Raw genomic sequence first — 70938 nt, forward strand, 5'->3', positions numbered from 1 at the left:
TTTGAACGAACCCCGCACTGACAACGCACTCTGGTTTGACACAGTGATCCGCCGAAATAGGGATTGAACCCCACCTTTACCGCCAAAAACAATGCATTTCCAGCCATCGCGACCCGCATATTACAAGCGGAACACTGGTATGACATGCTCTGATGCACCACACACAACTGCGGATGTTGTCACAGTTTCGAGCCAGATGGGGACGTGCAGTGCCGTCACAATTGCTTGGTTATGTGATGAACAGGCAAAAGCTGCCAATTGCAGCGAGACGTTGGCACTCCTGCAAGCTTAGACACCGATGACTCACACCTTGCATCAAGGCAACCGGGACCGGTGGCGTGGCTGTGGCACCCACGGTGGCAAGTCGGCTAACAGCACGTGCAGTTGCGCTGCGGGCTACAGCAGCTTGCAGCGCCCTCGCAGGCACCGACAGACCATCGTCAGCCGTGTCGTGCACAGCGTGCGCATCGCCAAACCCTGTGCGTTTCACCAGACTCACATCGGCGCTTGCAGGCATCGACAGACCGTCATCAGAGGCTTTGTGCGCAGCGTGCGTGCTGCCAAACCCTGTCGAATCGGCGCCGGTTTTGAAGCGTGTGTCATCTGAAGGGGCTGTGACGTGCTCGCCACGCTGCGGCGTCGAGCGGCGGCCGAGCGACACGCTTGCATCTGCCAGCACAGCCCGATGGTGCTCCTCCTGTCGGCTGCGGAGGACAGCAAGCTCGCGTTTTGTGGCAGACCCTGGTGTACGAGGCGTTGCTGCATCGTGCCGGCTACCATGCCGTGCATCGCGTCCTGGCGACGACTCTGGTGTGCATGCTGCCGTGCCTGCGTGCCCACCGTGCAGCCCCGACATGCGGCGCACAGCTCTGCACGGCGAGTCCGCGGCAGGGTTGGACTCGTCATAGTGGTGCTTGAAGAAGCCGCACGTTGAGCGCAGCCTGTGCGGCAGAGTGGACAGCGCTTGCCACGGAAAGTTGGAAACGCGCGTCGAAGCTGCTCCGCTGCCGAGCGCGCCTCTGCCTCCCCCACGGGCATCGGCCTGGCTGGCTGCGCATGGATCACAGTCCCATGTTCCAGGTGTCCCCCCCCCGGGCCATCGTGTTTCTGGACGCCCGTGTGATTCGACGTGGTCCCTTGCAGGCGACGCAGCGTCCATTTGTGCATTGCCTGAGGGCCGGGAATGCCGTGAGCTGCCAAAGGGAGCATGATGGTCCCCTTCGTGCCCATTGTTGTCGAGGCTGACGCGGCGGATTGCCCGCCCCTCACGTGCCGGACCTGCAGGGTGCTCGTTTTCGATCGCCTCAAGTTGCTGCGACTGCTCGCGCTTTGGAGAAGCAAATGGCAATTGGCTGCGTGCCTGTGAGTTGAGGAGGTCGCCCACCAGCGTCCCCCCCCCTCCATCCCTCATGGCCGCCTGAATGATCAGACCGCGCTCAGTGCTGACTCCACCGTTCTGCGTTACATGGACACCATCCAAAGCACACCGTTCGCTGTCCCCGCAGTGGTTGAGCTGAGCTTGAGCCTCAGGCCATCGCTCTGCAATAGCTGCTGCGTATTTGCGCTGCAGGCCCTTCCACGCGTGCTGATCTCCTGTGTTCTGAGCGTCTCTATTCTCATCCTGCTGAAGCTCGTGTGAGCCAGTACCAGTGGAGCTAGGGGTGCGAGTTGCACAAGGGCGTACGTCCACCAAAGCTGAGTCATTGTCAGCGGAGTACAGCCCTCTGCCGCGCTGGCGCCCGCCAAGCCATAACTCAGCACCGCCGTCAGCATTGGCCAGCTCATCACGCAGGAACGCCCCGCTGCGCTCATCGCTAGGGTGTGAAGGGAGGGTGTGAGTGTGTCGTTTGATAGCCCGGTTATCGCAGCTGTCAGGGCACTCCAGGAGCCTACCGTCACGGTCGCTGCCGTGGGCAGCCTCCCCTCCGACCACAGCGGTGCCACCCAGTGGAGATTGCACGGGCACAGCGCGCTCAGCATCGCCGGCCACGCTGTGCCCTGGGCTCAGCAGCTGCACTTCGTGTGGCGAAAGCCGACCATGGAACCGTTGATAGAAGGTATTCACGCCCTGACTGCAGCCTGCCCTGGACTCCAACCTCGCGTGTGCTTGTTGCGCATGGTAAGATAACGTACTGCTATGTGCTTGGGATATTGTTGTTACGGCGGGGGGAATCGCGGCTCTGAAATCGCCCACCCCGTCGTCCTCGTCACTGCCGCGGCACCACTGGTCATCGGCCAACGGCCCAGATGGCCAAACGACGTCCGGGGAACACATCCATGTGGGAGGGCAGCCCTGCATCTCTTCTGAGTCAGCCGGCGATGGCGGCCAGTCACTTCTGGTGCCCGGCGTGGCAAAGTCCACGGGCGAGACAGCCTCCCCTCCACAAGGTTGGCCACGGACTGCACGGTGTGGTGTGCGCTGGTGGTCGCCAAGAGCGTCGGCATGTGCTGAGTCATGAGAAGCCACTGCAACTTCCGCGACGGCATCACACCTTGAGCCATGCCGTTCTTTCGACCTGCTCTGAGATTCGTGCCCATCGCAGAAACGCTGCTGCACCCAGACGTTGCGGGATGCCCCTGGTCGCTGAATTGCAGGTGACGAGCTGCGTCCACTCGGCCCCGACTCCTCACTCCGCCCAGTGGCTTCGACATTGTCGATTGCAGCGCCACGCACAGCACCCGAGCCCTGTCGTGAGTGATCATGGAGCGCAGCTTGCTCGCTGGCACGTGACTCCTGTGTCGCCCTTCGTCGTTGGCAAACACGAGACATGTTGGTCCGCGTGTCAACAGCGTCTGTGCACATCGCTTCGTGCCGATCGCGCCGCTGGGGGTGCAAGAATGAGGCGAGGGAAGCTGCGCCTTCAAGCGAGGATGATGCAAGCGGGGGCGAACTCACAAGCTCCCGCCGGTCCTCCAATGGCTGGGGCTGCGTCTGTGTTGCCCGGGGTATGCAGCCTGCCACGCGCTTGGGGGCAGGGTGACCGGGCGAGCGCGTGCTGACGCACTCCGCAGGCTTGCGGGGCGACCTCTTCAGGACCGGTCGGAGCAGGAGACCCCCCGAGCGGCTCCGGGGCCGCTTGCCGTGCGCATCGGCCACCTGGGTATAGCTCCGCTTTGAAGCGCTGGTCGCCCGCCGGGACTTTGGTGACCGTGCGGGGTGAGGGTCGACGCGCATGTTTCGTGCCGTGTCTTTCGGCGGTTGCAGCAGTGCAAGGCCTGCCCTCGAGTGCAGGATGACGGGGCGTGCCGGAGGCGCGCTGCTGTCGAGCCCACGCGCTTGCCACGCCTCAAGCTGAGTCTGGAGGTCGTCGAGGTTGGTCAGCAGGCTGGAGAGATTGCCAGTGGGAGGGGGACTCTGCAGGCGTGCAGTTCCAGCCGTACTGGGTGAGCCGGGGAAAGGGGGGGGGGGTGAGTGCGCAAGGATTTGTGCGGCAGTGGCTGTCTGGCAGAATGCTTTCGCAGCTTGCAGGTCCAGCTGGCCGGCACGTTGCATTGCGATGACTTCAGGCATGCACTCGAGTTGAGGTGCTGGAGAACGACAGGTAGCGTGTGCAACTGCCGTCGGAGTAATGCCCCCACCTGTGGCTGAATTTGCGGAGCTGCTGGAGGGGGGCAGGTGGTTCCTGTTTGGCCGCTTGACGAATGCGGTTGTTGAGAGGGGAGGGGGGGGGGGGGAGTCGCTCAGACGCGAGTTGCCTGTGCCGGTGACGCTGGGTGTGTTGTTTATCTGCGAAGAGGCGTGGGAGGCAGCGCTTCCAAGGCCGAGGATGGTTGCATGCTCCGCCCACTCAGGCACGATCTGACGCAGGACTGCAGCAAGGACGGACGAAAGGCGGTCGGCATGGGCGGCGTCCGCGACCATCTCGTCATGCTGTGCCTGTTCTGCTGCTGCCGCCTGCAGCGCTGCCACCTGCACAGCGTCACTGACTCTCGGAACGTGCACAAAGGCCTGAAACGCAAAGACTTCTCTAGGTGCAGACCGTGCAGCCCAACGTAGGCAAACGCGCCACTCACTGCAATCCCTGAACTCTTTGCTGTGCCATTGACTTGAGGCCGTGTGACTTGCACCACACAGCAGGTCACAACAGCGCCTAGAAGGACAATAGCGACAACCTGATGTCCTGGTCTGTCATCATGCATGAGCATCAGCGAAGGCTGAGTATCAGGGAGCTGGTGCTGGACATGCCCTTCCCGCTTGGGTTATATAATTTCACACGTTGAATCTCACACTTAGGGTAGCAAGTTTGTCAAGCCATCACGGACGCTCATTCCAAAAAAGGTGAGACCCTCCATACCAAGCAATCGCCTTGCTACCATGCCCGCGAAGCGTGTGACTGGTGTGCATGTCGTTACAAAACAAGTTTTCCGATGCCTCGAAGGGCGCTTGCAGCCATCACACCTGCTCGCGCAGCTCAGCGGCGATCGCCTCGGAGGCATGCAGGGCACTCTGAGTAGCAAGGAGCTGCTGTGTGCGCTCCTCCAGCAGCTTCTCGTTCTGTAGGGCCCGCTCCGAGGCGGCTGAGAGCTGCTCGCGGAGCCGTTCGGTCTCCTGCAACATGTGAAAGCCCCACGCAGACTCCGCCGATGTGTGCGTCGGCGTCGCCGAAGCGGGCCTCCCCCTCCCCCCCCCCGCCGAAGCTGCCGCTGCAGCTCCGACGGAACAGTCCTGCAAACCCTGCGGTGATGCGCTTGAGCGGCCGGTGTCGTTCCCAGACTGTGGGGAGCAGCCGCCAACGCCAGAGAATGTGGATTGCACAGTGCCGCCGAGCTGTGTGTGGGGGGTGTTGTTCGGACACGAGTGCACGGACGCGTCGCTGTCGGCACGGTGACGGGATTCCTTACATGAGGCTGGCAGAGAGCGTCGTCGCTCAACCCTATCTCTGTCCCACGTGGCTGTCTTGGCGTCTGCAATGACGCTGGACAACCCTGCGTCGCTAAAACGGCGAACATCAGGATCGCTCACAAACCCTAACTGCGCGCCAGAGCATCGCTGGATGCTCTTGCTGGAGCGACGGTGATGGCTCGGGTGTTGTTTGTTAGAGCGGGATGTGTGTTGAGATCCACTCATCGTTGCTCGGGGTGGCAGCACGTTGAGAGTCAGATGCGGTGACAGCAGGTCCATGTTATGCGGCGAGGACCAGCGGCGATTGACAGGTCCAGCTGTTGCTGAGTTACCCCCACTCCTCCGGGAGCTGTTCACGCCGCTTGCACCATCTGCAGATAGCCGGCGGTCTGAGTCACGCCGACTCCCACCCGGATGGGTTCCCTCCCAGGGGATGAAACTGAGCTTCAGAGAGAGCTCGGCGCCTGATGTTGCACGCGCGCTTGAGCGGGGGCTATCTGCCATGTCGGCATGGCCTCGCACATGGGCTGAGTCACACCTGGCAGAGCTATCAGCTGTGCCTGCGCCACCTCGTGACGCAGTGTGATGAACGCGCTCTGTCATGATGCTGTCAGCGTAAGCCTCGTAGCTGGGGGCGGCTGTGTTGCTGCTGGAGATGCGCCGCGGGGATGGCCCAATCGCGTCGCTGGCATTGCGGCCTTTGGGCGGTGTGTTGGGCTGACTGGCGAGAGGTGTGTCGTGCACGGGTGTGCAAGAGTGATGAGGTAGCGGTTGCGGGGGAGGGGCACTGTGCACGTGGGTTGCTGGGGAGCAGACTTGAGATGCAGGCGATGGGCGATGGTGCGCCGAGGGCGCAGTGGAGGTGGACACGAATGCTGGGGGGGGAGTGCGGTGCTGAAGTGCGTGCTGCCACCCACGCATTGCATCCGCAAGACACCGCCCCCTCAAGTGTTGCTCCAGAGTTTCGGAGGTGTCCTGGGGCTGCCTTCGGCCCGTGACCTGGCCCTGCCACCTGCAGCTAGGAATCCAGCATCTCATCCATGCGGCTCGCCGCATGACGATGTATCTTCTTTGAACACTACCGCACCACATGAATCTATGAGGGTATGGATCTATGAGGGATGATGTATATTTTACAATCGCTATTGCATCCACACGGATCTCTAAGAACTACTTGAGCATCGTCGCACAAATATGCAGAGCCCGTGTTGTGGGGTATCAGCATCCACGCATGCACAACGTTCTGGGCGCAACAGTACAGGGTTTGTCACTTGAAGCGAGTGCGTCTCTCCATCGGAATTGCCAGCCCAACAGGTGCACCTTTACCTCCCCACATCAGATGCTATGGAAGAACTTGCATTGCAATAGCATGTTTGCAAACCCTGTTGTTTTCAGATGCATAAGCACCCGCACCCGAATGCACCGCAGGCCAGACTCACTTGCACCTCTGATAAGTTATGCATGCAGATCTGCCTTCCAGAAAATCGTAATTTATTGCCTTGGAAACTGCTGTGAATATCACGAAACAACACCAGGATCGCGTATTTGGTGCACCCTGTGCTTCAGGACATGTGCAAGGCAACCTGATGGGTGTGAGGTCAGTGGTGGTTGCTTCGAATGACCAGTCGCAGCACCAAGGCTGCCATCGTAAGTTCACATCCTGACTCACTCCAATGCTGCTCGACAACCAACGGTGCGACACGCCCGATGATGATGCATCTTTTACAACACTGCCGCATCCACATGGACATGGACGCCTGCATAGGCGAGCTGGGCAAGCATACAGCGCAGGAGCAGAAGGTGCAGACGCACCGCAAAAAGGCACGCAACATGGTCGCGCGTTGGCGGACATGCGTGAATTTCCTCAACAGCACTTCTAGCAGTTGCCGTTTGTGCTGCTTGCCCACCGACAACAGAGTCTGCTGATCAGAGGCACAAAACGGACTGCCTGCGCTCCCCTGCATTGCATAGGAAGGCTGCAGCACAAGGTGTCCCCACACCATGAGACGCAGAGCTGTCAGCGAGTTCCGCGGCTAACTGCCAAGGCTGTTGCTTTCGGCGAATATCGCATGAATACTGCCGTCAAACACGCCAGATATTCAGTGGTTGTTTAGGTCTGCATGGTACCTCGAGCGGTGGAAAAAAACAGCCATGCTATCTGCCCCCCCCCCACCTCCAAGGATGCTCCACGCACTGCCGCGCCTGTGATGTTAGCCTTTTCACAGTCGCTGCTTGCACAGACTGCTATTCGCTGATGGCTGGAGAAGCTGTGGGGCAGGCCCTTGCTTGCTCTGCTCGCGCCCCTCGCTGGTCACTGGATGGTTGGATCTGCGATGCGGCTGCAAACAGGAGCTGATACTCTGGTTATCAAGGGGTTCATTGATGCGTGGCGTGAGTGTGTGCGTCGTTTTTTTCGAGGGAATGTGTTCAGCTGGACATCATAGGGTGTCCCGCGTATGCTGGCTGGGACGAGGATACTCCGGGATCACTTTTTGAGATCTATCTTGAGATCTTCCAGGAGTTGTAAGGAAGCTTTCCAAAAGTAGATGCATGGTTTGATGCGAGAGCTCTTACAGATGGTCAATTTATGAGATTGCGGGCCAAGGTAACAGATGAAGATCAGGTACATCCACGTCGATGGTCTTGTGTGGCGATTTGCCAGAATGGTTCAAGGTCGTCGAAGCACATGAATCTGTGCTGGCACCCCTTCTGTCAACCACTGTCATGTTCATGCTGTGTCTTCAGGGTATCTCTGTCTCTAAAAGTCAGCAAGCAGGAAGCTCAGATTATGCATTTGGACAATGTGTGCCAGCAACAAGGCCTGTCCAGAGCCAAGCAGCACTGAAGCAAGCCCAGTTGATGGAGGCCGTGACTGCTTTGGCCCACCGTCGAAAGTGTTTGGGATCACGTGATACAAGGGAGGCGCCAGTTTTGGGTGTCAGCCCTGTGGGTTGCACAACTGTGACGATGTGGGAGGAGCTGCAGTATTTGAGATGGGATCATGTGAACAGCCAAGAAGATTATGTGAACAGCCCTCATCCACGCGATTGGGAAGTCATCGATTCTCTCCGCATGATTCACACCAGTCATCCATGCAGCAAAGTCGTGTCAGCCAACTACTAGTGCAGGCTTTGCGTCGTTAGGGTCCTAAATCAGTACACTAGGAAACACCACAGTGTTGCAGTATGTGTGAATCGACAGCAACCAGAAGCATTACGGCGTAAGGTATCCTATATTCGAGTCTCTCTTTTAGTATGTCGTCATGGACAGGATTCTCAGATGATTGAGGCAATGCTAACAATCCTGAGAACACCACCCAGATGGCAGCGTCCACATTTACACGCACATCGTCGAAAACAAATCGATGTGTGCCAGAACTCAACTTCTGTGTGAGTAACTCTATGCATGAGTGTAAACTGAACTCGCTGGTTCATTTGGGTGCGGCCGTATGTTAAGATGTGCAGCAGGTCATGCACACTTGCACTCATTCAGCATGGCGAGCCCAGACTCATAGCATGAATGATTCGTCAATAAGATTGTTGTATTACACACGGTGAACCAAATATCTCGGCGTTTGAGTTGTTACAATGCCATCTCCTTGTCACGGGTGAGCACTGGGGTGTGTCAAGCATACGCACCGCGATCATTTCGAGTCTTCACAGGCTCAAACCTGTGGGCCTTCTGCACTGCTAAAAGTCTGCAATCATTCGCTTGCACGTATGAACGAATGACATGTCTTGCTACTCTGAAAGTGTCATCTGTTTCATGGCAAGCACAACTCGGCGACACCACCTGTATGTTCCCGGGTGCTTGTGGGTCGTTGCATTGTAACAAGTGAAATGTGATGTCTATCTTCGCTGGCAAAGTTCGTGTTTGAGTTCATGCCATGAATCATGACGCTCAACCAATCCTATTGAATAGGAACCTATCCCAGCTATTCCAACTGCTTGGTGACTCGGCTTGCTGATCTTGCAATGTACTTTCGCCATCGAGTACGAGAGCCCGTACGCATTGTTCCCCGCGCACTGTTTTGCCCATTTCGTCTACCGCTTTACAAGATTGACAGTAAGGTCAGCTGCGATTCAAGTCATGCACTGTCGGAGGTCCTAAGCCAGTTGCAAACACTCGTACCTGCCTGTCTTACACAATCAACCTTTATTACCTCTGCCCTTCCTGTTTCCTCTAAGAAACCGCAGTGATAAGGTCCGTTCAGTGCGGTTCAATCTTGGAAAATGAGCCGCCTGAACGTACCAAGCGTCTTGCTGATGTTGTCGCTGTCCATGTGGACGACAGGGGCGGGAGCGGCTCAAACCAGGTCATTGCTGGCTTCCACAAGGACAGGTGGCGCCATGCCATGCTCTCTGCTCGTCAACGCAGCTGTAGCTGCATCATCTGACGGTGTTCTTATGGAAACCAGTGATTCTGTTGAGGATACTTCGAAGGTTTTGGCGGTGAGTTCTTCCTGTCCTGTCTGTACGTACATTACGGAACGTCGGCACTCCGAACATGTGCTGTGCACACGAATGAATTGTATTCAAATACATTTTCTTGCTTTGTCTGTCTGTTATGTGTTTACTAGCGAGCTCGGGTCGTCGTTTTGGTCAGGCAAAAGCATCCGTGCATCATCCCCATGCGTCTTAATGTATAGGGCAGCTACCCTTCTCATGTCGGACGACCCTGCCATTAGTTCACGCTGCAGAGGCATAAAAATATGTTACAATTCTCCTTAACATATCAAGCGTAGCCAGTCCTGCCTAGACTTGTGCGCTTTACGTTTGGTGACCACATGGGAGCAGCTGTTCCAAAACATGCGTAGTGCAAACAAAACCCGCGCGAACTAGTGTTCGTGCACATTCATGTAAGTCACTAGGTGTATTGATTTGTGGAAAATCTGTAGTGGAGGGCTTGGGCTCTCGGCCGCACGATATCAACAGACCCTTGCTTTTTCCGTCGGTTACTCATCATCAAATATTATGTTCTCCAGCCCCCCCCTCCTAGTCAAGACGACTGCTACAAGACGATCACAAAGCAGGCCCAGATCTTAACGGTCGTCTTCGAAAGACAGTTGCTAAGGTGATGTCGGAGTGGACGAGGTGCAACGTGCAGGGCGGTCGACCTGCGGTATATACACATAGGGTTTCACTTTGCACGAGCTCCAATGCTGTGATCAAAGAAGACCAGTTGCAGCATTTGTAGTCTTTTCTTTTGAGTGATTTCTGCGCGTTGGACCGCTCGATATTTACATGTGTATGGCCACCGCCGAGAGCGCGCCCGGGTTTCACCATCTTCATTCTTGCTGCCAACCTCGCAGCATTAGACCATACTAGATGCTTACCTGAAATCATTCTCACGTATATCCTAGGTAACTTATGTCATCCGCCTCCGCCTGGAACATGCGCAAGTTTACAATTGGCTAGACATGTGAACCTTGTTGCAGCTCCGGGCACCGACCCTTTCACTCGTACTTCACCATCACGTCCTCAGCATCACAGCTGTCATCAAGTAAAAGTGCTTTATCGCTTCCTGTGGAATGTTTACTGGCACTTCCGGTGCAACCAAAATTGTCTTAAATTCAAATTCGACGTACATGCTTTGTTTGTGATAGTTCTATAGAGATGTGCAAAGGCACAGAAGGTGTATCACTGGAATGTCGTCTTGTGTTGCATAAACAGAATCATGGAATATCCCATTTGAGCAAAAACTTGACACCGGTCGTGAAGACTTAAAGCAACAATGACCCCCCTGGAACAACAGCAATTGACAGTCCAGCCCGCCCAAAAGCAATCCACCCATGAGAATGCGAGGATATATCACATGCATCAAGATATTAGGACGTCTACAGAAGTTCACGAGCATTGGCTTGCCCACTGGCTTGATGCCAAACACTTGGGCACTGCCAGCTGTTCGATTTCGTGAGTTACATTTGGCCATGTCAGCTGGATTGGACTGGCCATAAACTACGTGGTGCACGACTCATTCGAGAAGGGCCCCAGACGCTTGGCCACAGGACATTCCAGGCAGAATTCTAGGTTTGGTACAAGTGGCTGGGCACATCAAACGGGGCCTGGATATAACCAACTCAAATGATGTAGACCACGGGAAATTGTGGACACATCCTTTCGTCCTTTGAGTTTATCATCCTTTAAGTTTTTTGTACTCACTGACAAGTAGATCGTCGTTAGTCTCAACTCCAGATGAGTTTATCTAACTCCAGATGAGGTTGAGTATTTATTCACAGTTGCTGTTCGCCAGCCAAGCAGATCACAACAGCATTGCCATAAAGGATGATGCCATATAGGACAGGCTGCCATCTTGCAGCCACTGATGGACAGAGGAGTGTGCAAAATGATGAGCGGGGCAGCGAGAAACTCTCTGAAACTGCTGGCTTGGTTATGAGTGCTGCTGTCTCGCATTGTTAACACTTTCTTGCATCTGCAGAGTTTCGCGCTTGGCGGCGCTCTCCAAGGGGACATCACACATTATCCCCTAGCAGCCGTCATCGGTGGCAGCTCTCTTGTCACGGGCGTTGAAGACAATAGCGTGCTGATTTCGGCTGCGGTGGTGGTGGGGTCCGAAGTTTGCTTTGTCTTCGCCGCGAGCGGCCAAGTGGCAAACGCGCTAGAGTCAGAGTGCCAGCCTGTCTGCACAAAGTACGAGGAGAACTCAGTGAGCATTTCGTACCACAACACAACGGTTGGGAACCTTCCGTTCATCTTCATCGGTAAAGAGCAGCAGGCGTGGGCTCAATGCGATGAGATCATCTACCCCGAGCGGAGAACAGCGCTCGGATGGATGTGCAAGAACATCAGAGACGACAAGAGCTTCAGCGCGGCGCTCACGACTCCTCTCGTAGCACTCCTGGTTTCCTCAGTGCTCATGCTGCTCCAACTCTAGGGACCGAGCACCTAATTTTCACGCAAATAAGGCAGCACATAGCATGTTCGGGCTGAGAGGGTCGCCATATTCGATGCGATTGCGAGATAAGATCTACGCTGACAAGCGTTGGTCGCGCCTCCAAGCGATGAATCGCCAGAACGGGGGTCTGCCCCCAACTCTGTCCCGCAAATTCATGCATTTCAGGCATCTGGACCCACAGATCACACGGTCTGGCGAAGTGCTACCACCGGGACGTTCGATCACGCCCTTTGCTGCATGCCGGAATGTTTGGACGCACTCTCCTGGAATGTGTGACTTGGCAGTGTCGAAGGGGGGTTTTTACAGTGGGAATCAGCTTGCCATGTGCCATCACACAAAGCACGGCAGTCTGACATCGCCGCCGCCAAAACTTATGGGAAGAATGTGCATTCCCACTACCGCACGTACTTATGTGCAACACAAATATGCAATGGACATGTTGCATGTTGTTTGACTCGAGCTGGTTGCTGCCCACTCTACCACGATGAGGGAGGCCGAGCGCCTCGCACAACTGACTTACCGATACCTGCATGCAACATCCTAGCATGTCAACTCGAATAACATGGTGATTATCATTAATACTCTATGTATCGGCATCGCGATTGAGCCTGTAATGTTGCCTGTGATAGAACGTCATTGGATGACTCTCAAGGCTCAGTAGTCTGTGAATACGCCTTGCCGTTGCTCTGTGTTATCATCATATCTCGAGATAGGTGCAACCTGTCCAGGTCGCCAACCAGGGCTGAACAATGTGCAGAGTCCATACATCATCATGTGTGGCACACTGTCGAAGCCAATAGCGTTGCGCGTAGTTCTTTGTAAGCATGTGTGCACACTAAATGCATCACTGGCAATCCACTCAATTAGTTGGGTTGCTTTTCACAAGATGCGTGTAAGCAAAAGTATGGAAGCGTTACATACCAGCAAACGCGGTGACTGGTTGTGATGCCACACTCAGAAGTCATACAGTACATTCCAGTGTTTGCCCAAAAAACTGTTCCAAGCTCTGCCTAGGTAAGTGGCATTTGTCTAATGGGGGTTCCGACAATGTCTGGTCAGCATTGTGATCAAAACATGGCACTGCGACCAAGGAATGTTTGACAGCAGACCCGCAGGCAGGCTGCAACAATCACTGAATGTAATGGACACCACATGTCTCATTCAGGACCACAAGGCTTTCACCGCGCTGCAGGCGAACTGAGAACGCCACCCAGCTGTGGATCAGGAGTGTAATGTCATGTGCAAACAGTCAGGGGCACATTGCCATGCTTTGCAATGCCTGCAACAACTTCTGCAATCTGCGCTCGAAACGTAACATGCTGAAGTGTCAAGCATCTCCTCAAACATATCGCCAAACATACTCTTGGAATCGTCCGCAAACATATCCGCAATGGCCTTTGGAATTGCCCATGTCAGTGTGGATGCGGTAGTGTCACAAAAAAGTATGTAGCATGATGCTCTTGACCAGGTGACTGGGTGGCAAGTGCGCACTGCCTGGTCAGGCAGTTGCGATGCCGTCCTGCACCTGCAAATGAGACATCAACACTTCGCGGGCGTTGCTATGGTAAAATTGGCAAGCAGACAGGGAGAGCTCCATGGCACTCTTCATCTCTGATGCCGAGAACACTCCGTTCATGTCCATGTACACCACTTTGTCTTGCGGCCCTTGCATTGCAAGCAGCAAAGAGCGATCGCCGTACAGCTCCTCAACCGTGGAGGGGTCTAGTACCATGTGCTGCTTGATCGTCACCTGCAACCGCAATCGTGCTAGTCATTCCCAAGAAGCACTTATTGATCAAAATGATAATTTGTCACTTTACACCTTCCTCCAGGTACATGTATCCAGGTACATGTATCATAAACCAGGTACATGTATCATGGACCACATTGCTCACTGTGATCGTCAATGATGAATGTTGCCACGGGAGCTGTCTGAGTCTATCTGCCCAGTTTTCTTTGGCCAGCAATTGATCGTCCTGCACGACAAAGACCCAACGAGAATGACCATCGATACGACTCCTCTTGGGCAGCGCTTCGCTATCTACCCATTTGTTCAATACAAGTAAATGGAGTGGCCTTACACATGAGGCGCTAAAATGCGATAAAAGTTTGTTCCTCAAAGGCTGAAAAGCCAGAACTGCCTACTCTTGGGGTTTACCCCTTTGTCTTGTTAAGAATTTGAGGCACTAGACCGAAGCCGCTCGGCATTTGGATCTTTGCCTCAGCGGTCTTGGCTCCATTCCTGTTGGATTCCAGATACATTCTTTGCTGTGACTCGTCATTCGCTTGACCCCAAGGTGGTTGTTACCACAACCACATTAGGAATGTCCATCCCCTGCTCCGTGTGACTCCGTGCCTCTCCCTGACACGACTGTCGAGATAGGCTGCTGCTGATGTATCAAGATGATGCATTTATGCATTATAAACAAATGCATCATTGTTAGGGACAGACAGTCCCACGTAGTTCTTGGAGTTGCCTACGGCCATGTGGAAGCGGTAGTGTTGCAAGATTACATTATGATCATCAGACATGAGGGTCGAACCCATGTTCAACGACAGTGCTTCGCGACCCCGATCTTCATCGGTTTATCATGGAGCTACACAGATCAGATGTATCACATTTGCCGGAAAATACCAAGTACCAGCAATCAGTGACTGATGGCACTCTACCATCAACGTTTGCCACATGGCAACCAACGCCAAAAGAGGGAAGCTTACCACAGATGCAGCAGTTACGAGGCCTCTAAGCTCTATACCAGCGTCACAGAGCGCCATGGAAGTAGCAGTGATCATTGCCGCCAGGTCGGCACCACCCGCCTCCAGGACCATGATATGCACATCGATGGCTGCCTTTGGGTACTTGGCCAGCATAACCACACTACTGAAGGTTTCGTTGATGACATGGGCATGCAGCTTCTCCACGTGGCTCTGCAGTGAGCACGAAAGTGCAATCAAGTTCCCATTGAGGCTGCCTCCTCTCAGGAAGGCTCAATATGAGTGAGCGCCAGGGCAACTCACTATCTCCAGCTGTTGCTGGGCATGTGGGAGGGTGCTAGGCCAGCCCAGTCCTCAGTGGTTTGCTAGACCCTCTCATTTTTTGGGTTCAGATACCCGGAGATACATGCTTTTGGGACCGAATCGGGGTTTACAATCTGGCGAAGCACGGTCTGTCATGCGTCCCTGTCCTGTCTCGCTCATCAAACAGCACTTCAGATCCATTGCTGTAGACATATTGTCCCCCATGGGATGATGATCCACTCTCGAGAACGTGTAGGAGCCTCGATGTGCTTACCTGCCTTGGCATAAACAATTTGATAGCAGCCTTGACTACCTGCTTTCGACCATACAATCCCATGAGGATTATATCAGAATGCCACGAAGCATTTCTATAAGGGAATGATGATGATGTGTACTTTGTGCTGGGGGCGACGTTATCAGGGAGGGATTTGTCACCAGCGCGCTTCGGGAACTCAGCATCGGCCTATGTAGGGGCAATGCTGCCATGTACCAGCGCTTTCTTCGAGTCCTAGCTCATTCGAGCGGCCGCGCGATTGACAGGCTTGCCTGCTTGTTCCAAGCGCTAACGGTCAATGAGCTGTATCACTTTGAATAAGCTGTCTTTATTGCTTGTTGACTTTATCCTGCCATTCTCTATGTGATGTAATGATGTGTGTTTTGGCAGCATCTATGTATCTATGTATCCATTCCTGTATTGTTGAGGCATGATGGTTTCTGCTTGGTGTCTGCTTGGTGTCGCCTTCCTACCAGTAGCTATGAGATGTGATGCGGTACCTTTTCACAGTACCACTGTATCTACATAGACACTGGCAACTCCAGTACTACTTGGGAATGGCACAGAATACCGTGAGAACGGCACAAATTTCACAAGGCTGCAAAGGAGTCCCATGAAATTGCCAGAGTGGAAGAAGCATGCACAGCCTCGCCATATGCAGAGCTTGGTGGGAATTTCTGTCTTGTTGCTAGAATACAGTTGACGCACAGTTGTGACTGACCTGTGTGGGTTGCCCTCGTCTTGATGTTGCAAATGGAGCCAGCTTGACATCCACTTTCAGTGTCCCCAGCTCTGAAAACTCACGCCGTACTTCACTTGGCTTTGGGCCATACACTGCCACCACCACCTTGGTTTTGCCAAATTCCGCAAATGCAGATCCTGTAGCTTGTGAGAGAATCCCAGGCTTCATAACTGCATCAAACGTGTCGCCACAGGTAATTAAGAAAGCTTCTTGAACATCAAGGACAGGGAGAGTCAGTGAAAGAGTCAGTGAAAGAGTCGTGAAAGAGTCAGTGCAGCTCAAAATGCACTGCCTCTTTCACGAGCCAAGTCACCTAGAGATTTGTATACCGTACTGCCGCTAAATATTCAACCGAAATCGCAAAAATGGCCGTTTGAAAATTTTTCATCCTAGATCTCCAGAATGTTTTGGTCAAAAAATAGCGATTTGTACTATCTAATTTTCGGGGCTAGCATAATAAATACTCCCGATTTATTGTACCTACGGTTGAATGGTTTGCGGGTTTCGGACAAAGTTTGAATATTAGCGTGATTGAATAGTTAGCGGCGATACGGTACACAACATACACAAGCCAACAGAAGGCGGCTTCGACAACGGCTGAGGAAAATGCGATCTCACCAGGAGAGCTGAGAGGTCTGCATTTGGCATGCACTTTGTAAGCTTCTGAACAAGAAGGCAAGGGCTGGCCACTTTGTCCATTTCAGCTGGCCGTTTCACCTCTTGCCATTGGCGATAGCAGACTGCCAATGTCACGACGAGTGCCTCTGAATCTACACCTATCTTGCAACATGATGGACGGTTCAATGAACGATGTTCCAGTGAACCACCCACAAGCAGTCGCAGCGTCAATTCTCCATGCATGGATCGACCAACACTGGTCATGGTACTTGTTGTCAGGTCATATGTTTGACATGCTTGGCTGGCCAACGGGGCTATTTGCATCACCAATATTTGTAAATAAAGGACCCGTCTGCAGTGTCAGCCAAAGGATCACGTTTGGAAGAGACGTACAGAAATTGCTGCGGAGCTGTTCGGCCCCTCTTCCATCCAACCGAATGCCATTATGTATGACCTGGTCTGCATTCCCATGTGCTGGTGCAGAGGTTGAAGCTTCCATCCTGTGAACTTGTCACGCCACCGTATGCTGTATGAAGCACCCAAATTTCCCTTCCCCGCGCTACTTTGCACCAGCTTCAGCGCGAACGGCTGCAGGGTAACGTAGGCAACTCTGCAACCCTATCAACCATGGAGGCTTCTGCAAATGCCCTTGGCTGCACTTCAAGCTCTTGCAATCGATAAAGTCAAGAGAAGGCATATGCCTGCTTGCCAGACCTGTGTGTTCTTTCACGGAATAAACCTGGCCGACGTAACACGGCTACGAAAGGCTGATACCTAACCAAAACACATCGACCGCGAACTATGACATGCAGCCGCAATGGTGCAACACTTGCTGCAGAAGCTGCTTCATAAATGGGGGCGTGGCCCACGACAACTTGCCAAGTTACTTGGAACCGTAAGGAAGGATTGATGAGTCATCAGGTAGGCCATCATGGGCAGGCTGAAAGCACGAAAGCAATTTGCACGGGAGCTGCGAGCAAGTGTGGAACGAGGCCCAGCTAAAGCAATCGTCAAGTGATAATTTGTGACGTTCGTGGTCATGGCAACACTTTACAGACACCTAGAGACACTTGACAGTGAACCAGTAGGGTTCCTCTTGCCGCCCAACCCCTTGCTCCCATCCATACTGCGACGTCAGGCAAGCACGCAATAGTGCTACACGTCTTGACGTTCACAAGTGACCAAGCACACGCATCACCATGGCAAGAAATCAAGAGAAGGCGCAGTCTATGCTGAATCGTTACCTTGCGGGTAAAGAGGAGAAAGAGAAGGGTCCAAAGCAGCTCCGACCATTCATCGCTAGCGAGGTTTCTGACCTACAGGAAGCAGACAAATGGTATTGGCAAATTATACGAGAGATTGGTAAAAAGGTTTCTGAGATTCAAAACCCAGGCTTGGGTGAACACAGGTGTGCTTCGCCTCTAGCTGGTCGCCTCACTCAGCGAAACAATAAGTGCTATTGAATGAACTGGCTCCCATGTCACATCAGAACGCGGATCTTGGCCGTGTCCAAGCGTGTTGGCGTTGAGGACATGGCTGTCCTTTCTTACATGCCCCTCCCCTCGCCAGCCCAACACAGAGACAGTCGAAAGCATATTCGTGCACATCACCACTTGATGCATGCGAGCTGTGATACCTAATGAACCACGGATGCAAAGGGCGGAGGCCAGTGCAGGTTACGAGACCTCAATGATGAAATAAATAAACGCATCCGAGAAAAGGGGCACTGGGAGGCAAGAATACTGGAGCTTGGCGGTCCTGACTACTCCAAGTCTCGAGCGAGAGTAACTGATAGCGAGGGAAAGGAGTTGGAAGGTGCCACGGGGAAGGGGTCGGGGTACCGGTACTTTGGGGCTGCCAAGAATCTTCCTGGCGTCAAGGAGCTCTTCGAGAAAGAGGCTCCAAAAGATGTACGAAGATCTCGATACGCAATGCACAAGGCCATCAACGCCGATTACTACGGCTTTCGGGACGAGGACGACGGAGTATTGCTCAAGGTTGAAGCGCGAGCAGAGGCCAAACTGCAACAGCGGGTGAGCTTCACCATATTCTGCCTCAATCAACGCCTCAATCCATGTGAAGGTCATCCATGTCAAGGTCATCCACGTGAGGATCAATTCAAGGCCAGTTCTCTGATTTAAATACCGTGACGCCTTACTTGGACAACACGGGATTCTGGATGTTGCCATTCTCCAACGAATGCGGACTGAATCTGTACATCCAACAGGATGGTGTGTGCTCCGTTGTGGTCACATCACAGATTCCACCTGCTTGGACATGTCCAGCCCAGAAGCACTCTCCTGCCAGTTGCACAGGTGTTGCTGCTCGGCATCATTCAATGCTGTCAATGCTGATACTTCCTTTCAGGTGCACAGGGGCTATTGCAGCGCTTCACCAGAACGGTTTCCGAACCCAGTTCTGTCCCAAAAAATCACGCATTTTGGCATCTGCGCCTGCACTACACCGGGGCTGGTGAAACACTGGGCTATTGCCTGACCCCGTCCTTTGGGCGATGCCTTTCCGTCGATTGCGGCTGACGTCAGAAAAGTGTGTCACTGTCTGCAGATACAAAGTGAATGGGAGGCCAAAGAGCTTGAGAGGGAGGAGGCGAGGCGATCAGTGAAACGGAAGCAAGGTGACGAAGATGTGTCGGACAATGGACCGACCTTTGTGTCTTATGTGCCGTTGCCAGAGCAGAAGGAGATTGAACTTCGCGTCATGCAACGCAAGAAACAGGAGCTCATGGTGCGCCTTGTCTCCGACCTACTCTTTCGGCATGTGCTTAGCAATCAATGCTTCACTTTGAAATGCAGCCCATTCTGGGACAGTCCTGGAGGGACTCTGAGCTTGCCCGCCAAGACTGGTGTATGTGACACGGGCAAAGACACATCAACGATGATGCAGATAAACATCATGCTACCTGATCTTTATTGTTGTTTTTGGTCTGCTATACCTTCAACCGAACTCCAAGAGAATTTTGGCAACTCCAAGTGCAACCATATGCTTGTATGAGTGCAGTATTTGACTAGATTGCTCGAGCAAGAAGATGTTGGTGAGATTGGATTCCACACCTGATGTCAACGTGCAGGCGAAGTATGCAAGCGACTCGCTCATACAGCAACAAGAAGAAGCCAAGCAGCTACTGAACGTGCAGAAGTGACAGAAGCAGACAATGGCACAGTGGCCATGCTGGCGATGCAGACTTGGCTTTACGTCATATATTCTGTACATATACTGTACCCATTCTTGAGGATGCATGACTTGGGCAGACCCCACATGACTTGCAGTATTGTCATCTCTCATGCTGCAGAATGCTAGCAATCAGGCGGTGGCACAGGCTGTGTCGCAGGCTGTGAAGTTCTAAGGTATGGCAGATATTCACATCCTGCTGAAAGGCAGGATGTGAAGGCAGCACTTGCCTTCGAACATGGAACCAAGGTTGACTGACACTTGCACGACTTCCAGGGTGCCAGTCTGCTAAAGCTACAGGGCTACAGCTGACTCTGAAGAATGCCGTCACAGAACAAAGCTTTTCAGTACCAGCTTTGTTCTCAGGAGTTCTGCATGGTAAGTAAAACCAACGTATTGAACGGCAATCATGGGTTTCAGTCCCAGCTTTCCCTAGGTTCACTACAAGCGAGGCGTCTTTTCAACGTTCTCTCCTACCTCTCCTGCGGAAACGATTGGCCCGCTTTTGCCAGGAATGGTTGTTATTACCCAACTTCTCTTGGAGCCCCTTAGATGAGCAAACCCAATCCGAGTAAGTGTATATTCTGAGATGGGTGAATGTGGACCCTTGAAACTGATCTCTGGAGACAGCCTGCAACAAATGGCAAGAGACGATCTGAATGGAAATCGAGTTTGAAAAAAGAATAACTGGGGGCCACATGCTGCCGGATGACGAGACAGGAAAGAAGGGAGCGAAAAGGCGACTTGCGCCAACCTCTCTGGGCATATGCAGCCCTGACCCAGCATCACTAACAGCCCCACTCGCCTTGATTGCTTGCACAAACATGCATTATTTGATCCACCGCACGTGGACAAGCTACCAAGGTATTACTACAAGATGCACGCTCGGCCCCCCCACCCTCCTAGGCAACCTCGTCCTTGTTTGAACTTGACTCCTCCCACATCACCAGAGGAAGGAGGAGCTACACGTCCCACGCATGGCACCAGAGACAGGGAATTGTGCGCCCTATCCCTGGAAGCCAAACGAGCGCCAACAGGCGCATTCCCCAGGCCCAAAACGCAGGCCCGCTATGCTTCCAGCTGCAGGGCGGCGGCAGCACTCCTCAGAGATCATGAACGCAGTCTACCTCCCTGCATCCCCAACTATATTGCTGCTATTGCTCAAGTTGCGGACGGCATGCAAGCATGCGGGCTCCAATCGGTCATCGGCAGTAAAAGACCGCACGCCCCGCGATGTGGAAATCAAGTTAGCATGATAAGCCTACCACCCTCCGACCAGCCGTTGACAAACCCCCTGGTGATTGAACGCATTGTCGACATAAAGTCTGGCATCCGGGCACCCCGCTCGTGGTCATTCACAACCGCTGTTGCACGGTTGCTGGTGCGGTCGACCTGTGTGATCATGGATCGGGCTTCTGCAGTGAAGGGGGCATCATCAATGGCATCATCAATTCTTCAATCGCGCTGTCACGCAAAACGACGTGATCATCAACCTGCATTCACACTGTTTGCTTGACCTATCTACGAGGCCATAGCCTGGAGAGCAAATACTGAAACAGGAAAAATTCCCCAGACTCCTTACACAGCTCCTGTGTTGACGACAGGTGGTAACTTTGTTTGGCGAGCAAACACGAGCTACGCTTGTTGCCACATGGCTTCCTACACTCAACACGCAATATCCCTTGCAACCTAAAGGAACGCATCCATTGGGTGAGGGTGGACATGCATTCCATAAAAAATGTTTGTCACTGGACATGGTAGTGTTTGTCACCGGGCATTGTAGTGGCAAAACGTTTTGCGAGGTTGTTCAATGGCATGTTCTCTTGTCATGTTGCCTTGCTCCTGGTCCGTTTGGCAGGCTGTCCTAGCCTGCACATGCTCGATGGAACACGTCTGCTAGGTGTGAAGTCTCGCTAGCCGGAGCCATCAGGCAGGATGTGTGTTGCCCGCGGCCCGCAAGTTGTCTGAATTATCTGTCATTTTATTGCGAAGCTGCCCAGATCTGCGTTGCGCCAGACCCAGCAATTTGCGGGTCAAGGTGCCTGAAAATGCATGACTTTTGGGGGCTAAAATGGGGTCGGACCCCATTCTGGCGAATCACTGGCCCAGATGAAGTCCCCGGTGGCGTGCCCTCATCGCCGAGGGTCACTGGCCTGCCCTATAGGCCTTCCTTCCCCCCCAACGCATTGCTGCGTTGGTTGACTTGCGACCCAGGCAGTGGTACCTTGCGGACGCTCAAGTAGTCATGAGAGCGCCTCTCAGTTCCTGGGCGGCAGTCGCAAAATACACTTTTACCGCAGCCCGTGTAAATCACGTTTCCGTAAGCCCAAGTCGTAAATAACCGGCATGCAAATAATTGAGCAGGGCTGGTAGTCACAGGGTTATCCCGATGGTCTTCCTGGTCGTTGATGTCGAATATTCGGGCTGGACTGGTAGTCATAGGGTAATCCTGCTGGCCTTCTTGGTCCAAACATGTGAGACTCATGCGGAGGGTCGTGCCTACATTGGACCTTGGTTGTCATGCGGGTAGTGGAGCTCATAGCTCGGGTGCATGCGTTTAGTTCATACGCACTGTGATCCCCATGCCGGGGGTATTTGAGTGCTGCAGAGCTTATGCTTGGCGGATGACTTTGCTGCAGGGAAGTGTCTTTTCATGGCCGCAGTAGGTCGTGCCAATGGCAGAACCGTCATTTCACATGGTCAGATTTGAAGCCGGTGAAAGACCTGTTTGACGGTTTGAGACCGCCGGGGCGACGATGAGATGGGCAGCCTGTTCTTCGGGCTTCTAGGGTTCTGCTGGAGGGCCTGTAGTTGGAGTTGCGAGAACCAGATGATGCCACCCATGGCCACTGCCACCCCTTCAGAAGCAGACCTTGAGCGTCAGGCAGAGGTTGATGAGCATACTGGCCTCAGGTGATGGTAACAATAGCACTGATTCCCAAGTGGTCCTTAGTGTTGCCAATGTCCATGTGGATGCGGCATCGATAGTGTTGTGGAACGATGCATCATCTACTTCATCATCTGTTTCATGAGATCCAAATGGTCTCCGGGATGCAGCTGCAAGCGTGCAGACACAACTTGCGAGAGTAGGCGCGACTGTGCACATTGACGTGTGCACAGGTATACGCTTGCGTCATACATCACTGCATGCTGCCACTGGGGTTTATAACAGATCGTGATCTCCTAGACCCTAAACCCAGGCGGTTGATGTTGTGCGAAACGTTGCGCAGCTGAGAGCTCCGACAATAGAGGATGTAAATTTTGATCAAACCAGTGTATATCGTTGTTGGTTTGGGTCTTGTCGTTTCCCCATGTAGGACAACACGCTGTAGAGGAGACCAAACATGAGAGCAAGACGATTGATACCGTGCGGTGCCAGCCGATCATGCTGCGGGTGATCGGTTGAAATCAAGAAGTACGTGGCAACACCTTATGGGATGAGGCAACGTTCATCAGCTTCAAAAAAGGGGTACATGGGGCAACAGTAGTACCTGTGTACTAGGTACTTTGAAACCTACATAAGAGTTGCTGCAAGTGACATTTCAAGGATGTGGAAAGTGATGCAGGTAAGCACGAGCAGACAAGTGAACAGCTGCATGCTGCAAAGCCTATTCCTCCCAGAAATGTGGCGAGAGACAGCTATCGTCAGATAGTTTAAGTATTGTCCACAACTGAACGATGCTAGTATGAAACGAATATATAGGAGTGTACGTGAACAAAGGCTCCACCTTTGCTGTAACGGCAAACCCTGTACTGGCCACATTGCATGCGCGAGTTGCTACTCACAGTAATTTCTAAACGTGCAATTATGATGGCATAATTGCCGTTCTGCATGGCCGAGGGCAGACGAAGGAGAAGGAGGACCAGTTCGCCTCAGGTTTTGCCTAGCCTCGACATGCCCAGTCAGAGTTCGGTGCTTCAGTCAATATTCTTCAGCTTGGTGACTCACGAATTAGTCACTGCCAGGTGCGCCCCCTTCTCCACTGTTATTTGCACATACTGGACAAATCTTCAGTCCCAATCAAGTCTAACGGGAAACTGTGTGATGTCTGGGTCGACTTTTGGGAACGGAGAACAATGCTTTTCTTCTGGAGAAAGAGTGTCAAATAACGAGTGATTTCTTGGATCAGCTGGGTACCTATTGCAGTGAAAACAAACGTCATGGCGGAGTATCAACGCTAGGAAGCACACCGATCAGCTTCTGAGCAGGCATGTCATCACCAAAGAAAAGGCAGCCCCCAGCTAGGATGATGATGGTTTTGAGGTGGCCGACGATGTTGTATGTCAGTGAAGATGTCGCGCCAATCACGAGGAACGTTGAGAGGCTTACCACCAGGCCGAGCACGGAGCTGAGCACGATGGCAAACTGCACGCAGACAGACAAGCACTAAGCAGTGCTTCGCCTGTTAGTTTGCTTTGTGGGTCTACATCCCTGAAAATGCATGATTATCTGGGGCAGAAATGGGGGTCGAACCCCATTCTGGTGAAGCACTGACACTAAGCACGCACGCACGTAGTGAAAATGAGAGAAACATGAATGCACAACGCACGAGCTCTTGTGCACAACATTCAGGAACAAACAGCCATCCCGACCCCAAATGTCGCCTAGGCTGTGGGTTGTAGATCCTCCTTGATAAGCTGTTCTGGGCTGCTTGCTGTTTGCAACTCTGTGTTGATCCACAAGATCAGCACGGTCATAAAGGACATGCACAACGCTTCATTTGACCCGAATGTTGGCCCTCGGAAATTTGGGGGTCAGGGTGTCTAGGGATCCTGGTATTCGCTGGGACAGTTATTCCTGTCAGGTGGGTGGGGTCAAGGTATGCTATGCATGATTTGACCCGGGACAGCCACGGTGCATATACAGGGGGGACGCCGTCGCAACTGCAGATGCCGATTGCGGCATGCGACTATCTCGGTAACTCACGAAAGGATGACGGGGATGTTTGCAGGTGCAGGTTGCTTGATGATCCACTCTGGCTATCGGAATCTTCCACAAGCACATGTGTGCAGGCGCACAAAATGCTACTTCCGCAAGCGTACCACAGCTCCTAAGGTGTAATTGAATCCTAAAACGGTGTCGGGTGTAGCGTGCTGAAAGCCGACAGGCTCCACGCATGGGACGATGGCTACAAGAGCCGCCGCGGACAACGGGGTCGAGTAATACAGCAGCTGGAAGCTTCCAATGCCGAGCTCCTTCTGCTTGGAGCCTGCCCAGACCTGGTACAGGGCTGTGGAGAGCACAGCCCCTAACCCCACCAGCAGGCCCCTCATGTTGGAAGCCATCTGAGCATCTTGCACCGTCGCGAAAGCGATCCCGAAGCACACCACGAGCACCGACAGCACAACTCGCACGGATGGGTACTTCTTGAACAAGACGGCCTCCAGCACCAGCACAACGGGCGCCACGAGGATTTTGCTGATCTGCAAGCAGCCGCACAGAGGATGTGAACAAGCAGGCCGCGCTTTCCACCAACCCTCGGGAACGACATCATGCCCTTGGAGTACGTCGCCAGGATTGGGCGGTAGGGACGTGTCCTTGAGAGACACAGTGTTCGCTTGAATTTGGTTGATTGTGCAGCGGCCGCAAGGTTGACCAAGATTCTTTGGATGAGATGTGGGTGCACATGCCAATGTGATATGTACTATTCACGTGCACTCCTGACAAGACGAGTGGGCATTGCAAACTGGCTGCCGTTGGTGTTTGAACCATCTTGAATTTACGTAGAAAGGATCAATAACAGCGCAGGTCGAATGGCATCAGTTGTCCTAATAAATGGGAATTAGTTGCAAGCGCCTGAAACGACTTCGACCAACCCAGACCCAGTGGCCATAAATACTCACTTCTCTGGGTGTCATGAAAAACACCAGAGTGATTTGCCTGAGTGATTTGCTACATATTCATTTGTTGAGGACGGCAGGCCTATCAATGGACTGAAAAATGGCCTGCGTCACCAGTCACGGGAACGTTGTTCGCGGTGGCGCTTCCAACCAAATGAGATGCAGAGTTAGCTCAACCATACGTGAACAACGTGGTGCAGGCGAACATGGACCCTTACAAGCGCACAAATTTCCTTGAAATTGCCGACGGTAGAACGAAAACCTGAACTTGCGCATGCGACATGAGACGGACGGAACTGAGGTTTCCTATGCAGCCATGATGAGCAGTGAACAGCCTCCAAATGCAGTCGCGTGTTGCAGCAGATTTTCACAGTCTGTAGGCCCAATTAGATCAGTCCTATCTGGAAACCTTCAGCCTGAGACAACAGTTTGCGAAGCGCGAGTTAAAGCTCGTGGGGCAGACATGCAGTGAAATGAAGGCACAGAAACCTAGCTTGTGTGCTGCTGTGTCACCTTGAAACCTACAGATGACATGGTGCAGTGGCATGCAGACCTCCATGAACGATTGCTGTTGGATAGTACTGGTGATTGGTTTGTGCCAAATTGACAGAAAGAAAGCATCCCTGCCTGAGGAGAGAAGTTCGTGTTACTAAGATCTGATAAAACTAATGCAGGCGCTTGAATCGATGCAATGGACATTCTGTCAATATGCAGCTTGCGTTGCAGGGTTGCTTCTACCAACTCGACACATTCGCATCAAAGTTGTCGACAGCTACACTTCAAGAGCTAGATGGACAGCGGTTGTGTCGGAGGCAATCACTGGGACCTCAACAATAACATGAAGCTTACCTGGTAGAAGCCAACTGTGTTCATGTTGAGGTTCCAGTTGCATAGAACGATGTAGGCCACAAAAGCGATAGCAAGTGGCGCCACCTTGATTAGGGGCACATCAGGTTTCCGAAGTTTGAAAAGATGGAGCGACGCAAACAACCTCAGGCCCACGATGGTGAAGAGCGTGTGTATCAAGGTAAGGGTGCAAGTGAAGTTGAAATAGAACACGCTGAACACCACCTTGTTCGCAAACACAATGCCAGACGCCGACGCGATGTTCAACAGAGCATAAGCCAAAGGCCCTACCCATTGTGCAATCGACATCACTGCTCCCAAGAAGGCGACGAAGCTCAACCTGCGTCACGTGTCCGTGATCACGCGCTTCATCTCTCCCGAGTGCACTGGGCGTCAACAGATGCGTGCGAAACTACAGCAACGTGCTAAACCACTAATTCATGAGCGGCACAATAGCGAAGGGTGAGCGTACTTCCAGCACGTCATACGACGGGCATAGTACCCACACAATAACTAGAGCATGTCCAATCTCCATGCTGTCAGGCTGAATACTTTACGAGCTCCTGCGTCTCTTGGAGTATGAAGCAGGCCAGAGCTTTTGCGCTGCATGTTGCGGACCTAAAACGTCAATGTTGGGTTGACGTTTGGTCGACGTATCGATAGATAGGAAGGCCGTTTACTCTCTTGTTGCAAAAACGCCGTCAGGCATGTGCCACGACTTCTCAACTCGGACCCGATAACATCATCATGATTTGGTTTACGCAGTGCTTTCAATTTGTTTGAACGTCTGTGCGGCTCTTTTCATGCAAGGTCGTCTTGTTGACGGCGGTTTCTGTAGGTTAATTGTGTAGGTTATGGTCTCAATTTGTCAGATAGATACTTGTGAGATAGATACCAAGGCAAGTCTGGATTATGAAGGTTCTGACCGTATTCACGTCGACGACTCCCTTGCAAGAAAATTATGACCCGAATCTGCTTCCAAAGCTTGGCTGCAAGTTTCCTGTCAACTTGAACTTGCTCGATATGCATTGGCCTCTGCACGTGACATACACTGCGCTGCGTGGTTACCTGCGGTTTGTCGCCCAGATAGTTTGAGCGTTGAGCATATAGGTGCCACTGAGGACTGGCATATTAATGTTCGGCGCTTTTTTCGCGTTCTTTGTGCTTTGCAGCCATGCCCGCAGACCCAGACAGACAGCCATTTTATTGCCCATATCCAGGTACTGCCCCCATGTGAATGCAGCAAATGCATGTAGTGTCTTTGCTCTTCTACACTTTCCATGTGCATTAACTGTTGATATGTTGCAGGTTGTAAACGCAAGTTTGCATCGCTATGGAGGTTGAAAGTGCACTACAGAGCTCCTCCGAATGAGCGAGGCTCGGGCAAGGAGCGAGGACACGGGGTAGAGCTTCCCATTTGTCCTGCATGTGGGGAAGAATTGGAGCCAGGAAAGCATCACAATAAATGCAAAGCTGGTCGTACTACCAACCCTCCCAGTAAGCGAATTCCGAAATCTACCACCCCCGCAACACGCCACATCAAGCACAGAAAGACATCACACGAGCCAGCGCGCAAGAAGTCAGCAGCGTTGGAAGACCAGGACAATGGACCAGATGAGCCCAGCTCGTCTTCTTTTCCCATGGCGGAGATGCCTCTGTTTGCACCGCACGCCAGCAGTGGTGCCAGCGTACTGGCACCAGTTCTTCACGTTGACGTCTCAGGAGCGATGGAAGCACAGCCCTACCAGGGTCAATACGTTGTACGCTCCTTTCCGAGTGAAGCAAGTGTGCATGTACACGTCTGTCGTGGTTCCGCCACCGTGTTGTGCTCCAGCAGTTCACAACCGCAGCCCGTTCCGTATTATTGGTGATATTTGGGATTTGGGGATTGACGCCACTCGAGAGATGCCAAGCCTCACATTTTCAACAATTGTTTGCTGAACTGCTCGAACACTTCTTTTTCTGAGCAGGATGTAGTGTCCTCGATATGTGTCGTTGTTCTCCGACTGCTTTCATGAGGTCACAACGAGCCAGTGCAGTCTTTCAAATGTGTTGCAAATGAGTGTTAGCCCAAAAATAAACTTGGCAGTCACCTGTGTGGTCAGGATATTGTGACGACGAAATGAAGCTGAGGGCCTTATCAGTGCAGTACCACCTGGTTGTGCACTTAGGGTGCACTTCGATGCCATGCAAGCAGACGCTGGCTTAAATATTCTGTGTGCGATTTAGCAAGCTATCTCTCATTACACAAGTCAGGTGCAACCTGTCTATGCCCATCCACGCTCTTTGGATGAGGTGCAAACGCAGTGCATCAAGTGACCCGAACACCCATTTGCAAACGCTTTGCAAGCGCACGTCTCCTTTCATTTCCATGCATGTTGTGAGTATGTCATATCTACACTACAATCTTCAAAACATTTCTCAATCCTGGTATGTGAACGCAATTTCACGCGTACATGGGAGGGACTGGAACTATGGACAAGCATGGGATCAATATCTCTTCTGCACCGTCCATGATGCCGAGCCATTAGAAACAACGTGAAAATCTGCACTAGGAATTCAGTTTACCCATTCAGCCAGTGATGATCGTTTTGGAAGAGTGGTCGCTTGCAGGTACCTCCCCTATTTGCATGTGCTCCAAACAATGCCGGCAGCAACACGCAGGTGTGGCTCTGAGCCCGGAAATGCTGTGTTGTTTGACAAATGATGGCTTTGTTGCTATCGGCCAAGCCCATCAGTTCTGTAGCCTATGGGGTTTGACAATGGCACATGACAATATCATCTTCATACCTGCACCACGTGGGCGGATGAAGCCAGTCTTTTCATGAAAAGACTCGGTCTGCATGAGAGGCAAATTGGCCAGATACGTGTCGAGATGCACGTTCGCCTGCAAAGCTGTGGAGGGTAGTGCCTCTATGTTTTGCAGATTCCGCGTTATCATCGTATGGCCTTCAAATTGATGCAAGCAGTTGCGTCTTCGTTTATCACCTGTTGTGTCGCAGTGCTCGCCTCTCACTTATGGCTATCTCCTGCGCAGACGACCGCCTTGGGAGACGAAGAGTTGTCTGTTCAGTGTGAAGGTCGGGAACATGTCTATCTAGTGAAGTGTGCATTGTTGTGCACAGAGCAATGGTTGCCTTGGATATCAAGGTTGGTGGGATCTCAACAGAAATGTCTGCTGAAGGGTAGAGGTTGGATAGATGCATTTTTTGCATGCATCCGCATGGATCGACATGGAGTTTAGCAACTCCTAGTACTACTTGGGAATCAGTTCTACCAACGCCATCAGGATCAGCCTGACTTGCCATCGCCTGACCTGTATATGCTGGCTGTTGTATCCCATCAGTTTTACACCCGTATTCTGGGGTATTTGCTGACAATTCCTGTCAATGCAGCCAACGGCCGGCTTCCCAGCGTTTGATTTCGGCTTCTTTTCGGGACATCAAGGAAACGGCGCACACTCCGTCTTCCAGGGAGGCGGCAGCATGATGGAGATGCCGCATCACTCAGAAATGCCATCATCGGGGCAGTTGCGGTCTGACGAGGATGGCCGCAACCCCGACACGCACGATGGCCACCCTCTCAACGCAGTCAAGTCGGAACGCGTGGACGGTGCAGCTCCGTCCCGCTCGCTCCCGCACAAAGACCCCTCCCTCTCAGCGCAAGCCGCGGCGGAGGTGCTCTACGAAATCGGCCGAGCCGACGGCGATGGCGGCGATGACTCACAGCCACAGCTGGCGTTCCCGCACCCCGCGTTCATGATGCCGATGCCAATGACGGTGGGCCCGAACGGCATGCACATGCTGGCCATGCATGACGGCAAACTCCAGGCGCCTGACTGCAGGGGGGGGGGGTGCGATTTACGCGAGTCCACCGCTGTCGGCACGCCGGTCCCAAGCTCACAGTCGCTCGATATGGATATGGAGATGACGGGAAAGCTGGGGCCGGTGCACGGCACGCCGGTCGTCTCGTCCACTGCGGAAGGCGTTCCAGTGCAGGGCTTCAACGGGGGAATGCCACTCATGGTGCCGTGGGGGCCGATGGCGGGGATGAGCACCGACCAGATGATCATGATGACGCCTCAGGGGATGATGGGCGTCGTTGGCAGCTCAGTGTCTGGCTGTCCTATCCTCGTGCCGCTCAATGTCCTCAGCGGCAAAGACGGCGAAGGCGCGATCGAAGGCGGTGTGCCGATGCACATGCTCAGCAACATGACGATGCCGCAGTTCACACAGGAGGGGCTTAAAATCGAGATCCAGGGCGGCATGATGCCACAGATGATTGCAGTGCAGCCAGACGGCACTCCGCATTTCATGCCGGCGCACATGGGCTCCGTGGGTGACATGATGTCCATGCAACAGATGCAGATGGTGCCGTTCCCAATGCGAGCTGCGGAGGGGCAACCAAATGAGCAGGGCGCTCATTGTAGCGTCACTGGTGTGCCGGACACATCACCGTCTCCCGACGCCGGCGGGTACGTTGCTTGGATCTCGACTGACTTGGTGCAGCCTGCAGAACACGAACGAGATTGAACATCCGGGAGCACAGCCACTTCGCTCGTTTCTTAGCTCGTATCGTCGCTTGTGTAGCCACCTTCATCAATGGGCTCTCGCTTCAACACGACTGCGCTTTTGTGACAAGTCACCGAGGCCGTTCGCTGTGCAATGCTTTAATTGCACCGGCGGTGCTGCATCACTGTCTCCTTACTGCCGTGAGAATATTCAACCAAGCATTGCCATGATTGAGTGCAACCGGAGGCAGTGTGCATGTAAGACAGGTACACAGGGTCGGACTATGACCGATCAACCAGTTCGCCATATCCCAAAGTGTCCCACAGCGTGTCCGTGGTGTGTGCAGGGTGACAGACGAGGAATGGAGGAATGCTGTGAAAAGCGTCCAGATGAGGTTTCAGGAAGCCACCGAGCTGTCAGCGACATCGTAGGCAAACCGAAAGACTTCGATGTCGACTGCAATGTCGACTGCGGCAACACATCGCATGTCCTTGATCTCCGCAAGTGCGCCTGTGCCGGAGCAGCGCGATGTTGCCCTACCGCTTTATCGCTCAACAGCTTTCAGTCCCTCGAAGGCTCTTGCGCGGGACTCATCCTTCGAGGTGGGGCGCTGAGTCATGTGTGCTTGAGGCAGTGGGAGCCCCCCCCCCCCGCTTTTGAGCCAAGTCGCATGATGGGTCGTTGAGCTGGAAATAATTAGTCCGCATGCAACGTTCATGCTGCCTGCAGTCACGATCATAGAGGATGCGGGTGGTGTTTCTGGACAAGTTGAGGTGATGCACCTCTTTCTACCTTCACTTAGCATTGGGCTTGATGTGGAGCTGTAACCCCTGCTTGAGGATGCCCCCGTTGGAGATGGCCCTCATCACAGGAGTGCTCGACCTGGAGTGTTGCCCCCTTTAGCTAATGCCTGGATACTTGGAAGCATGGCCCGCGTTTCGAGTCTGGTCAACGAGCTCTTGACCACAGTTTTAAGTTTGCGCAAGCTTCAAGCGTGCGCCGCAAGAAGGCTTGTTTCTAATCTCCGTGAGCGGCTGTAGCTAGTTGAAGAGATGAGTGATGCAATCTACAGATAAGTTTTGGCTGGTGTCTTCTGTAGAGCATACCTTGGGTCCTGTTTCCTTTTCCATGCGTCCTTGACCTTGTCAGCACTGCACTTGCAATGTTGTGTGCCACATCGAACTGATGGTGTCGCCATTTTTGGAACCGATGGTTTCACCCTGATCGGTATGACTGCTCGGTGTACCGATGGGATGCATTGTGATCCTGGGTGAGGAGCCTTGCGCGATGCATGTCGAAGCAGTGCCGCCTGTTTGAGTCTGCCGTTCATTGCCTGTTTTCATTTTCGCGCTTCTGATGGGAATGCCACAGTTCCCTGGCGCCCGATTTCGTCATGTGTTCCAGTACTTGTGTGGGTAGAATGATCTTCCTGCTCAGATCAGATGTGGCCTCAGCAGCAAGGTTGTTGCAGGCTTGTTGACTTGTCAGCGTGCGATTAGTTGCATCGCTCAATCATCATACGGCCACCTATACCCCCCGTGCGTGGTCGCAGATTTACGTCTTAATCTGCAGTTTGCGTTTTCCCGATAGTTGGTGCATGTATGCTCTCGTCGACGGCTGCGTGGAAATTTAAGTTGTCCTGATGGTGCATGTTGTCATGCTCCCACTGTTTCCATGGAAACAATGGAGTGATATAATGTCAAGCTATGCGCCTTCCTTGGAACTCGTGGCAGTACTCAACGTCAGTGCCTCGCCAGGCAGTTTGCTTTGTGGGTCTACATCCCTAAAACTACATGATTATTCGCGACAGACATGGGGTTCGAATCTCACTCTGGCGAAGCACTGCTCAACATCATTCCTTCAAGGAAAGTAATACCGCTCAGCATGGGGCGGCTGCTGCGCAACCAGTTGGATGTGATGTTTGCAACCCCTGCTTTTCTCTCTGAGCTAGGACTGCCGAACATAACGACCCCTGAATGATGTGTGCTTATTCCAAATTCGGAGTCATCCTGAAGACTTTTTGGACGCCAGATGAGTGGAGGTTTACTATGCGTTCACCAGCTTGAGCGCCACAATGCAACACATTTCGGCTGCAATGAAAATAAGAAATCAGATCCCATAAAACGACAGCCTCAAGAAGGCTTGGCAACTTTCAAAGTGGTGCACAATCCTCCTGGCTGGGTAAGGCGGCGAGCCACACAAGGAATTGTTGTGGTTACTGTCATGGTTCCTCTCCTCCACACACAACTTTGCTTTAGCGCTCAAAATTGATGCAACAAGTGTCCAAGGAACCACCGTGAACAATTCCAAAACTTATATTATTTCTTGATGCGTTGGAAGTTGCCACCTTGAACACCCTCAGCTCCATAAACGTTTGCGGGAACTCTGCCAGGGTATCGCCGATGGTTGGCAGGTCTCCATTTCCATTGACAGGGTGACCTGCTTTCAGAAACATGTGCCCCTCCCAAATATCATTTGTATGTGTAATCTTTATGTGTGCGTTTGCTTGTATCGACGTTGAGCGTGTGCATGGCCATGCACGTGGGTGGTTATGACGGGCCAGCCGGGTTCCGATAGGCACACGGCATGAGGCCTGCTCCGGCGTAGTTGCCCTGCACCAGCCTGGTCACCATGGCAGCGAGGAAGCGCCGTGATTCCACAAGATTGCTGCGATAGGCACTGCACCGACATTGTGGATACTTTCAGTGGACATCACTTCGTTACCATCCACTCTAAATGTCCTCAGAGTGCCCTATCCTTACACCGCTGAACAAGCTGTGACATCGTATCAAATTCACCTCTGTCATTCTCATCCTGTCGTGGCTCTCGTGTCTGTTCGTGAACGTCGCGGCAGGACAGCAGTGCACCATCCCACTGTGACGGCTGGCAGCAACCCACAGAGGGACAGACGCCCTTAGCGGAGTAAGGGCTTTGGGAACATGCCTAAAGCACCTCGAAACGATGAGAAGTCTGTGCTTGCAGCGGTGGCAACTCAGCCGATGGATGCGGATGATGTTTTGCCAGCTAAGCCAAAATTTACACCCCTGACGGCCAAGACAGTTTGCGGAGGGAAAGTTGAATTTCGAAGGGTGCGCTCAATATCGTCGGGCCCTTTGCGCAAGTTCTTAGTCGCATGACGCCGTCGGCTTCCGCAGTTATGGATGACAATTATGCCCTGCAGGCACGCCAACATACACACAGCATTATTCAAAGAACATGCAAAACCTGCTGCAGCCGTTCTGATGATTCATGAACTGTTGAAGAATGCGTGCTTGGGCTTCCGTGCCTCAGCCATCCCGTGAAGTCTGTGCTGATGAGTCACAATCCTTTGCAGATAAGCGTCCCACAAAATCGCATGACTCCACTGAAGGGGGTGTGGATGGAAATATACAAGATTGTCACCGGGCAACTGAAGCTGGATATGCGCATGAACTTGAAGACAAAAAAGGTGGAGATAAAGACCACAAAGGAGCAACGGGACGCTGGTCTCCTGCAGAAAGCAGCGGACTTCACACATGCATTCATATTAGGTACGCACGTTCATAAGGTGGAGTAGACCAGGTAAAGGCGCTTGTGAGGATATGCATTCAAGCAACGCTGACAGGCGTAACATGGGCCTTTCCCCTCACCATGCCTTGCGCATGTACGTGCTAGGCCATACATGACAAGGCCTATGAACGGGACTATGAAGGTCAGCCATAGGGGTAACTTGTTGGAATAGAATCAATCAGCTATATCTTTATGCCTATTGCATTGCCAATGCCATTGGCATGCCCGCGATATCGATTTTCACACACACTGGTTCCCAGGCAGTCCTTGGAGTTGCCAATGTTCATATCGATATGGTGGTGTTGTAAACCGATACATCATTACATCACACAGACAATGGCAGGAAATAGACACCAATTTTTAATAAAGACAGCACATTCGAAGTGATACAGCTCATTGAACGTCAGCGGTCGGAACAAGGAAGCCTGTCATAAACGCGCGGCCGCTGGCACGAGCTAAAGCTTGAAGAGAACGACGGTACTTGATAGCATTGCCCCTACATAGGCCGATGCTGAGTTCCCGTAGCGCATTGGTGACAAATCCATCCTTGATCTCGTCACCCCCAGCACTCGCTGTTGTCGCCAGGGTATTGAGCAGCTCCATCGCCAGCTTGCCCAGGCGGCCGAACGTCTCATGCGACAGCGGGCTGAAGGCGTAGCCAAACGATCCATCATTATCATCACTAGGTGATCGTACAGTCTGCTAGGATGGCATGTTATTTCATAAGCAATGCATAATCGGAGTAATTGTGTGAGTAGCGACCCGCGCATGCACCGTGGCTAGTACAAGGCTTGGCTTTACAACAAAAGTGGAGAGTCTTTGTTCTCATACAGTCCTATGTATATGTTGGGTACTAGCATCATTCAGAGGTCGGCAATACGAGAAATATATGACGATCGCTTTTCTCAATGTACATCGTGTATGTTCATGCAGCTGATTGATCACGCAAGCACTAAAGACACGGTTACATTCATCTGACAGAATGCTGGGAGGACTCCCCTGCCAACAGTGGCGGCAATTATATGGTAAAGCAAGCAAGTAACAGTGTCCACATTTCTGTGTGGCATCATGGTGGTGTGACTCTGCAAGATGGATATGCTGTGTGATGTGCAGGATTTGATTTGAAAGACGCCATCGCACTGGTGCGTATGGATGACCTGTACATTGAAACATTTGAAATCAAGGACGTGAAGGTGTGATCCATCGTCAGCTGCCTGTCCACTTCAGAGCGCAACATCATGTGTTATGTATGTGCTTGTACTGGGGTTCTCCAGTTCATAACAAGTCTTCGATTAGTGGTCCCATGAGTCATCTGTGATGCGCCAGCTTGCAGTTCTAGCATGCATGCTCGGATCGCCCTTATAGCGGAACTCGCGAGGCTTGCCTCGGGAATTTTATTTCCGAGCCACTGCTTAGGGGGCATGAAGGCCATTTGTCACAGCTCACGTTATACCACACGCATTCATGTCTGGATGCCACATGATCGTGTGAATGTATCGAAATGATGTCTGTTCGCTGCAAGTCAACGTTAGTGACTGCTTGACCAACATTACCTTGGTTGCCTTTTGAATTCTGCCTACATGACCTTTCGGCATGTCGCATGCAAAAGCCTGATGTATTTTCATTTCTTAAATCTAATGGTACTGGTAAGTTGCTGGTAAGAAGTAAGTTACGCACTCATTGTGGCTAGTACAAAAATTGTTGTTACACCAATAGCTCCACTTCTGGTTATGTACCTGGCTGGTATGTGCTCGTGCCGGTGTACTCTAGTTTATAGATAGTCTGCGATTTGTGATCCCGTGACTCACCTGTGATGCGCCTGCTTGCCCTTCTAGCATGCGTGCTCGGATTGCATGCTCGCCCTTAATAGCGGAACTCGCGAGGCTTGCCTCAGGTTTTTTGTTTCGAGCTACTGCTCAAACCTGGTATACCTGGTATGCATACGGAACTCGCATCATTCAGTTGTGGACAACACAGAGAGGTATCTGCCGATTGTCTGTTCTCATATTCGGAGATGAACATGAAAAGGATGGCTGTAAAAATGATGAAGGCATTGTGTTGGGTTGGGTACGGCTTCATTCACTGCTGTGAAGGTGGCGAGGCGGCTGGTAACGGGGAAGCCTGCCTTTATTTTCACAAGTGCTTCCCTCAAAGTCTTTCCTTGAAGACAATGAGTTACGCTGAGTGTTGCACACATCCAGACACTCTACTTTCCAAGCAGCATATTGACGACGAGCATTGATGGCTGGCTCCGTGATTATCCGCTTGCGATTTTGGTTCGGCAGTTGAGTTGTGTTTTCTGTGCAGACGTTGCGGGGAGAGCATTTATCGCGAGCGATTGGCCGGATATCAGGGAAGGATGGCAAGACCCGGTTCACAATTGAGAACGCTTCCAGGACGCGCATTGTCCTGGCTGATACCAAGATCCATATACTGGGCTCCTACCAGAACATACGCGTTGCACGAGACGCGATTTGTGCACTTATTTTGGGATCACCGGCTAGCAAGGTGTACACTAAGTTGCGCAACATTGCTGGTCGTTTGAACGACAGTTGATGCGTTGTGGTGCATCAAAGAAATGCCATTTGGATTGCACAGAATTGAACCGGTGTGGATTTGCATCGCTGCCTTTCCACACAATGTCTCCCTCCATTACCCAGAACTCATGTACATCACTGGGGGGTGCTGAGTTAATCAAGTTATACTGGTATACTCTCCATTGAAAGCTCAGCCATTCGTCCAGTTGATAGTTGTAATGTTTTTGGTTAGACCTTACTGCAACATCCCAAATGGATGTGACAAGGGCGATACCACAATATTAAACATCTTGCACACTACATAATTACTAGTGGTGAGCTTCCACGTCACAGCTCCCTCTTGGACGCCTCTCTCGCGGGCCTGCAAAAGCCAGACGGTGGAGTGCGGCCCATCGCTATTGGCGAGGTTTGGTACAGGTTTGCCGCTTTATGTGCGCTGACTGCTTGTGAAGAAGTTGGTCCCGCGCTTGCCCCGCTTCAACTGGGTGTGGGCGTTCCGGGGGGCGCGGAGGCGGTGGGCCATGCTGTTCGCGCTGCCCTGGCTGAAGATCCGGAGGCGGCCCTTCTCACTGTGGACCAAGCCAACGCTTTCAACAGCGTTGCGCGTTCGGCCGTGTTTGCTGCGGTGAAAGACCGCGTACCTGCGCTGCTGCCTTTTGTACAGTGGGCTTATGGCGGTCCCTCGGACCTGCACATTCTGGGAGCCCCTCCCGGCACACCTCCGGTACAGTCGCAAGCAGGCGTGCGGCAAGGTGACCCACTGGGACCTCTATTGTTTGCCCTAGCATTACAGCAACCGCTGGAGCGTGCGCGTGCGGCGGCGCCGGGTGTCGCAATTGTTGCTTTCGCGGACGACGTTAGTATGGTGGGTCGCGCTGAGCAATTGCGGGCTGCTTTCTCCACGTTGCATGGACCCCGTGGCGCTGCAGGGGTGGATCTGTCGGTGCAACCTCGCAAGTGCGCCCTCACGGGAGGCCCTCCAAGTGCGATCGCCCGATTGGCTGCGGATCTGCGTGTCCGGCACAACCCGGATGGTGTCACAGTCTGCGGCACTCTTGTTGGCTCAGACGCATATGTTGCAGGCATTGCGTCCGCGCGCGCGGACAGTGTCACGTCGCAGGTTGAGAAGTTGATGCGGCTTCCACTGCCCAAGCAATCACAGTTTGCTTTGCTGCGGGCATCCCTCTCCCTGCGCATGTTTCATTTCCAGTGCTATGTGCCGTGTTTGCATTTGGCGGCGGCCACGCGTCGTGTTGAGCAAGCGATCCTTCATGCCGCCGTCTGCCTCTTTCGCGTGCCTTCGGCCATTGGGCCCGCGGGCGCGCGTGTCCTTGGAGGTCGCGAGTTGCAGCAAATGACCTTGCCTTTACGGCATGGTGGTTTAGGGCTGCGTTTCTCCTCCGAAGTGGAAGCTGATGCTGCTCTTGTTTCTGGGGCGGCATTGGCGCAAGCTGCCATGGCAGGTGGTGTGGCGGCTTGCATGCCCTTTACTGGGGTAGCGCGGGCTCCTCCGATCTCTGCTTGGCAACGCGTTTATGACAGCGTTGCTTCAGACTGTGGTTGGGAGCAGTCTTCTCGCGACATCACAGACGCTTTGGTGGCCGAATTGTTGCCAGGTGTGCAGCACGTTGTGTCGCGAGTTATTGGCAATCGCGCTGCTCGCGACTTCGGATCCTCGTTTGATGTGGCCACCGACGCGGGTAGACGGGATGCGGCTCGTCTCTTTAGTGCTGCGACTGGTCCTTCCGCGGCGTGGATCACTGCGCTGCCTGGTGCTGCCACTACGCGTCTTAGCAATGAGGATTTTGTCTCAGCTGGACGCCACCTTCTAGGTCTCGGGGTGCCTGTTCGGGTAGCAGCTCCGCCTTGTCTATGTGGAGCTGGAGATGCGGGGAAGCCAGATCATGCGATGGTCTGCAATCAAACTGCTGGGATGGCAACGATACGCCACGTTACGCCACGATATCTGGGCTTCTGCCTGGCATCGGGCCATGCGTCGTGCTGGTTGCGCTTCCAGTGCGGAACCAGCATACAGCAGTCTGGTCGCTCATGGCCACTGCAATGGCGCTGCTGGTCTGCGGCGTGGCGACATTCTGGCTGTCATGCCGGAGGGCCGCATCGTCGTCTTGGATTGCGTGGTTATGCATCCTACCGCAGCTTCCTACGTTCGTGGCGCGGCTCGTGATGCGGGTTTTGCCGTGTTGCGGGCGGAGCAGGCAAAGAGACGTCAGTTTACGTCACTTGGTCAAGACGTCGGCTACGACTTCATACCGCTTGCAGTTGAGTCGTTCGGGCGCCTTGGGCGAGAGGCTTCGCGTTTCTTGTCGGACCTAGGCGATGTGGCGGCTGCAAGTGGAGGTGTTTCGAAGGCAGCATTTGTGCGCTCGGTCCGGCAAGAACTCAGCTGTGCTTTGTGCCATGGCAACGGAAGATGTATTACCGTCCATGTTTTGTTTTGTACAGAAAGTGGGCCGGCAGTTCATGCCGGGTTGTGAGCTGCCGGTTGATGAGGCAGGTGAGGTGTACGATAGTAAATTAAACATATGGTTGAGAAAATGAGGGGCGTTACGGCATTACATTATTAAACAACCGTCAATTAGGTTGAAGTCCAAAACATTACGCGTTTTCAATTTATTAAACACCGTTCATACGGTTGAGGAAATGACTGGCGCCGCAGGCGATTGTTTTTCAAGGTACAGCAATTTGTACCGCTTGCGGGCGAAGCCTCGCGCATTCTGGTCCCGTGCCACAGGTGTAGGAGAGTACTGTCGCTTTCGCTTGTTCTTGGAACCCTCGGGCCTGCCAACCCTTCGCTTGGCGGGCTGTGTCTGAGCTGTGTCAGGCAACTCACCCCTATCCACCCCATCGGAACCCTCGGGCAACTCACCCCTATCCACACCATCGTCGAGCAAGCGGGCTGGGGCGTCCTGGGAAGCCAGCGCAGCCTTCCTTTCTCGGAAGCGTTTCACACGTGCATGGGATAGAACTCTCTTTCTGATTACTTCCTTCTGCCTTCGCTCCAGCTCAGCCGGGCAATCACCATCATCTGCACTAACATCTAACACCAGGGGCGCTCTCTCATCTTTCTCAAACAAGTAATCATCAATGCGATTCCATTCTCGCTCATCATGTTCGGCTTTTTCAGCAGTTGTCATGTCTTCACCTTCTTGAAACACAGCAATGACTGCCTTTGCTTGCGTGAACCGGCCCCAGCTGGGGTGGACGGTGCGTGACAGTGCATGTTGACAAATTGGTGGTTTCTGCAAGGTAAGATGGGCCCTTATATGCTTACATTCATAACAGGGTTCGTTCTGGTGTCGGGCTTCGAATAGGCCAGGGTACACAGGGTGCCGCAGGCACCTTAAGAAAATTCTGGACAGAGTTACCCGTTACATCCAACATTTATTAAACAACCGTTCACAAGGTTTTTTTTTCCCCCAATCATTACGCGCTACCAATATAATAAACGCCAAGGAAGTTGTCCGGCCCAGCGTTACGCGTTACGAACCTATGTTTAATTTACTACGGTAGAGGGGTTGGTGTGTCGTGTTGTAGCGCTCCTGCTTTGCTCTCCCTTAGTCTTGTCGGCTGGCTGTTTTGATTGTTCTTTTCTTTCTTTCTTTGTTTTCCTGTGTGTATGGTTTGATTTTCTTTCGTGTGTTCTTGAATTGAGTCGTCCTTGTTTGCAGTTTATTTCTGCTTTGCTTTCCCGCTTCGTTGTAACACATAAGTACTATGGTCCTGCTGATGGCAAAGGTTCTTTGGGGTACTGTCTGTCATTGGAACTGATCGACGAAGGATTTGGTACTCTCAGCATGAATGAAACTGACAAAAGGGTCGGCTTCACTGCACCTCTTGGATGTTGTTTCGTCTGGGTGGTGATGTGCACATGACGGTTGGGATGCGTTTGAACAAGTGACACAATTTGGGGTGGTGACAAGTCATGACCTTGCAGTAACAACACAAGAGCAATATTGACACGGAACTTTGAACCGCCCAGTGCTTCTACAACACATAGACATCTGCAATGAGCAACACATCATCCAGCAATGCTGCGGTACGGATGTGTTCCGACCTCAGGAGATGCCAGCTCATTCAATGTCAATGCTACCAGAACTTTTGATTCATAGGCACCATGGACACATGCTGGGTACATTTCGAGATAGCACCGTGTGTGTATACTGGTATGTTGATACATGTACATGCTCTGCGATTCATGATGCACATGTATCGAGGCAGAACGCCCTAGCAATCATGATCTCAAAGCAGTCGAGAAGCATTGAGCACAACCCTTGCAGACATGTCTGTCGTACTGACAGGTAGGACATGCACATTGAGGCCAAATTCATGCCCAGCTGAGCGACAAGGCGGAGCCACAAATTTCCGACCAAGCTAAGATGTGACCGATGCTGATGCAAGTTGCTGCCTGTAACCTGGCCACTACTTCGCAACCATCATGCGCACGAACTCTTCGTAGTTGACCTGTCCATCGCCATCGACGTCTGCCTCGCGAATCATCTCATCCACCTCCTCGTCGGTCAGCTTCTCCCAAGGTTGGTCATGACGTGCCTCAGCTGCAAGTCACAGATGAACTCAACCTCTACAATCTTTTCAGCTACAAGTCAACTCCGCTATGTGTCCTGAGATATGGCAGGAACATAGTGCTCAACACGGATGCATCCCTTTGCTGCAAAGAGACCGTGTGAACGTCAACGTGAAACTGTAATCATAACCAAGCGTGGGTGACGCCAGCTTGCAGTTGCACATAGAATGACCGACTAAGATTCTCATGCTCTAAGTGACCTTCGCTATATTCTCCGTAGGGATCTTTCTTTCGCATAACAAGTCAACGACCCTGAAGCCCATGAGGACTCGACTTCCACACATCTTGTCTGGAAGATACTCCGCCATTGCCAGTAACTTTCTAAATCATGGCCTCGCCCATTTGGCAAATATTGAGTTGATTCGGTCCTGCTGGCCTTCTTTGGGCCTCGGGTTGCCTCGTTTTACCCCGCCCTGGCCAGATCAGTGCAGAAAGTGCATGGTCAGCATGCGCGGTCCTATGACCTGATGACCATATCATGCAAGTACGTCCCCACAGCCCTATGCAATATGTTAATATGGCACAGAACTGAAATACGACCCTGAGAAATGCCAAAATCCACAACAACCACCTCAACATACTCAGAAACAACAACATGCAAGGCCTTTGAGGGCCATGATGGGTCGCTAGGTAGCAGCAACGTTCTTAAATTGGTGGATCACCCGAGTACGCAGGTCGAGGTAATTTCACCAAACACTGGAAACCCAAAATGGCAACTAGTACTTGCACACCAAGACCGCTGGACACTTCACACACCCTTGGTTGTGCGAGTGGACAAGGCTGGTGGAAGCAGGGCTTGTGCAAGTGTGCAGTGATCTATCCAAGATCATGGATGATGCTGAGTGCCACATCAGGACACTGTTAGACCAACTCGGGTGCAGGTAGTTGTCGACCAAGACAACGCGTCAATACCAACGTTACAGAAGCGAAGAGTGGCCGCACGTTATCGATACTCTCAAAAATGTCGATTGATGCATGATAAAGATATACAAGAGGCTAGCATCGTGGGATGAATGCAGACTAATATTGCGAGTTGCTTCATCAAGACCACGCCAACGACATTTCGTGTCCTCGTTGTAATTTCATTGCATGCCGTGCAATTTGCCAGAGATCTCGCTTGTCACGAAAGTGAGGAGCGATGTTCATGCAGGGCATTTGAATGAAACAAATGCGGAATGCTGTTCCAACCACAGTCCGCCAGGAGAAGCCAGCGAAACAAGCACGCTCCCTGCTCCGCCAAGATGGCACGAACTGGCCCCTGTCCCTTCATCTGAGAATTCTCTACCAGACACACAAAACTTTGAGCTTATGTACTGCGGAGCAGCATACAGTGTATGGGTCACCATCACACTTTGACCTGACTTGAATGCCCAATGTTTCGCCAGGGCTTGGGCTACATACCTCAGCTGCGGAAATGAAACCATTTCCATCTTTGTCGAACACCTTGAAAGCTTCGCGCAGCTCTTCCTCGTTATCGTGGTCCTGCACTCGTGTCGCAAGTGAGGCACTCGCACGTCGAAGAGGAGAGAGGGTACGAAGCACACGACATTGAGCAGACAGAGGCAATGCAATAAATTCACCTGCATTTTCCTCTGCATGAGGTTGAGGAACTCTGGGAAATCGATGGTGCCATTCCCGTCGGCATCCACCTCGTTGATCATGTCCTGGAGCTCCGCCTCGGTTGGGTTCTGACCCAAGGAACGCATGACTGTGCCAAGCTCCTTTGTTGTAATCGTTCCTGAAAGCACATGCCAGCGTGACAGGTCACGAACGCAGGGACAGCTTCGAATCAGTCGCCACCTCAACCTGCACGAGCCAGTGACAAAGCACCACACAACTCAGGGCATATGTGCCAGGCGAAAAGAACGTCGCTTATGGTAAGAAAGGATATGTGTAGTCAAGCAATTTCAGGAAACCATGCTCTCCAAGCACGGTTTGAAAAGGTCGGAAAACTTGGACTCCAGACACACAAACGAGGCAGCCACAGAGAAGCTGAAGCGATACCATCTCCGTCCTTGTCGAAAAGTGCAAAAGCCTCCTTGAACTCTTGGATCTGAGCGTCTGTGAGCTTTTCTGCACCGTCAGCCATTTTGAAACCGCAAGACAATAACACGCAAACGGTTGCAATACAGTAGAGAGCAACAGCAGACGATACATTATGACCTGATAGTGTGCTGAGATCCTTGTGTTTATGATGCTGTCCTCAACTTTTTGCGCAGCTTGGCTCTCATCTCATCGATATGCAGCCAGACACGCGTTTGTGGACAGCGTTCCCGCCAACAACGTAAATGACCCTCCGAAAAATAGATAGACCGGTCAGCCTCTCAAAGCTTTCAAAGCTGGTTTAAGCCCAATCGTTCTACTTGACATCAATCAGCAAACATTTTCGCAGTCGGAGTGGCTGAACTGAATTGGAGTAGATTGAGATACACTCACAAACTGGTCGGGTACGTAAGGGAAGCTATGGGTCACCTTTGGAACAAGGAATAGTCGACAGCGTGAACACCCGTGCAAGAGCAGCATGTCATTACATATATTTTAGCTGTTTGTGAGAGCAGATTCCATGAGAGTAGCTCAATACTGACAGTCCTCATCAAGGCCAGGTGGCCTGTGCAGATTGCGCCATCTGAATGGCAAAGCATCTTTTCGTGAACCCAATGGAGCTTCTCACGCCTCAGGCAGCAGCCGATGTCATGGCCTGGATGTGGTACTTACCAAGCCTGGAATGACATAATCTGTGCATCTGTGCGGTACATATAACGAGAGGGTGCAGTAGTCAAACTCTCAACACACGATACACTGATGCAAGAATTCAAGGTTCATACAAGAAGTCCTAATGCGAGATGATATCGCGTATCAACCCAATGACACGCGCCTTATTGTCAAGTCAGCTAGTGACACACTGCCAGAACATGCAGAGCACCATCTATGGCTCCATTCAACAAAGCCATCGTCAGTGCGGCGTCCACGACTGGATAGGTTGAATCTCTGATACCAAACCAAAGGGCTGGATCTCTCCATGCCCTGGGGACCCCAACTGCCCTCAAAGATTCGATACCCTTTCTGTGCATGCCTGAGTCACCGGGGTCCCTCAATGGACTAGCATCGATATGTGATGCGAAAGCGAGCGGGCTCTTTGGAGCGGGCTCATGCATTCCGGAAACTTCTGACTCTGTCTGAGTGGGATACTTGTGCCCGGACAGGCCCGAGCTCTCCCATGATGCGTCCTTTGCGTGGCCCCTACGGAGTTGTGCCAGCTCTGCTGATGTCCCAGGCTTGTCTGCGACTGGCTCGAGCTGCCAGAGTTGTTCGCTGCAGTCCTCGCTGCTGGCGCCTCTGCACACAGAACTTGCCCTTATAAACATCTCCCAACAGGGCCTGCTTAACCACAGAAGGGAACAATGATGCCCCAAATAGTTTTTGGAGTTGTGAATGTCCATGTGGATGCGGTAGGTGTTGTAAAAGATACATCACCAAAAAACCCTTGGCTGCTCCCTACTGACCCGTCCGTCCATTGTTGAGATACTAGACAAACAATCTCACGACATTGGAGGGCGATTGGTGTTCGACCATCAAGTTGCGGCATAGCAGTATGGAATGTCCGCCACCTGCTTATTGCTTTCATGTGAAACTCCCAGCTATGCCTTGGACTGGAGGAAAATGCGGGGTGCCTTATCTCAGCCACCCACCATCCTGTTGACAGTTTGTGTGTAGGGGTTGACTGAAGCTGTTTTCACATGACGTACCCCACGACCTCTAAAGATTCGCCAACAGCCCTGTCATTCAAGGCCTCTAGTGTGCTCATGTGATGTCAGAATGCGACGCGGATTGTGCGACGGGATGCTCAGCATCGAGAGCTGTCAGGCGAACCCGCTCATGCTCCTCTGTCTCACAGAACCGGCACGAAAGGGGGAAAAAAAATGTTTTGCGACTGCGAAAATATACCGTTCGTACGGTATGCTAAGAGGCGAGCAAATCACTGACACGACCGTAGTATCCACCGCAGGCCACTGCTTGTTGACCAGGCAGTCACCACATGCAAATCACAATGAATGCTTTCACTGCTGGCACCTGATACAAACGCCGCGAAAACGCCGTTGTTACTCTGAGCGGCTCCATCTCTCTTTGCTGCCAGTGATCATATGTATTTCCAAGAAGTTGAACAACCGTACCCGATCCCGTCTGACAACAGGGCCGCTGGACGAAATGGCTCGTCTCGAAGCAATGGCGCTCCTTCTTGCTTGTCAGCCCGTCTCGCCTCTTTCTCTTTCTCCCTCTCCTCCGCCTCCAGTCGCTCCTCCACTTGCCTCTCAGCTGCTTGAATGTACCGAGTCTTCTTCTGCAACATGGCACAACGCACCGGTCAGACGTCCGAATGTCATTGAAGTCTGCCAACAGCGGTGGCGTTTTGCGAACGCGTGCGGCATCACGCATGCTGTCCTGTTTCTGAATAAGCACCTTAAGACCTTAGACCTCAAGACCTTAGGACTTAGCACCTTGAGGCTTTAAGACCTTAGGACGTTAAGACCGCAATGCATGAAATGACATCGCCTTGCATATTAACCAGACTGATGCATTTCGTGTCCATTCAGGAATGCATTCATCTCCTGATGTGGATAGAGACGATGGCAACGACCGGCTTGCATTCGCGTGTCAACAGGCGTAGCAGGTAGGAAGCTACAATCACAAGGATCATGTTTACAAGCCAATCGTGGGAGGAGAAATGCAATAGTGTGCTGGCCTCTACCCGGGGGAAGCTGTATGAGACAGTAAGTCATCATGTCTACTGAAGTTCTTTCGACAGTGCTCTATGAATGTATAGCCAAATGGGTCATACAACAGGACTTGTCTTTCTGGTGTGATTTTGTGACTCATCTCACCCCGGCCAAGAACATCCGATGAGAAGTCCACATGCGTGATCAGGGGTGGGTGGGCAGGATAGGCATGCAGGACCTCGTTCATGAGGGCATCAGTGTTCCTGTAAAATACTGACTGTCAGCAAGATGTAAACACACTGTCAGGCTACCTTCAGGAACTGTTATTATTATTAAGCATATCACCCTCAAGCACGACTAGCCCTCAAAGAAGCTGCGTTTCTGTCCAACGCTGAATGTGCGTAATTGAGCGTGATCAAACATAAGACAATTTTGGCACCAAGTCTTGTGCCGAAACCACGTGCAGTGCGTTCAAACACGTTGAGAGCATTGTGAATATGAATGCAACACCCCCAATGGCTTGTTGCCTCAAATAAGCAAACTTCATGCAACAAACTCGACATGTGTTGTTATATGATGAAAGCATGAGAAACGCCCCAAAGCTTGTGCATATAAGATGATCATATATATTGTTACGACACTGCAGCATCCACATGGATACTTGCAGCTCCAAACACGACCTGGGAATCATACAAACATGCCATATAATAACATGGAGCAGCAGCTTTGCAAGAGGTAAGGAGCTGGGAGGGTGCACACCGAGCGGACAAACTCCAGGCCGGGAGACATCTGGGCGCCGGCGGACTTCTGCAGCCGCACAGAATGCTCTTGGACGGTGCGCTTCTGCATGGGGTTGTCGCTGGGCCGGATGTCGAGAATCTGCTCGATGTCTGACACCAAGACGTTGACGAGGACCGTTACCCGCCCGGTCGTCACCGTCTCGATCGATGCCGTGTTGAAGCTCCTGAGCTCCGCGTCCACGATGAACTGGTCATTTGTCAGCTTCGGCGTCACGTTTGTGAACCACGCTGCATGCGTGCAACTTCGTTGGCGGTGACGCATGCACACGCGTAAACATTGGCCGCAAAGCCGACTGACTCGTGTGACTCAACGGAGTGCGGAGCTGGAGTGTGAAGGATCCTGGAGCATTCGATAGCTCTCAAGATGCCAATGTTGTATTGCTTCGCCGCGCAGATCGCGCGTTGTCAACAATGTACATCACAGACGAGTTGGAACCTTACGAGGAACGATACGGTGATGACACAGCGGGTTTGACTCATTGGGAAGCAAGTAGACTTTGCTGTGAGTTTGTCCTATGCATGAGGCCAACTGTTTCCCTTGTTGCATGCCGAATCGCCAGGGACTTAGCATGATACACCTGATGGGAGGACTGGGAGGACTGAAGGACCGTTGTTGCAATCCCGTATGTGCTGTGGTGCTTTGCTTGTCCATGTTACAATACAATTGCCACAACAGCATGGAGCTGCCAATGTCCATGTGGATGCGGTAGTGTTGTAAAAAGATACAACATCATCATCAGCATGGCAGTGCTCTTGTCTATGCGGTTTCGTACGATAGACTCTACAGAGCAGGAAACACACATGCTGAGGACATCTCCCCGCCCCCTCATTTGGTAGGCTAAGATGTCGCAGATGGCGAATACATCTTCTCCCGCCAACGGCTCACCAAGCTCTGCGCCATTTCACTACTGATGGCGTCTCCATCATGGGATACAGCTGGTAATGTCCAGCCCAGAAGGTGGCTGCTGGCTGCATTACTGAGCGACCTGTACACAAGATCGGCTGAAGAAGGCTATATACATGAGCGATTGAAGGTGGCTGCATACCTGAGCGATTGAAGGTCAACGGCAAGCCGGAGCATGGCAGGAAGCAGCTGCATTGTACCCTGTGCAGGCCAGGTGTGCACGGAAGGACGACGAGGCCGTAGCCTTGCAGGTTAGCAGGTGCCTGAGCCGCCCAGCCCCAGGGTGTCTCGTGCTGGAACACCCTCACCACCAGTTTGGGCCAGCCAAACTCTGTTCGGCGGTCTGTTGACACAACCTGCATACACGCAAGCTCTGCAAAGCCATTCTACATTTGTGTGGAATGAAGATAGTTGGTTGAGCAAGACTCTAGCGACGGCAACATGATTGGATACATGATAATGGCATACCGACCGGAGTTGGAATGTCTAACGAGAGTGCAACAACGAAATAGGAGAAGTTTTCTCCTTTCCGTTTCTCAACAACAACACCGTTCCAGGTTCCGGATTCAATACGTTTTGAGAACATTATTCTAGGTTCGATCATGCTTTGCTGCTTTAAGGCAGTCAGCTGCGCTCACCACAAGGGCAATTGCTCCAAAACATGCTGGCAAAATTTGTTGCCAGGCCCTATGGGTGATAGTATTAATTTTGCCCGAAGCCATCGCTCCTGCTTAGCGTCGCCACTTTGCTGGAACATGCTGCCTTCACCTATCACGTCATAAGCAAGAGATGCAATGAAGCTGACGTCTCAGGGTTGGAAATCAAGCTATCCTGATGTGGTTGTCAACACACCACGTCCACATGGAGGTCGTTCTCAGAATCCGTATCCTCATAATCCAATGCACTGGCATTGGATGTATCATCAAGCCTGGCAAGTAATAGTAACAAAGTAACATAGTTGACATAGTGTTCGATAATCGGGAGGCAGACGAATTCTGACATCCAAAGCTACGCCCGCTAGCAGGCCAGTGTTGCAAAACGAGCAAAGGGTGAAGTCTGGTAAATCAGCAGTCAGCGCACCAATTCAAATGGGTGGCCCCATGTGCAGAAATCAGAAACGACGGCATCTGTGGCGGAGGATATCTGTGTGGTGCCCAGGGACGAGCCTTCGGGGCTGTCGAGCTGCCAGTCCGATGCCAACTGCCACTCACAGAACAGCTGTTGTGCGCTGAAGCCGCTGCACCCTGCGATTCGACGTGCGCATCAGCATGCTGCATGATGCATGCAGTATGGATCAGACTGAATTTCATGCATGGAGGCCCCCTCAACTTTCCAGACATGAAGTGTAGGGGAGTAGTCATTGTCACGTGGAGGTGCGTGTGTGCAGAGAACTTGAACAGATTTAAATGCCACAGACGTTTTAGACCGATGTCTACTTTCGGTGAGATAGTCTTGGACAACCCCACAAAACGAGCTACAATGCCTCCTGGCTTGCATCAGAAACCAGACATCATGCAATGTCATGATACGTGAGTTGGGGAACTGGTTGGACTTGCTTGTTCTGTGAGAACCCTCAACAGAAGGACTGATAGAGGCTCAGGGTCAGCAGAGAGCGCAGAGAAAAGCTTTTCCTTCATACTGTGACTCCTGAGGATCACAGCAACGTTTAGTTTTACTCGTGCAGCACCATGGACCTGTAGACGACAGTAAACAGGATACAGCGCCCCAGAGCAAGCTCAGGGGCATGTTCCACAGGCTTTCACAATCTTCAATACGGCTTTCTGACGGGAGATCATGCCTTCTAACTGTCCGACGATGTGCAGCTTTGTTCGTCTTGACTGTTGCAGCCGACTAAGGCTGTCAATGGGCGTGCTCCGGCCATCCTATAGATCAAGACGAGTAGGTGATGTGAACGGGAGGGCAGGATGCAAGTTTTGCATCTTCTTGGCTGCCATTTGAAACTTATTACTACTGACAAACTTTGATCATCCGCCATAATCATCCTGTCTGTCGCTTTCCATGCGCAAGGCAGGCTGATGGGCACATGGCATGCCGTGCTGTAAGAGCTCTTTACCCTCCATGAACAGACTCTGTCCAACTCCAAGTGAGAGTCATGCTCTTGAGATCCAGAGTGAGAAGCACATTGCGCTCATTGCACAATTCAGACAAACGCCTGCGCGACCACGTTGCGGTGCCTCTTGGGTCGGTATATCTCGAAGACTACAATGCTCTCAAGATAACACCATAAATAAATTTCTAAACATTTCTATTTACCCGCCACAGGTGTAAACATAGATGACTATCACCTGATGCACGATCCCAGCAGCTGCGGAAGGGAATTCGATAGCCTCTGCCTGCCCTCGACTCCGCTCCTCATCAAGGGGCATCTTCTGTGCTTGGCGCTAGGATTGAAGCGCTTTGTAATACACTGCCAACGTGTTTTTGGGCTGAAGTGCAGGACACAAAACAATCCGCTCGACCCTACCCGCAAGCACGATAATCTAAAAGGAAAGTGTTAAGCCATGCATGAAGAAACTGCGATAGCCTCATTTTTGTGTGCCCATATCATTTATGTCATCACTAAGTGTCTGCCCGGACCCGGCCCCGGTCCTGCCCCAGGATTACGTCCGCTCATACAAGCCCCCTCTGGCCACCACCTTGCAGATTGGAGCAAGGTGTGCACAGCTTCTCCAGACCCTGCAACATGATGCCAGGCAGCTTTCTCATTCCATGCTTTGTGATGTTATTCATGTATCAAAGACTTTGATTGCGTGCTCGTGCTTGCTGTGGCACCTACGAATCGCTTACAATCCTCTTGCAACTGTTGCCAAAGGCAAAACGTGCATTCGAATTCTACAGACTGCTCATCAAGAGGGTGTGGTCGTTATCGTGTCGAGTAGCGTGTGACCTGCTTTCGTTATACGGCGCCTGATTGTTCGTACTAGACCAAGAATGTGGCGGACAACATGGCGTCGTTTCTGCGTTTCAGGATGTCCGTGATGACATTGGTGAATAACTTGGCCGTGAAGCGTTATTGTTGCAGGCATCCTTTCTCGCACGAAAGCATGCCTATGCCGTTGGAACCCTCAACCCCTACTGCTGGGACGGGCTTCCTATCCATAAACGGAGACAACGACATTGACATACCGGATGTTGTTATCAAGGCAATGAGTCAATGTCATAGCGGATTGTATGTTCTGTTCGAACAAGTTACGAAGGTGGACACTCCGTTTCTGGACTTGTTGGGAACCCTGTACGGACACGTCGCGCTACAGAAACCATGCTTCAATTTGGTTCCCTTGCTACCTGGTTGTGGTTGGAGCGCAGGTGAGAACAGACACTTTGTGCCAAAATGTGGTAGGTGGATATCATGGCTTCCTGGTGTAAGCACTGATGCACTTGACATGCATTTGTCATGAGATGACAATGCATCTGAAACATGACTCGCTATACCTCGTCTACGCAGCTGATGTGATGAATTCCTGGTCCCCAAGCGCACCAGGAATCCCCGACAACGTCAGTGAGATGTAGGTGAGTGCGAGAACTTGGACACCACGGATGTGCAGCCAGACCTCCGTGCAAATGGAGGAGATCAGCAATCGGGACAGGGGCATACAACCACAGAGCATGCACTTGTGAATGATACAACGACCGAGTCGCTCTCCTGCAAACAGGACAACCGCCCATGGTTGCCAGAAACCGGGGCTATCATCAAAGGCACACAAGTGCTGGGCCCTCTCCCAGAGGCAGCGGAACACCTCAGGTTTGGTCATGTAGCACTTGGTGGCACATTTGACCGCCTACATGCCGGACATCGCCTGTTGCTGTCTGCCGCTGTTGCCATCACCTCCGAGGAGATATACATCGGGATCACAGGTATTGATCCCGTGTCAACCCTTCATTCCTTCCCTAAGGAAAGCAGGGTTTCGCCAGAACAGGGTTCCCATTTATTTCCGCAAAACTCATTCATTCTCAGGCGTCTGGACCCAAAATTCATTTCTGGCGACCATGCCTGGCGAAACTATAAGAGAATCCTGCACCGCAATCTTGAGGTTCTTTTGTTGGCGTTCCGGTGTGCGCTGCCCGATTGCATTGCATGGAGGCATCGCATGGCCACGTGGTCACTGCCTTGGCAACGATTGCCATGATGGAGCCTGGCCACGCTGCACAGTCGTGGTGGTTCACCAGATTGGGTTCCAACCCCCAAAATCCATGCATTTTCAGGCACCTGGACCCTCAAATCATAAGGTCTGGCAGAACATTGCACCGTCGCTCTTGCTAGGTTGTCAAACAGTCTGAACGACGAAGAAGTAACATTTGAGGAGCTTTGGCTGCGCACGGGCTTTGCTCGTCTAACATGTTATTGCTTCTTGAAGAACGGGTGCGGTTTGTTGTGGCGCGGGTAAATTAGTGTTTCGCCTTTCCCACTGTATTATGGTCCAGATACCCGGAAACACATAGCCTTTTGGGACAAAATTGGGGGGCGAAAGTCCTTCTGATGACGCAATGTGCAAGTTTAAGTGCTGAGTTGCTTCCATCAATGGTGCTGTAGGTGACAAACTGCTCGACTCCAAGGAGCACAGGGAGCTGATTTACACATACGACGAGCGCTTGTGTCACGTTTCGCAGTTTGTTGCGGCCATGAACCCATCACTCAAGCAGACCTTCCTGCCTCTGCTCGACCCGAAAGCGCCCACGCGAGCAGAGACGAGCTCGGAAGTGACCGCGATCGTCGTGAGTGAGGAGACGATCAAAGGCGCCCAGAGCATAAATGCTGGCAGGACGGCTCGGGGGCTGCAAGAGTTGATAATTGTCGTCGTTCCCGTCCTGCAAGCCATGGCGGGAGGAGCGGACAAGCTGAGCTCTACAGCATTGCGGGCCAAAGATGCGGCGAACACCCCTGGGAAGCAGCCGACATCTGTTTGAGCTCCTGTTGATTGTCAACCTTCCTTGAATGTTGTGTACTTGAGCATCTGAGCTGCTGCGCGAAGGGGGGGCTGTGTTGGGCATGCTGCTATCTATTTTCTCAACTGCATGAAAACTGAGCTCGTGCCCTCCTGCTTGTGCTAAGATCATCAACACCTTTCACAAACGGGTGACCGAAACAATGTTGTGATGGACGCCTGTTCAATTCATTTACAAGTAACTAGGTGGTGTAAACTGGCGAAGGGGCGTTGCTTCCTTGGACACCGAGCAGTTGGACGCCCCAGGGTAGGGCTGAAACGGCACGGAGAGGTGCACAAAGTTCATTGGAAATTTGCCACGACCTGAACATCTCTGACATCTGCAAGGCCCCTAGCAAATAGTCGGTTGCGACCTCGTTGCTAGCAATGTCTTGGGGCCTGGCTATGACACCTGCTCTTAGCCAACCCCCTGGTCCTGTGTTGAGTGCTTCACTCTCCCGTTTTATGGGATCCTGCCTTGGGGTGTGAGGAGGCTGACTTGCCCTTGCCCTTCAATGCCAGCCTGGTGGTAGGCGCACCATTCGTATTGTTTGACGCCAGGCACAGACGGGTCGGGATACGTACCGGTGCGCGTAACATGGTGGCACATCGAGGACGCCCTTGCACGACAATTTCGCAAGGGGTTCGATGTTTTGTTGTGGGCTACTATGCCATAGTCTATGGTAGCTGCCCTGCCCCATGAGGTATTCCAGCCATTCCTGCCGTTTTGTCCGAATTCGCCATGTCTTTGACAAAGATGACACAGCAAACGTGGACTCGGAACATATTGTATGTCATGCAGGATCTTACTCGACTTCGATTGGCTACGAAGGTCCATGTTTGCTGCGGGCATGCCTGTTTTCTACCAAGAGACATCTGTGTGTAGGTTGCGTCCATTTCATTTTGTACCTCGCATCCGCCAGCTTCAGCACTGTTGCCATACAAGTCATCAAACATCTGAAAAAATGCGAGTATTGTGCATCGTCACCGCCGTTTCGTTCGCCAGCTTTCTTGCTGTGCAATACCTGAGCAATTCAGGAGCATTGGGTTTAACCAATGCGGATGTCTCTCGCATGTTCTCAACACCTATCACACCAGCGGACTGGGCATTTTCAATATGGGGCTTCATTTTTCTCGGACAGCTTCTGGCTTGTGTGTACGTGTTCCTGCCCTCAAGGACGGAGAATTCGACGGTGCGACTCGTACCCTGACGACGGCCTATAAGTAGGACTGGTTGTGCAAGCCGTGATCTGCATATGAATTCATGATTACACTGATTATATCATTCCATGCGCATGCAATATATCGCAGTGGTGTTCATGCTTAAGGCAGCATCCTTGGACCCAGGCTGGTGCCGGACAGACGAAAGCTGACACCCCTTTTAAGCACGCGTCGAGCGTCACATTCCCTCCGCTATGGCTACCTCGACTTCTATTCCTTCCGAATCTTTTGTTACAGGAGAACCGCCTTCATCTGCTATACGCTATGTGGATGCGGTAGAGCATTCTTCCCGCATACGACGTCGCGTCTTGTCTCGGAAGTCGGGAGGACAGCAACGCGGCAGTCGTGATATGCACGTATGGAAGCATGCTATGTCCTATTATGCCTTTCCTACCAACCGTATTGTATTGAACCACCGTTTGCGCAGTTACAGCTCCTCGGCTCATGGGGAGTACACCTGAGCAGAATGGACGTCTTTTTGCGATTGGCAGTGACCTCAAGTTCCCGGATTTTGCCACTGTGATTTACTCGCAGGGCGTTTCCCCCGTGTGAATGTTCTGCACAGAACTTATGTATTACCTTGCAATGCACTCTACTGTCGTTTCACGCACCAGAGCGACGGGCAACGGTGACATCGATTGAACATTGGACTTGCGTGACCGTGCCGTCCACGCCAGCACCATGTGCTTGTACAATTGAGATGTGACTAAGCAGCGACTTACCTACATGCGTGAGCATCTGATCGCAATCATCGACAGCGCGTAACTTTGGCCACATGCTGCAGTTCTGGAAGACTAGAGCTGCGAGCGTGACGTTCCCGTGGTGGATAACTGGCTGGGTGTGCGAATGCGTGTGGCAGCTCTGCTTCGTGCAGGCATCAAGCCAGGGCATGTTGTTCTCCACGGTTTTCATGCTCGGAGCACTTGCCTCCTTTCAAAAGGCCCTCTCGAACCTTCACAACCTGCAGAACTCGACCCTACCAGCACTTCCATCCACAGTATACTCAGCGTTCTGGGTGCCCACAGCAGTCAACGCAGCATGGCTCAGCGTCGCCTCCGCAGTGCAGCTGGTGATAGCACTAAAGGCCAACACAAACTTCTCACTAGTGCCGTGGTCGGCAGTCTTCGCTTGCCTGGCACTTGGCATGGGCATCGCAATAACATACATCCACAAAGACGCCCCATACGGCCTGACCCTGATCTGGTCGTTTGTCGCGATTTATGGGGGCCAGCATGGGCGGGAGTCAGCTATCCAGGTGCTCTCGATTGTTGCGCTGGTGCTGCTGCTCCCAGTTACGTTGTCAACAGTCTTGAGAAAGCGGTCGCTGCAGCCGTCGTCAAGGACGCCGTACAGCTCAACGCCTGCAGGCGGCTCCCCCACCCGTATGCCGTCGCCGCACGCCTCTGGCGAGGCACTGCTGCTGCCAGGAGAATGATGTCACACTCACGTTCCAAGTTTGAAGGTTTGAAAGCTAACTAGTTTTATTAGTTTACAAGGCAGATAGTGTTGCCCTGATCTCCTCTGTTCTCGCCACTGTTGTCTGGTATTTGTGGCCCACTATATGCGTTTGTAGTACTCGGCTGTAGCACTCGGCACATGCGCTGTGGGGGGAGCGAGACGTACAAACACTCACGCTCTGCCTGGCGCTGTTCTTGATTTGCAGCGACTGGTGGCACCCAGCATACCTAGCAATTCCATGGCCCAGTGTCCACATTGTTGCTGTGACGGATACTTCTGTGTTTCGCCACAGCTGCATGCTGGCGAGACAACAACCGATATTAGGCTGTCAGTCAGCTCCCTAGGTAGCTCATTCGCCTTGTCCGTACGCTTTTTTCAGCAGAGGAATTATTACATTGAAAACGGGAGTTTGTTTGTGCGTTCATCAACGCTCCAATTGTGCACATTTCTGTGCGTGGGTGCAGATATCTCTACCTGCGAGTCTCTTGACGACAGACTTTGAGATGCTTCCGTGTGAGAAGAGAGGGGGGTTGCTTAGACGACTGTTTCAGCAGTGCTGTTCGTTGTTCATTAAAGGCTGCGAAGCGAGGTTGCATTTGGCCCTCCTTGTAAATTCCCTCTTGTTGAGGATGCTACTACGTTAAGAGGCATTGAACGAGACTTTTCCTTAGAGACGCTCTTCCTGAAGAAGTCCACCGGTACTTGGTTTTGTCGGGGTTTTTGCAAGCCTATAGCAGTGTGTACTCTAGTAATCTCCACAAGCCTTTTCAGTTGTACTCTTGCCCTCTACTGGCAGAATGGGCTGATTTACAATCTGATCATGACTGTTTGATCTTCCAAGGTGTGTAAACCTTGGCCTAGCCTTACACTTGTTAGAGCCTTTTGCGGCGTACTCTGATATGAATTGTACAATCGTTTCAGCAGAATGTTTGTACATGCACACATTACAGTGCGACTGGTTGGCCCGCAACTAGTTTGACTGAGCCTGTGGAGCCGTGAACAAGAGGTGCTGTCTTTTGTGCAAAAGGACCTTGTTTTTGGGATATGACATGTGGCCATGGACTGACTTTTAATCATGGACTGACTGTTAATCTTGGAAATTCATTGATTGGCCCGTGCCAGTGCGCGTAATTGGTAGGTTCATGAACCCGTACGTAATTTCATCACACCAAAGGTCTTCCTTCAGGGCAAATATGAGAATTGATGCAAAACCCAGCAGCCAAGCCGTTCAAGCATCGCTTATAGAGCAGAGATACAATGCTCAGTATGGCAAGTTGAGGAAAAGTCCACAACATCATTTTCTGATAAACCAAATGCTCTTAACTTCTGCTGGACAGAACTCTCACGTGCACGACACTGCAAAACATACTCAGTTACCAATTCATCCCGTCAACTGGCTGGTGTACATGATTGACCCACTATTCCACTGCCAGTCTAAGCATTGCTTGATGTGCTAGAATAATCACACACAAATGAAATGTTCCCAGGCGCGCCGTGTCCGCGACAGCACGCACCTGAGGTGACGGATCTGTAGCGACGACTTCTGCCCAGCCCATGAATTGCGCCCTATGCAGGCCGATCGGCCGATATCGGCTACACCGGTCGCGTCTTCAGTGGGTCAGGTACTGTCAGTGAGAAGATGCGCGTTCCTGGCGAGTGATCGGCCAACAACATATGGCGGTGGATTTCCACGCATTGGACACACGTCGTGGGGGGCTTGCGGGGTTTGGTCGTCTAGCGCTGCAACGCGCGTACGTGCGCATGACCCTAACCCGTAACCCCTGCAAGCAGTACTTACCGCTTGTGACACTCTATCTGCGCATGCATACAGACGGCAACTTCACTCGTCTGATCCACATATGTCACAAACACTTTGCAAAGAACACAGTCCAAAACGGTGACGTTTGCTTTGGCCTCTGTTGTAAGTAAGGTTACCATCCCGGTCACATGACCGAAATATCGATTTCGAGGGCCGGGGATGACGAAGGCTGATTGCCGACAAGGCAAGACTGAATACGTCGAGCCAGATAGCGTGTCTACTATCATGTGCGACAGGTAGTCCAGCTTGCAACTCGACATAGTCAAACCTTCTGCAATTCGAGCTCAAAATTTTGCACCTTGGAATAGACAGTCCCAAACATTCGTATGGCTGGAGAGTCGCCCTTTCCCCGTAGCTCGCAAATCTGCAGAATTCATAGAACAAGCGTTGGGTGTTGCATTGTGGGCACTGGTGTGCAGACAAAGCCTTGGGTTGTCCAGCACCTTGGATTTTGGTAAGTGCAGTGTCCGACATTGCGTCGTACTGTCAGTGTTACTCACGGTGATGTAAACCCCTGATAGTCATCACACGCCGTTCATTGTGAATGCTATTAAATGCTGACGGTCATTCCCTGCGCATGGTTCGGGAATATCAAGAAGCTGACGCCCTTTCCCTGATCCGAACGCGTCCGATTACGTGGATTGTCGGCGTGTGTTCGGTCGCATGACACCTCTCATAGAACCAACTTCAATTGCACCGATTACTAGCAGTCAATCACCATGGTTTCGACTGCTAGTATCATGCGCAGAGTGGACGAGTGCGTAGTTGCCCGTGAAGCCAGCCTAGTGCTTCTAGTAGTGGAGGTGTCAAGCGAGCTCGAGGGCGACGATGGAGATCCGATATGGGTCAGGCACACCTCAGATTTGGCCAGCTTTGTCGTCACGGCTGCACAACCACAGTTCTGACTGGCAGTCGACATAAGGGAGCAGCATGAAGGCCTCCGTCCTGATTCCTACCCTGGCAGCTGCCTTTTTTTGCGTTTTTGCAAGTACGCCTTCTTTGTGCCATTTACCTGTCAAATTTGCCCGTAATGGTGACATGAGGACAACGGAGTAATGCATTGCGATCACTGCTGTATGACACGCTCCGTAACCTATCCTGTTGTGTCATCTGGTCACGGTATGATGTGCAATCCGTGACCAGATGACATACCAGGATAAGATGAGTCGTCTCGGTGTCTGTCCCGGACGACATGCTCATCGCCGTGTTGCAGGAGTTGACAGATGGTGATCCTTTGCATCCTGGGCTGGTAACCTTGTTTTTTTTAAGTTGAGGTCAATGTCAGCTATCTCAGATCTCGGATCTCTTACCTAACACTTTCTGTCATCCGACGGCTTTTCGTCGCTGTCCTGTGGTCGTGAGTCACGAGTCGTGACACAAGCTTGCCGCGCAAATTGCCGACCCCGCCTGACGCCAGAACGCGACTCTCGTCGCACCACCCATCCTCATGAACAGTGCTCTGCAATCCTTTTGCACCTATACAACAAGGGATTTGCAGCTACCCTTGATCCGTTCAGACGCCCCCGTATCTCGAGATACCTGACGCACTGTTGCCTGACACGCTGTTTTGAGAACTGTCATCTCATGAAATCGCCGATGCGCCGGGACATGATTCCTCCCGAGCTGTCTTATGTTCACTATCACTGCGAATAGGTGAGCAAGAGTATGCTTGCAGTATTTATATGTGTGGGGTGGCAACGACGTCGTCAAAGAGCACCGAAGGCTTGTGACACCGGCCAGCCATGGCACGTCTCGACGTACTTTGAAACGATCGAGGATTACGCACCCACCCGACTCCGCAGACGCCGCGAAAGGGTCAGCGACGTTGAGTTGTCCAGCAACAGTGCAGCGTCTCGAGGCACACCCAGTATCTACAAGCATGTGCACACCATGCTCTCGTTTGGCAGCTCGACGGCGGAGTCCTTGTCTCCAGAGGACTTGACAAAGAAGTATGGTCACGCCTGGGTGCAAGAGAACACCCCGAACACAACCATGATGCTTGGATCTGGCGCGAACGGACAGGTCTACGCAGGAACTCATTGTGGGGAGGCAGTTGCCTTCAAGGTCATCAACCAGACGCAGCCATGTGCAAACCTGCTCGCATTTGTCCGCAAGTCGGTGCTGCCTGTCATTCTTGTGCAACGCGCACCCGATTTCCCACTCGACCATCCGCACTTGCTGCCTTTGATCGACTGCGTCGCTTTCCCGCCATGGTACTCACTACTGGAGCTGGCGAGAGGTATGCACACCACGTGCATCATCATTAACATCAGCAGAGACTGGCAGGAAGGACAACGAGTGTTTTGCAAATCCAAAAACATTCACTGCATGGCTGGGGTTAGTGGCTAGGTCATCATCATCCTTATATAACATAGATCATGGCAAGAAGTAGTCAACATGCAAACACATTCGAAACAACATCTCACTGAACGTCAGCGGTCGGGACAGACAAGCCTGTCATCAACGCACGGCCGTTTACCTGATAAAACATCATCATTGCATCATATAAAGTCATTTCATCACATAGATATTGACAGGAAATAGAAAACAAGCAACAAAGACAGCGCATTCGAAGTCATATATTATCATAATCATTTCATAATCATTTCATCACGTTGATAAGGGCAGGAATAAGGCCAACAAGCAACCAAGACAGCACATTCATACAGCTCATCACCATTACAACATCATCACCATCGTTGCCAACGCCGCCTTTTTTGGGCTGGCGTATGGCGTATTTGTATCTGTATTCATCATCGACATCGTTGTCAGGTGGGAATGAGTCTACTCGTGTTCTGCAGCGCGGGGGGTGCATTGCGATCCAAAGAGGCCAGCGCTTGCGCAGATACATGGGGAGGACAGCCTGCAAACCCGCATCGTGCGGCTCAACATGCTGCACCATGCCAGCGCCGAGCTCTCAGCAGCCGACAGCGTCCCACTCTTCATGATGGGTGACTCAGACGAAACCCTCCAAGACCGGTCCGACCACCTCGTACCCGCCTCAGTACACACCATCCCCGATGCCACAACCAGCCCCTCGGAGCCTCCCGTGAATTTTGGGTCTGGAAATTTCAACGCTACGCTGGCCTATGCAGCTAACCCAGCAAACCTTCTCGTGCGTGAACGGCGCGCCACCCACGCTCTGGCATCCTGGTTGCAGCGTCCTGCGCTTGACATGTCCACCAGTGACAGTGCAGCAGAGCCTCTCAGCTGTTTTGCGTATCATTCTGTCTTCTGCCCCGCCGAGAACGGTGCAGATGAGGCTCACAGTGCTGTAGAGCGTGCCGAACACGGCGGCCGCTTGTCGGTGGACTGCGAACATCTTGCACTAAATGTGCGCGGCACAGCCGAGGACTCTGCCGTAAAGTCGACGCCCCCTACCACAATTGCATGTGAGGGACTGGCAGGCAAGGACATGTACACCCCTAGAGAGGCAGGAGTAACGACAAAACTCAACTCTTCGTTGCGCACTTTCAGAGCAGCGTCTCCTGTGAACAAAGGCTCTCCGCTCCGCGGTTCCTTGTCTCCGGACACCTGGATGAAAACTGCGCTGGTTGGGCATAGCCGCCGCAGCAACATGAGCTGCTGTGACAACGTGCTGGACGCTGCAGTGCCGCCTGCAGCCAATGACAGCCTTGCGGATGTGCATGCACCGTTCGATGACGAGGTCGGCACAAGCGGCACCACGCACGACTCGCCGGCGACGTGGGACGCCAACGGCAAAACCCCCAGCGGGCGCGTGTGGGCCCTGCAAACAGGCTCGCGCTTCTTGAACCCTGTGCGCGATCAAACGTTCCCCAACGCAGGCTCGTCACGGCTGAAACGCCGCGCCCCGTCACTTCTACCAGACTCTGACGAGGGCGCCGTGGAGCTCGAAACACCCATGCCTTCACGATGGTTTGACATGTGTAGCAACACTCCTGCGGCCGTCGTCCCGGTGTCAGCCTCCAATACTTCGGCATCTCCGGAGCTCGCCTCTAAGCGGTCCTCCAAGTGGTCAACTCCGCCCCGGCGCTCATGTGACCTTCCCGTGCCGTTCCAAGTCATCATGATAACGCCCCTGTGCGAACTGGGCACGCTTTCTGCCTTCATACAAGGTCATACCAAGGTGTGTTCAACGATGAATGGCACGATGCGTTGGAGTTGGCTTGGCTGTTGCGTGTGTAAGCCCCGAAGTTACATCATTCATTGGACTCTGCTGTTCAGGTAGCGACGCCATGGCCCCCAAAAAAGGTAACTTATGCTGTCAGGGAGAATGATTCAGGGTGCCCTGTGTCGATCTTTGTCCTCGATCCAAGTGTTCCATGCTACAACGTCACAACGTTCCGTGCGGCTGATGTCGATGCAAGCGAATTGGAATTCACGGCACCAATGGGTGCTAAATACGCCAAGTTTGAACATGTGCTGCACATACATGTGGTAGAAGAATGTTGTTTTTAGCTGCAAGAAGGTCGTGGTTCTTTGCTATTTTTTTATGTTGTTTCACTTCATCAACCAAACGAGAAGCGAGCAGAGATTCAGAGATTCGCTTCCGACTTAGGTACACATGTCGCTTGACCGTAGGCAGTTAGTTAATCAAGCTGTTCATGCAACATATGGCAAATCTTGAACCATTGCTGACGAAGTCCCGCTGACTTACAGCCGTTATGGTGGTGCGCAACCCCAAGTACCAATGGCAAGCCCTCCATCTGGGAACGGATTCCACCCCTATCATGCGCTGGGGAGGCATCCTCGAGCGGATCAGATTTCTTGCTCGGTCAGATGACAGGGGGTGGGGAAGAAGCGAAATCTCAATAATGATGAGGTTTCTTAACAACACTACGGCATCCACATGGGCATTGGCAACTCCAAGAACTAGTTGGGAATCAGTGCTACCACTACCATCACCTGAGGCAAGCGTTCTTGGACCAGCCTGACGTCTCAAAACGTGGAGAAATATGGGAACGAGGGAAACGCGTCTGATGGTTGACAAGAAGTTGCAACGCAGATTCCCCTTGAGTCCCTTCCACTGGCTTTGCAGCGTGGCATGGTGGGGCACTTGCTGCTGAATGTGCATACCAGCATCAGTGAGGATCACCCGGATGCACCGGCTGCAAGTTCATACCGCTCTCATTACACCTTCCGAGAGTTGCCAGTCCTTTGGCAAACCGTCCTCAAGCTCCAGCTATGCCTTCAGGTGTGCGACTCTGTGTGTTCTTTAGCAGGGTCTCAACCATTGATACCGACAACCGTGGAGTTGACTTCTTTCCCTTGCCAATGTGACCTCAGTGCTTTGCCAGACTCTGTGATTTGCATGTCCAGATGCCCCAACATGCATGTATTTGGGGAGCATAAATGGGGGTCGAAACTTAATCTGGCAAAGCATTGCTTTATGGACAGTGCATCAATACTTCTGTTGGATTTGACCGGACTCACTGGCTGGCGGTCAAAATCCTTGAAGTGCTGTAACATTTGCTGATTCGTTTCCAAGTATTACTTAGAATCGCCTGTCCTTGCGGATTCAAAACAGTTTATCATCATGCGCGCCCTTTTGTTTCGCTTCAGCATACTTGACAGTGCGAAACATGACAAAGTGCATCACAGTGTAAGCAATGACTGGGCTGTGATAGTCCATGAAACATGGACTTTCTCACACCCTAGAGCTGCTTCGTTTGCTTGGGCACCAAGTCAGCAGTAAGAGAGGAAGAAGACTCTGATCTCGTTTTGATGCAGTGCTACGCCATGCCGTTTGCTTTGTGGGTCTGTATCCCTGTTAATAATTCGCAAAACAGATGATGCTAAATAGGCTGAAGGAGAATAATTAGCATCATCTGTTTTGTCATGCTTACTGTAGAAGCTGACACTGAATGCTGAATACTCAACGCCGCTGCTGAAGGTTGTCGATGGTGTTATGGCACTGCATGCGGCAAAACTGGTGCATTGCGACATCAAGCCAGACAACGTATTTCTCTCGATCGCACCTACCTTTCAGCCATTCTGCATCTGTGCCAAGATCGGCGATATGGACACCTGCAGATCGCTGCGAGGGGTGCACAGCTTCGATGCAAGACGGCTACGCACCTGTACGCACCATCGCAAGGAGCTGCACAACCTAGTTACGGAGAACCGTCCATGTACGTGCTCATCCCTTGTGGCCCATGTCGAGTGGCATTAGTCGGTGTGCGTGTATCCCTTTGCTGCAACACCTGAGACAAGTCGAAACAATAAGTGGTTCAAAGCTTTCACAAGATTCTGGCCAAAAAGTGGGGCACAAAGTATTTTAGGAACGGATATCGGGTATCGGGTATTTGGGTGCGGATATCTGAATAATCAGCCAAAACGGTACCCATGTGTGCATGATGATGTATCTTTTCACAACACTACCGCCTCCACATGGACATTGGCAACTCCAAGAACTACTTGGGAATTAGTGCCACCGTTACCATCACCTGAGGCAAGCGTACCTGGACCAGCCTGTCTTCCTACAGCCTGTATGATGGAACGAAGTCCATATGTTGTCTAATTATGTTGCCTATCGACGAATGTTTTTATCATTCGCAGCATCGGCCGACGCGCCGGATTCACATCGGCCACCAGCTCCAGACACACTCTCTTCAGGGCTCCCAGGAAGTGGTGCCGCCAGTGTGACCGTATCGGGAAATTCAACGTCAGTCAATTCTCTTAAGACAGTGACATCACACTTCACGACCTGCCTGAAAGGTACGCCAGGATTTCTCAGCCCTGAGATGATCTTGGAGGGAAAGGTGGCCCCAACAACAGACATTTTCTCCTTGGGAATCACCATTTCCATCACACTATCCTGCCGCCACCGCTTCCTGCGATACGACGATTTACACATTGTGCGTCTCCTCACCCTATTCCTGTTGTTCCGTCTGTGCATGATGAGGATGCATCTTCTTACAACTTTATTCCATCCACGTGGATGTTGGCAACTCCACAAAGTACTTTGCAAATCACTGCTCTCATTACCGTCACCTGAGGCAAGCGTACCTGACTTACCATAGAATGATCTCCGCAATTCGATGCACTCCTTCAATACGTTCTTCTGCCTCAAATTTTGCTTCTTGGTATCCATTTCGTAGGTCGTGGCCAAATTACGTAGCAAGTGTTTGAGTCGCGTTCTGGCGCCAAGTAAAGTACATTTCAACAGGGCGATTGCTTGATGTCCTGTGCTGAATGGGGTTATTTCAGTGCTGGATATTACAGTTCGAACGTGCATAAGTACGGAGTTCACAATCGGGCTGCACAGCACGGTCGGTCTACTTTCCTGCCATGTGAGCCTGTCTATATTTTCGCCAAATGATGGAGTGATCTGCGTATGGTGAACCAGATAGGCAGCAATTGAGTGAGCACATTTCTGTTGGCGGGGGTTGGTGTGCTGGCATGTTGCGTATCTACCATGCGGAGAAGAGGTACCTTCATTCGACGGAAACAACCTTCTTGACTCTTTCCAGTGTCTATTCCTTTCGATCTTTTCATCAGAGCTAACCTGTCTTCTCACAAGTACTTCGCCAGGCCTTGTCAATTTCCGGGCCCAGTTGCCCGAAAGTGCATTAATTGTTGGGACAGAAACTGTCGAGGATTTCGGCTTAGCGTAACAAGACGACTACGGACAAAGGTTATATATAGGAGAGAATGAAAACAGTTCTATGTAATCTGAGCACAGGCAAACATGACAGGAAGATGCGCATGTGGCAGTTGCCACATGTGGAGGGTGACGTGCGGGTGCGGATCCCGCACGTCTTAGGATGCGTCTACAGTGCACATGCAACAATCCATCCAAGGAACTGTATGCTTGGAGTGTTATCACTACAACATCCCCCTCATGCAGTTCTCAGGATGGTAAAAGTAAGAAGTCTTCTTCGGGACACATATAAAGCACTGCAGGTGTCTTGACCTATTGCAACTTGCACATATCCAAAGCTTCCCATGCTTGAGCATGTTGTCCCTGGGAAGAGGTTTGGTCAGAATATCAGCTACATTAGCCTCTAAAGGCACATACACAAAGGCAATTTCCCCACTTTCCACCCTCTCCCGGGCAAAGTGATGTACAATGTCTATATGTTTGCTCCCGGGGGTGGTCATGTGATTATTGGTGAGGGTAATTGCTGCCTCATTGTCCCCCTTTTTATTATTATTATTGGCCCCTCAATGCTCATCCCAAGTTCAGGTATTAGCTTCCTTAGCCAAAGCGCTTCTCGGGCCCTTGCTCCAGCTGCTTGATATTCTGCCTCTGCCGTGGTGAGGGAGACGGTTGGCTGCAGCTTGCTTTGCCACGAAATAGCTGCTCCATGCAAGAGGAAAGCTGTCTCTGCATCAGCGTACCCCTGTTGCCCCATCCCTGTGCCATACACAAGGGCCAGATCCATGGTGCCGGAGAGGAATTTGTGGAGATTGATGGCTGGGGCCCGATGGGAGGATAGAGCAGTCTTGAGATGTCTGGCTAGGGCTCCTACCAGTTGGGAGATGTCTGGTCGTGTGCAGTTGGCTAGGTGGAGGAGAGATCCCACTAGGAGGGGTATCTGAAGGCAAGAACAGGTGAGAGGGGGAGCCCTTCAGCAAATGCTGAGCTAGGGAGAGACTTGGAGCGGTGCCTGTCAGGTCATAGTCAGCAAACCTTTCAACGTAGGGCTGTTGATGGATGCTGATGGTCTTGTTCTCCCTGTACCTGACAATCTGTATCCCAAGGAAGTCTGCTGGTTCCCCCATGTCCCTGATCTCAAACAGTTCTGCCAGTAGGTTGACGATCTCTTGCAATTAGGCAGTCGTCCACATACACCACTGCTAGGACCCTGCCCTCATCATCAATCCTGATGACGAGGGCTGGATCTGCCTGGGAGCATACAAAGCCCTTGGCCAGCAGCTGCTCCTTCAATTTGAGATGCCATTGGCGATTCGCTTGCTTGAGACCGTAGAGAGAATGGTTGAGTCTGCACGCTGTTCTTGGAGGGCCTGGATAACCTGGTGGGTGCTGCATACCGTACTGCTGCTAAATATTCAAACTAAATCGCCAAAAAATGGCCGTTCGAAAAGTTTTCAACCTAAATTTCCAGAAAATTTTGGTAAAATAATAGTGATTTTTTCTCTCTAATTTTCGGGGCTATCATAAGAAGTATTCCGAATTTATTGTACCTACAGTTCAATGGTTAGCGGGATTTGGACAAAGTTTGAATATTAGCGTGATTGAATAGTTAGCGGCGATACGGTATACACTGTTTCCTCCAGATCACCATATAAGAAGGCAGTCTTGATGTCAATTTGTCTGATCTCAAGGTCCCGCTCAGCCGCCATGGCCAGAAACGCCCTCAGGGTGGCATGGGTGGAGACTGGGCCGAAGGTTTGACCATAGTCAATACTCTCCCTCTGGGAGCAACCCTTGGCTACTAGTCTAGCCTTGTACCGGCCATCCCTCTTTCTCTCCAGAACAAATTTGCATCCAATGGCCCTAGCCCCTCTGGTAGCTACTTCCCATGTCCCCCTCTCGTACAGGGAGGCCAACTCCTCATTGATAGCTTGCTGCCAGGACAGGGCATCAGGTCTGGATAGAGCCTCCTCAACAGTCCTAGGGTCAGCTTTTACTAACTACTTTAGCTGCCCTGGCTGTGTAGGAGTCAGGCATAGTGCAGGGGGTGCAGATGGGTGGCTGGATGCAGGCTCATGAGTAATGGCAGAGGTGCTGGGGATGTTGAACGTGACAGATTTCTTCTTGTGCCCCCATGTTCCCACTAGCTGTGCAGTATAGTCCCTCCTGCAGGCCCTCCTAAGGGCCCCCCTGTTCCCTGGAGATGACTGCCAGTGCTCCTCATCTAATGTTGGTGCAGTGCTAAGTGTGGCAATAGATATGGGATTATCTCCCCCTGCAGTCAGGTCCAGGGATGCGGGGGCTCACCTGAGGTCGCATCCTCCTCCTCGAGCAGCTCCAGAGGTTGGTGCAGGTCTTGGTGGTGCTGGGGGGCTGATGTGGAGGCTTCCCGCTCATCCCCCCCTTCAGGCAGTTCCAGGGGTGGGTGGGAGGGTTGAGGAGGTTGTGACGAGGTGGAGGGTTGCCGGTTTGGCGCAGCGAGGGATGGTCTTCCTTGTCTTCCTGTGGGGGCAACATCTGGGAGGTATCTGGGAGGTGGAAGATGGAGGGGGTTGCTGAAGAGCCGGCTGGGGTGTGGTGGGAGGCTGCAGCTGGGAGGGTTGTAACATCAAGGAGGGGTGTTGCAGTCAGGCGGGCCGGGGTGATCGTGGGAGGTGCCGCAGCTGGGAAGGCTGGAACGTTGGAGGGAGGAGCTGCGGTAGGTGAGGCAAGGTTATCAGGGTGGGAAGTTGAGTCCAAATGGTCTGTCTCCACCGAGAGCTGTGCTTGTGGGGGAAGGGGTTGGGAGGCTGAGGGGCGGGAAGGTTGCGGCTGCCTATCCTGGAACATCACATCACATGAGACAATGATCTTTGAGTCAGTGAGGATCCAGAAATTCTTGGAGTTGAGGAGTCCAGCAGTCCCCAGGTAGTGCCCCTGTTGACTCTTAGCCTGCAGCTTGTGGCGCTTGTGAGTTGGGATGTGTACATGTACAGCACAGCCAAAGGGGTGGAGTTGGGTCAGGTCAGGGTCAATGCTAGTGAAATATAAGCAGGGGATCTGCTTGGTAGGTCCATAGAGTACAGCATTCATAATGTTGTGGGCATGATGGCATGGCCCCACAGAGATGGAGGAAGTCTCGAATCCCTGAGAAAAGTTCTGGTCCTCCCCATCAGGATGCGGTTGAGTCTCTCTGCCATGCTGGGATATAGGCAGCAGTGTACTCAGGCCAGATGCCCAGGCTATCCTGCTCAAGCTCAGCATTGACATACTCCCCCCCATTATCAGTGCGCACTCGCCTTGCGGCCCCCCCGGGTAGCAAACTGTCTGAGGAGGGTTGTGGGGGCATTAGACTTGTGGGCAATGAGTCTAATCATGGAGAATCCTGAGGCTTCATCTAGCAGGGTGACAACATGGCGAGCCCCAGAGACAGTGGGGGTTCTAATGGGGCCCATGAGGTCAGAGTGCAAGCGAAAGTTGATTGTGGTAGTCTTACCCCCAGTTGCTGAGTGTGTGTTCCTGTGCATCTTTCCTTCAACACATGGATCACAGTGTTTATCCATGCGAGCTCTCCAAAAATCAGAGGGGTTCACAGTGCACCCTGGAAGGAGACATTTCCTCTTGTCAGCCAAGGTGCCAAAGTTGGTGTGCCCCAATCTCCTGTGCCACCTCATGGCAACTGATTCCTCAGAGACAGTCGAAGCAATGTACCCCTGATGATAGTCAAGAAAGTAGATGCCCTCTTGCAAGCTGGCTGTGCCCACTATCTCCCCATGCAAAGGGATGGTGATCTCCTCCGTCCCCCCTAGGATGTGGAGGGAGTGGCTCCAAGCCTATAAAGCCGAGATAGAGATAAGGTTTGTGACCAGTTGTGGTACATAGAGGGTGTTTTGGAGATGGATGCTGCCCTGCTGAGTGCTGATGGTGACTTGTCCCCTCCCAAAGGCTAGCTCAGTAGAGCCATTGCCATAATGTACGACCCTAGGTTTGCTAAAGGCCACATAATCAAGGATAGCCCCCTTCTCGCTAGCCATGCATTCTGAAGCACCACTATCCAAAACCCACTCCTGGGATGCACAGTCATTGGATGATGAAGCAGAGCATTCCACAGAGGGGGTTTCAGTAGAGGCTTCCGGAATGACAGTGAGGAAGGGGGCATACCTTTCTTAGGGAAGCCAGGAGCATATCCTGCAGGTTGTACACTGCAGCCTAGCTCTGTCAGCTTCTCAGCGAATCTCAAGCGACAGTAGGGGGCAATGTGGCCAACATTGCCGCAGTGGTTGCATTCCTTGTCCTTGAAGGGGGGCTCTCGAGCCTGGGGTTTACCTGTCCTGGTGTTGGAGGTTTCCCCTGGTGAGCGCCTGGAATTGTCGGATGGTCTGTCCCTCCTGTCCTGTCTGTCCACAGTCAAGTTCACCCTGCTGTCTTGAGGTGGAGGGGAGTGGTCCCTGGCTATGGAGCACAGGGCAGTCCTCAGAGAGTCCATGATGTAGTTGGCTGCATTAAGCTTGAGGACAGATCTTGCAGGTGATAGAGAGGAGTTCAGAGACGAAATGATGTGACTAACCATGGTGTGCTCTGGAAGGGGCATGTCCATTGCCTCCAACTGATTATTCAGCAGCAAGATCTCATCCATGTACTCATCAATGGTCTGGGTGGGTCCTCTTGCATGGTAAACAGGCGCTGTTGAATCTGAATCATGTTAGTTGGAGGTGGTCCACATAGAATTGCCTGAAACATTCCCAGATTTGGAAGGGCGAGGTCATCCCCTTGATCCTTCTAGCCCATCTTGCAGACACGCACAATATTATCCACTTCTCCGCCTGCTTGGCTAGTAGTACATCTTCATCATCGGCATCTTCAGGCATTCTTCCAACGGCCAACGGTCGCACCCTTTTAGGAACAGTAAAGCCAGCATCTGCTCACATCCCCGCCAGTTGTCACCATTTAGAACCTCTCCTAGTCCATCCTTCGGTGCTCTCCCAGCCATCTTGAATTCTCCTTGCGATCGTCTTGATTTACTTCATTTTTTATGCGCGGCGGGAGCGTGTTAGACCCATAACCTGTCGAGGATTTCGACTTACCGTAACAAGACGACTACGGACAACGGCTATATATAGGAGAGCATGAAAACAGTTCTACGTAGTCTGAGTACAGGCAATCATGACAAGAAGATGTGTATGTGGCAGTTGCCACATGCGGAGGGTGACGTGCGGGTGCGGATCCCGCACGTCTTAGAATGTGTCTACAGTGCACATGCAACGATCCATCCAAGGAACTGTATGCTAGGAGTGTTATCACTACAACTGAAACTGGGGCCAGAATTGCTCTGGCGAAGCATCTTATCTTACAACATCGTTGCTGCCACATGGATCATGGCATAACTCCGTGTGCAAATTGTGAACTAGCCTGCGCTGTGTTTGTGAATGTGCAGGCCAGGCTGGGGTCCACTGCCGCGGATATCACCACACAGCCAAGACCTGAATGCGAGGATAAAGCCCCTGGATTCAGGGGGTGTGGGCTTGGTGCAAAGATATAATCTCAGGATTCAGGGGGGTAGGACTCGACCAACCTCGTTGTCACGCGTTGCCTGTGAATATCTAAGCCATCTGCGTTGGTGCAGAGGAGCATTCCCGAGTTTCCGGAGGTGATTGGACCTGATGTCATTCAGATGCTGTCCGACTGTGTGCTTCCAGATCCTCGCAGAAGGCCCTCGCTCAGCCAGCTGCGGACTGTACTCGAATGTCAATTCAACCGGAATCTGGAAGAGGCGTTGGAGTCGCAGCGCTGACACTTTGGTAACCCTCACTGTTCAACCATGCGTAGTACCATGTGTGAGCTCACAAAGCTGATGACTTGCCATCCAAGACAAACTCGCAGAGTTGTATGGGGTATAGACGCAGATGAAGACAAGTAAAGTACATGTATTGACGCAGTGGGGCAGTCATACGGGGGCTGCTTTGGACTACAACACAAACAAAGAGACGAGCAGTGCTGTGGTCTCTCTCTGTAGAATTTGCGACCCATGCAC

The 70938-nt window shown here is 52.2% G+C and overlaps 3 protein-coding genes and 1 pseudogene across 4 annotated transcripts; 2 read left to right on the forward strand and 2 right to left on the reverse strand.

Moving 5' to 3' along the window:
* Positions 1 to 17609: 17609 nt before the first annotated feature.
* On the forward strand, positions 17610 to 19570 carry LOC149810910 (uncharacterized). The gene is made up of 4 exons (XM_089994082.1): positions 17610 to 17818; positions 18086 to 18443; positions 18976 to 19155; positions 19499 to 19570. The coding sequence occupies exons 1-4, from the start codon at positions 17610 to 17612 to the stop codon at positions 19568 to 19570; spliced, it is 819 nt and encodes a 272-aa protein (XP_089850208.1).
* Positions 19571 to 23758: 4188 nt separating this feature from the next.
* Positions 23759 to 26595, reverse strand: LOC149810911 (uncharacterized). Its single transcript, XM_089994083.1, has 4 exons — positions 26290 to 26595; positions 24643 to 25023; positions 24150 to 24266; positions 23759 to 23965 (listed from the first exon to the last, which is right to left on the reverse strand). Exons 1-4 carry the CDS (start codon positions 26593 to 26595, stop codon positions 23759 to 23761), a joined length of 1011 nt encoding a protein of 336 aa, XP_089850209.1.
* Positions 26596 to 33736: 7141 nt separating this feature from the next.
* Positions 33737 to 36902, forward strand: LOC149810912 (uncharacterized). The gene is made up of 4 exons (XM_089994084.1): positions 33737 to 33886; positions 34132 to 34327; positions 35460 to 35539; positions 36654 to 36902. Exons 1-4 carry the CDS (start codon positions 33737 to 33739, stop codon positions 36900 to 36902), a joined length of 675 nt encoding a protein of 224 aa, XP_089850210.1.
* A 4288-nt stretch (positions 36903 to 41190) lies between these two features.
* On the reverse strand, positions 41191 to 43591 carry LOC149810913 (calmodulin-like; annotated as a pseudogene). The gene is made up of 4 exons (XR_016428960.1): positions 43491 to 43591; positions 43067 to 43224; positions 42888 to 42968; positions 41191 to 41457 (listed from the first exon to the last, which is right to left on the reverse strand). The product of XR_016428960.1 is annotated as a calmodulin-like (transcript).
* Positions 43592 to 70938: the final 27347 nt, after the last annotated feature.

This window comes from Nuphar pumila, unplaced genomic scaffold (genome assembly GCF_984573655.1).
Source record: "Nuphar pumila unplaced genomic scaffold, dmNupPumi1.hap1.1 HAP1_SCAFFOLD_174, whole genome shotgun sequence".
Taxonomy (NCBI): domain Eukaryota; kingdom Viridiplantae; phylum Streptophyta; class Magnoliopsida; order Nymphaeales; family Nymphaeaceae; genus Nuphar; species Nuphar pumila.

Coding starts and splice junctions, on each gene's coding strand:
- LOC149810911 (XM_089994083.1), bottom strand. CDS start 26,595: ATGTCGATTGCACAATGGGTAGGGCCTTTGGCTTATGCTCTGTTGAAC. Junction 24,267..24,642: donor ATTACACCTTAGGAGCTGTG/GTACGCTTGCGG, acceptor GGATCAACACAG/AGTTGCAAACAGCAAGCAGC. Junction 23,966..24,149: donor AATGTTGTGCACAAGAGCTC/GTGCGTTGTGCA, acceptor GTCTGCGTGCAG/TTTGCCATCGTGCTCAGCTC.
- LOC149810910 (XM_089994082.1), top strand. CDS start 17,610: ATGGCAAGAAATCAAGAGAAGGCGCAGTCTATGCTGAATCGTTACCTT. Junction 17,819..18,085: donor CCAGGCTTGGGTGAACACAG/GTGTGCTTCGCC, acceptor AGGCCAGTGCAG/GTTACGAGACCTCAATGATG. Junction 19,156..19,498: donor GCAAGAAACAGGAGCTCATG/GTGCGCCTTGTC, acceptor GTCAACGTGCAG/GCGAAGTATGCAAGCGACTC.
- LOC149810912 (XM_089994084.1), top strand. CDS start 33,737: ATGCCTAAAGCACCTCGAAACGATGAGAAGTCTGTGCTTGCAGCGGTG. Junction 33,887..34,131: donor GGAAAGTTGAATTTCGAAGG/GTGCGCTCAATA, acceptor AATCCTTTGCAG/ATAAGCGTCCCACAAAATCG. Junction 35,540..36,653: donor TTGAAATCAAGGACGTGAAG/GTGTGATCCATC, acceptor TTTTCTGTGCAG/ACGTTGCGGGGAGAGCATTT.